Source organism: Juglans microcarpa x Juglans regia, chromosome 2S (assembly GCF_004785595.1).
Source record: "Juglans microcarpa x Juglans regia isolate MS1-56 chromosome 2S, Jm3101_v1.0, whole genome shotgun sequence".
NCBI classification, from domain to species: Eukaryota; Viridiplantae; Streptophyta; class Magnoliopsida; order Fagales; family Juglandaceae; genus Juglans; species Juglans microcarpa x Juglans regia.
This window is the reverse complement of record NC_054597.1, coordinates 7,552,437-7,603,315: the sequence shown is the minus strand read 5'-3', so window position 1 is coordinate 7,603,315 and position 50,879 is coordinate 7,552,437. Positions and strand designations below refer to the sequence as shown.

General features: G+C 37.4%; 4 protein-coding genes across 9 annotated transcripts; 2 read left to right on the top strand and 2 right to left on the bottom strand.

Moving 5' to 3' along the window:
• Positions 1-3,776: 3,776 nt before the first annotated feature.
• LOC121253060 (ribonucleoside-diphosphate reductase large subunit) lies at positions 3,777-8,993 on the bottom strand. The gene is made up of 17 exons (XM_041152956.1): positions 8,452-8,993; positions 8,034-8,095; positions 7,831-7,918; positions 7,382-7,645; positions 7,025-7,265; positions 6,878-6,954; positions 6,542-6,712; positions 6,353-6,445; positions 6,111-6,260; positions 5,927-6,013; positions 5,631-5,795; positions 5,425-5,544; positions 5,094-5,296; positions 4,870-5,019; positions 4,637-4,784; positions 4,303-4,386; positions 3,777-4,219 (listed from the first exon to the last, which is right to left on the bottom strand). Exons 1-17 carry the CDS (start codon positions 8,677-8,679, stop codon positions 4,121-4,123), a joined length of 2,430 nt encoding a protein of 809 aa, XP_041008890.1. The 5' UTR covers positions 8,680-8,993; the 3' UTR covers positions 3,777-4,120.
• Positions 8,994-15,901: 6,908 nt separating this feature from the next.
• Positions 15,902-24,969, top strand: LOC121253264 (protein LIKE COV 2-like). Its single transcript, XM_041153262.1, has 7 exons — positions 15,902-16,184; positions 21,900-21,952; positions 22,081-22,190; positions 23,062-23,229; positions 23,574-23,671; positions 24,021-24,147; positions 24,497-24,969. The coding sequence occupies exons 1-7, from the start codon at positions 16,077-16,079 to the stop codon at positions 24,595-24,597; spliced, it is 765 nt and encodes a 254-aa protein (XP_041009196.1). The 5' UTR covers positions 15,902-16,076; the 3' UTR covers positions 24,598-24,969.
• A 5,332-nt stretch (positions 24,970-30,301) lies between these two features.
• Positions 30,302-42,124, top strand: LOC121251912 (RNA-binding protein 39-like). Its single transcript, XM_041151320.1, has 13 exons — positions 30,302-31,019; positions 36,678-36,756; positions 36,880-36,936; positions 37,577-37,632; positions 38,512-38,743; positions 38,902-38,988; positions 39,082-39,156; positions 39,313-39,390; positions 39,909-39,973; positions 40,045-40,243; positions 40,316-40,404; positions 40,946-41,060; positions 41,877-42,124. Exons 1-13 carry the CDS (start codon positions 30,496-30,498, stop codon positions 41,916-41,918), a joined length of 1,698 nt encoding a protein of 565 aa, XP_041007254.1. The 5' UTR covers positions 30,302-30,495; the 3' UTR covers positions 41,919-42,124.
• A 607-nt stretch (positions 42,125-42,731) lies between these two features.
• On the bottom strand, positions 42,732-50,090 carry LOC121252074 (polypyrimidine tract-binding protein homolog 3-like). Of its 6 annotated transcripts, none has more exons than XM_041151541.1 (15): positions 49,934-50,090; positions 49,408-49,476; positions 49,234-49,305; positions 49,033-49,109; positions 48,762-48,840; positions 47,089-47,221; positions 46,798-46,862; positions 46,609-46,658; positions 46,486-46,527; positions 46,322-46,373; positions 46,166-46,223; positions 46,016-46,071; positions 44,886-44,993; positions 44,660-44,803; positions 42,732-43,339 (listed from the first exon to the last, which is right to left on the bottom strand). In XM_041151541.1, the coding sequence occupies exons 2-15, from the start codon at positions 49,462-49,464 to the stop codon at positions 42,950-42,952; spliced, it is 1,383 nt and encodes a 460-aa protein (XP_041007475.1). In that variant the 5' UTR covers positions 49,465-49,476; positions 49,934-50,090; the 3' UTR covers positions 42,732-42,949. The 6 variants fall into 6 exon arrangements, with proteins under 6 accessions (XP_041007475.1, XP_041007477.1, XP_041007476.1 ...); XM_041151543.1 differs by having other exon boundaries at positions 46,058-46,071; XM_041151542.1 differs by having other exon boundaries at positions 49,828-50,064.
• Positions 50,091-50,879: the final 789 nt, after the last annotated feature.

Below are 50,879 nucleotides of genomic sequence, written 5' to 3'. Positions count from 1 at the left end.
AACCACGTGCTTATGCATTTTCAAAGATCAGTACTAATTAATTAATATTTCCAAAAGGAAGTTTGCAAGCTGAATGAATCAATGATATTGTACGTACTACTGGTCAATTCAAAAGGTTCGCCCCCCCCCGGCGCTAGTCATGCAGCGCCTAGCTATACTTGCTTTATTCTTTTACATATATGGAATAGTAAACTTCAGCTTTTGATGGGTCTAGAAGGTATAGAATGAATACTACTATGACTATATATATATATATATATATATATATATATATCAGTAATATAACGTGCAAAGCACGTTTGCCCATTTGTCTAATTAAAAATGATGTGTCTAAAAAAATAAAATTGTTGAAAATAATATTAAAGTTGTATGGAAGTTTCAACTCTACAAATTAACCATATTTGACGGTAGATATCAATGCATACATGTCATATTACTTCAACTATGCAGAAGATGTAGTGAGCTCATATTAAGCTAATCAACCCTACATGTTCGTGCACTCCCTTCTTTTTTTTTTAGTGAATTAAGAATATTATGAGATTTAAATTATGTTAAGAATTCTAATTATTTATATGGTTTTACTTTCTTAAAAATATTTAGCAAAACTTCATGAAAGATTAATATTTTATAAATTAAAGTTGATTTTAAGTGTTTGATATGGTATTTATATTTTAAATATCTATTTTAAGTTAGTTTAAATAGTATTTAAATCTATACTGTTGGATCAAATCTGAGAATTCAATATGAACGATTGGGATTTAAAACCCCATTTTCCCCTCACTTTCCCTTTCTCCCTCTCTCTCCTTCCCAATCGCACGTCTTCCCTCTCTCTCACCCGATCTCCTCCCTCAAGCAACCCAGCGCCTCCGTGCGCCACCATGCGGCGTAACCGACCAGCTCCTTCCTCAGCCACACGCGAGCAACCCGAAATAGGTCTCAATGCACGGGTTCTCCACCCTTGCGCCACCGCAGCTAAACCCCAGCTCCATCAAGCACAACCACTGAGTTCCCCTCACGTCGTGGATCACTTCCATGGAACCCACTACCCGTAGCTGCTCCCTAGCCCCATGCACGCAGCCCCTCTACACGCACAGGTTTCTTCTCGTAACACCGCCATTAGCCACCTCCATGCCACCGCACCACCACCACCAGCCTCCTTCTTCCTCGATGACCCATCTGCTTCCTCCTTTCCTCCAGCCAAAGCCCCAGCTCCTCTAATGTCCTTTCTCTTCACGAGATCCTAGATCCACCACCGTAGGACCACCACGATCCCGTCGTATGCCGCCTCTAGCAGCCATGACGCAGCTCCCTTGCTCTGTTGTGTGGTGTTGTTTGCTCTGTTGTGTGGTGTTGTTTGCTCTGTTGCGTGGTGTTGTTTGGTAATTGTTGTGAGGATGTAGAGGGACATACATGGGAGAGGAAAATGTAACTGTTCATTATTGTTTATAAGTACTGTTCAAAACGAGATAGGCTCTTTTAAGTATAAGGGGGATATATATATATATATATTATAACTAACGACTAAATTAAAGAGGTACCTGTCTATTTTAAAATTATAATAAGAGAAAATATATTTACAATTATGAATTGTGTAATCGTCGCGTAATCGTTTTGAAAAAAGTGAATAAAATATGGGATCCATATAAAAAATTAATTTTTAAATGGTGAACCTCACTCTTTTTCAAAACGATTACGTGATATTTACGCACTTCACGATTGTATATAGAATTACTTTTATAATAAATAGACCAGAACATTCATGCATGGTGCTTTAGGTTGTGTTTGGGCGGTTGAATATTCATTGTTTTATCATTTATACTTTTCACTTTCATTCACTAGTATTATTTAACATTTTATCATTATTTTTTTATTACTATACATAGATCATCTAATATCACCTTACTACCCAAACGTAGCCTTAGATTCTCTTTGAATGTTGAGGTGAGTTGAGTTCTTTATGAATAGTAGTGAGTTGATTAGATGGTGGAGTGAATTTTGATATGAGTTTAGATATATTTGGATATTAAGAAGTGTTTGAATGCATTTATGAGAAGTTTAAAAAGGTTGTGAGTCATGAGTGTAAAAAGGTGTTAAGTTGAAAAATATTACGAGTCCTATATATAAAAATATTTTGAATTGAGATAATTTTAGTAATTTGATAGTTGAATATTTAAATATTATAATTAACTTAAAATCAGACTGATGTCAATTCTGCCCAAGTTACAAACATACCCTTAGTGAAGTAAAAAGCTGGGAAACATTTTGGTAAGTGGTTGATTAAACCAAAACCTCAAAGTTGAAAGTCAAACCTCTGCCACTGACACCAAAACAAGCGAACTGGTCAAAGTCTTCACGTGTAACCAACTTCTGCATAGATATCATAAACGAGTTTTCAAACTCAAAATTATATTTTTCATGATGCGACATCGTATTCAACAAAAGAGCTAAAAGTAACTGAGTTTTCCCCGTCCGAAGTTCACGTTTCAACAAAATCAGGTATGATCCACTAAGAAGGCATTGAAAAACTAAACACCCTGATGACCATCTTTATAATCAAGGAATTATGATTTGCTTTACCCGAATTTTAATAATTGATACATAAGACCTTGTATGATCTCATTGTCCCTGACAACCTAAGGCATATATATATATATATATATAAGAACCACCTATCCATGATATCTGAGTCCTAAGAATTGTCCAAAACCTTTTAATTCCAACTCCAGTCCAATTTCATTAAAATTATGTTAGCAAGTTTTTAAGTTTGAAATCATACTAAAAGCTAAAGCTTAAGGAATATCATAATCGAAATCAAAATTCGAACCGTTGGATTTTGATGTTTCAATTCTAACAATCACTTATTTCTTTATTATTAACGAAAAAAAAAAACAACGTTATACCGTTTATAATCAAATGACTTCATTTTAATCCCATATAAATTTTTTCCCTCTCTTTACTCAATTTTTATTGTTTTATTCAATTTTAAGAGCCTTTAAACCTAATTTAGGTACCGAGAATGTGTCACTATTATTCATTACTTTATTATTATTTTTTTATCTACTTTTCACTACTATTTAATATTCTATCATTACTTTTTTATTACTATTCATAGAATACATGAAAATGCTTCTTTGCCCAAACGCAACCTATAAAGGCTTCATTCCCTTATCTCACATACCACTTGGTGCTCGCCATCACCCACAGAAGATAAGGCATAGGATAGTCACCACTCGATCACAGCCTCGTACAAATGACACAACCATCTCTCTTTCTCTGTCTTTCTATATCTCTCTGTCTTTTCCAAAGGCAATCACCAACTCACCGTCGCCAACGAACGGCACGACAATCTCTATAATCTCTCTAGCAACTGTCTCACGTATCAAGCTTCGGTAAATTCTCACATCACAAGATGGCACCAAACATCCATAGCCCAAAATAATTTTAAAAGGCCCAAAATAGCATCGCAGACATGGAACCCAAAAGTAAATTCCATAAAAGGCCCATAATAGTAGCCCAATGCCAAAATCAGTTACGACATTCCATAATCCAAGTCGAAGCGACCCAAGGTTGAAATCGAAGTTCAAAGGCCCAAGTTCTGACTCCGTTGGAGTTAGAGCCCAACCATTTCCTCGAAAACCCCAGAAGGTTGTCTAACCTGAAATAGCTAATGCAAGGTTGGCATCCACAGGTTTCCGAGACATTATGCTAGCAAAGCTCTAACATGCAAGCACAGGAGAATCTACGGGGATCCTTTCAGCGAATCAGAGATCAGTAAATTTGTAAGATCTCCAACCACACTATCTTCTGGACTAAAGCTGATTTTATGTACAAACTCAGCTCCAGTCTGTGACTGGTACTGCAAGAGCACGAGTCAATACAGATACCTAACAACCTGCAGCAATACCGCACATTGAAAACGGGGGAAAAAAACAAGTAGCAACATAAAAACTATACACAGGTTTATAAGTAACTTAAACAAAAACATTATAGTGTTTGATTAGTACACAAGCCAATTACATTATACTGCACATTAAAGACTATGCACGCGCACATAGCGAACGCATCTCAAACCAGAAGCACATCTTCTGCCACTCCATATAGAACAGAGTCAGACCACTCTTTAGCTTCCACAAGCCATGCACTCTTCGCGGTTTGTTAGAGAGCATACCATCTGTGCCATCTTGGTATTAACGTCATCATCCACCACTTTGGCCTTTTCCTGCATTATCAAAGACACGTTCCATGAATTAGATATAGAAAATAACTGAAACAGAGGAGCTGATTATCACCAGTGACAATTACATTGAGAACGGAAGTATCAACAGTGAACTTGATAGCATCAGCTGCTGCTCGTGATCGCAGATAATACATCCCTGTCTTCAGACCCTTTCATACACATGGGAACAAGAAGAAAAGAAAAGTAATCAGAGCAGGTTGCGTTAAACATTCTTGTTATGAACAAGAAGAGAAACAAAACATCTACTTCCCAGAATGTCAAAACTAGAAACGAGCTTCAACCGTACAACCTATTGCTAATATTATATATGAAACCATTCATCACATCTAACATCTTGTGAATTTTAAAGGCAGGATTTTTTCATCTAATTCCCAAACTCTTGTCATGCAGAATTAATACCTTGGACCATGCATAGAAGTGCAAGGAGGTAAGTTTCCCAAAATTGGGTTGGTCCATATGTATATTGAGGCTCTGGCTCTGATCAATGTAGCAACCACGATCAACAGCCATATCAACCAATGTCTTTTGCTTGATCTCCCAAACAGTTCTGATTGCAGCAATTGTCTTAGCGCACCCAAAAAATAATGACTACTCCAGAATAGGGGAAATACCAAGTAAAAGCAATTTCATACTTGTAAATCACTTTCAGATCCTCGGGGATTTCTGGTATTTTCTGAACAGAGCCATCCTCATAAATTATGTTGTTCTTAATTGCAGGAGACCACAAGCCCATCTCAGTTAAGTCGTGAAGAAGGTGTTTGTTCACCACAACAAATTCACCACTGAGAGAGGGAGAGGACGTAAGGAAACCATGGACAGCACTAAAAAAACTGAAATACAGGATGGCAAATCAAACCTTAGAACTCTGCGGCTGTATATGTTAGAAGTATATGGTTCGAAGCACTCATTGTTTCCAAGAATCTGGCTGGTGGAAGCAGTTGGCATGGGGGCTACAAGAAGTGAATTTCTAACACCATTCTTAGATATCATCTCCCTAAGAGCATTCCAATCCCACTGATTTGAAGGTGTTACACCCCACATGTCTGGCTGAAGAACTCCCTGTGCAATACAATGACCACTTAAGCAAATAGTTGGGACATTTTATGAAGACCAAGAGTTTTAAACAGTAATAGATTATCAATTAAGCACTCCGTTGACCTTTGCTGTTATTCTCCAAATAAAAATACCTTGCTCACAGGACTGCCATCATATGTCTCATAGGTCCCTTCTTTTACAGCTAACTCAGAAGAAGTTTTCAGTGCATGGTAGTATATGGTCTCAAATATGTCTTTGTTAAGTTGTTGAGCCTGCATCCATAGCCAAAATCAACTATAAAGCTTCAATGATTCAAGTCAACGTAAAGAGAGTATCAAATGCCACAAATAAGTGTTACCTCAGGTGAATCAAATGGCATGCCAAGCAAAATGAATGTATCAGCAAGACCCTGGACTCCAATACCAATAGGTCTATGTCGAAAATTTGAACTTCTTGCAGTTTCAACAGGGTAGTAATTAACATCAATTATTTTGTTGAGGTTCTTAGTTACAATTGCAGTGACCTGTCCCAACAGCACAAGTAAAATTAAATTACAAGCCAGACTCTTTAACAATTGACGTTCCGCAAAACAGCAAGATATTTTTTTTGAAGCGACTAATATTTAAACAATTTGGCATCAACAAGGACTCCAACCTCTGCTAGTTTTTCAAAGTCAAAAAATCTATGCTTAGAGCCTCTGCTTCCAACAAGCTTAGATGGATGTGACTCCACTGGAACCCCCTAATGATAGACAACAATGAAGGGCAAATCAATAAACAACAGTTCCAAAAACAACAAACAGGAAACTTAGTTACTATGCTTGCAAGATATGTCAAACCTTCTCCCTGACATATCGTGGAAGAGCAATTGATGCCAGATTGCAGACAGCAGTCTCACTTGGACTTGTATACTCAATTATCTCCGTACATAAGTTTGAAGATTTGATGGTTCCCAAATTCTGCTGGTTGCTTTTCCTGTTGCAAGTATCCTGAAGAACAAAGAAAAGCAATGAGTAAATATTGCACAAATAAAAAAAAATGAAACAACATAATAGAATTCAAATTGATTTCCACTGATGACCTTGAAAAGCATATAAGGGGTTCCTGTTTCTATCTGGGCTTTCAAAATTTCAAACCAAAGATTTTGTGCCTGGACAACCTTCTTTGCCTTTCCCTGTAAAAAAACAGCATGATCAAATAAATAAATCCCAGTAAACCACAAAACACATATAATAAAACCAAAATAAAGCCAGGTCAAAATTGAATATACCTGTTTCTCATACTGGCTGTACAGTTTTTCAAACTCTTCACCCCAACAATCTGCTAAACCTGGAGCCTCATTAGGACAAAATAATGACCACTGTCCATTACTTTGGACTCTTTCCATGAAGAGATCAGGCACCCAAAGTGCATAAAATAGATCTCGTGCACGATGTTCCTCCTACAAAGATAAATTTCAAACACTATACACTATGAAAATGGCAGCTGATACAACTCAAACTGAAGAAAGCGAAACCTCACACACAAGATAAATGAGGATAACTTTGTAGGCAATGGAGAAACACTGTTCTTCATGGCCAGATAGAAAATGAGCCTTTTACCATACCTTTCCATGATTCTTTCTTAAATCTAGAAACTCAAACATGTCCGCATGCCATGGCTCCAAGTACACAGCAAAAGCACCTACAAACAGTATACAGTTAGAACAAGATACCCTTCCAACAGTGTTCACAAGAAAGCAACAAAAATTTACCTTTTCTCTTGCCTCCCCCTTGATCAACATAACGTGCAGTATCATTGAAAACACGTAGCATAGGAACAATGCCATTAGATGTACCATTTGTTCCACGAATATAACTGCCAGTGGAACGAATGTTGTGGACAGAAACACCAATTCCTCCAGCCGATTTGCTGATAACAGCACACTCCTTCAAGGTCTCATATATGCCTTCAATGCTATCATCTTTCATACACACAAGAAAGCAGCTACTCAACTGCCAAATTACATCAACAAAACGAAGTCTCAATAACAATCTCTCCCCTGGGCATTGCAATGATGGGCAAGAGAAAAGGAAAAAAAAGTACTAGCAAGCATATACACCAAACATACTTGAGGCCTTGGAGTCCCTGCATTAAAAAGGGTGGGAGACGCATGAGTGAACCACCGCTGAGACATCATATGGTATGTTTTGATAGCAGAATCAATGTCATTCTTGTGAATTCCAACAGCAACCCTCATCAACATGTGTTGAGGTCTTTCTACAACCTTTCCTTGGACCTTCAATAGGTAGGATCTCTCAAGGGTTTTGAAACCAAAGTAATCATAGTCAAAGTCTCGATCATAGATGATCACACTGTCCAAGCGAGCAGCATTCTGAAGCAAATTGATAAATAAAGGCAATATTCAACAATTTAGCAAGGCTTGATATGTCAGAACTCAAAGCAGATTAATGTGGTTTCTCAAGAAATTTGAAACAATAACAATAATTTAGCAAACCTACACCATAATTGTTTATAAAATAACATGAGTGTCATTTAGTTGAAGTGGTATCAGAGTACCTTCATGATTATTTCATAAACATCATCGGCAATCAGAGAAGCCTTTAGGCCAGATCTCTCATTAAAATGGTTGTACATTTCTTTGATCCTGCATTGAACACTTGCAAAAGTCAACTGAAAAAACTTTTTAATTTCTGAATTCAACCAAAAATCCTAATTGAATCTAAAGGAACTAAAATATGATTCATTTGAGTGATTCTTACGTCTCTGAGAATGACTTTTTTGTGTTCTTGTGAAGATTTGAGACAACAATTCTTGCAGCCAACTGCATCATACAAATCACAAGAATGAGTAGATCAAATCACATATTAAGCTCAGAGCATCAATTTGGTCAACACAGCATAAATTACACTGCTATATGACAGAATATTACAGAAGTTTTTTTTAATTAAATTTAGCACATAACCGAAAACATAAAAAATCTACAACAAAACAGTAGTCGATTTTACCTTTCCAAGTCGTTCAAACAAAGTCACACAAAACTCAATAGAAGTTGTGAAATCAAAGCAGGCCCAGAGACAAAACTCATAAAAACTATTCTCATAACCAAACCAAACGCATCAAAAAAATGTATATTAAATAAACATGACCAAAAAAAAAAAAAATGGTAGCAAAACTGACGGAGGCATAGTCAGGATGGTTGGCAGTCATGGCAGCGGCGGTTTCAGCGGCCAATTCATCAAGCTGACTGGTTGTGACACCCTTGTAGACCCCAGCGCAGACCTTCTGGGCGACCAAGACAGGGTCGCAGTGCTCCATACTCAGCCCATAGCTCAGCTTCTTCAACCGAGCAGTGATCTTGTCGAAATGCACCGCTTCCTGCCGCCCATCCCTTTTCACAACATACATTTTCTAAATGACAGTCCGATACTCTCCCTTACAGTGTATCGGCCTCTCTGAGAGGAATATCGTCGAACAGGTCTGGTGCACGGAGGGGATGATATGAAGCGACGAGCCTACAATTTTTTGTGGGGCGGGGGAGGCGGACCATATAAAAAGACACGGTTTTGAAAAGCGGGGAGAGGATGATTAGGGCTTACTTGGTCTATCTGGCATTTGGAGTTTCCCTCTTTAATATTGTGATTTTTCGGTGCGATTTGAAATCGTGGCGCCAAATTTCGCGTTATTAAATGCTTGACTGAGATGCTGAGTGCGGTGGCGGGTAAATTGGCGGAGGAGATGGACGTTGCCTTGGGTATTCTCTTATTTTATGAGCAATAGTAAAAAAGTAATAATAAAATATTAAATAATAATAATAAAATAATAAATGTCCAAATTAGACTTAAGAATTAGTTTGGGTAACCAAATATTACCAGAAAATCGAAGATATTTCTTAGCCAAATGTTACTTAAATATAAAACATTTTTAAATTTTAAATTTTTTATCTCATTATTACTTAAATATTACAATTTTCTTAAACTTCTAAATAAAATACAAAAAACAATACAATTATTTCAAATTTCATAACAAAAATTATATTCAAATAATTTGTAACTTTATAATTTTTTTACCCTCGCCATAGCTCAACCACGAGGACACCTCACAACACACACGACAGTGCACCAAGAACCATCATCGTCGAACCCAGCAACCCACACCTTTCCCCCACGGTCACAGCTTATGGCAGACGCACAAACCGCCACAAAAACCAGATCCATGCACCCAACCTAACGTTCATGCACCCTCATCGCCACCATTGAGAGCCTATGTTTTAGTCACCACCTCTTCCACACGGCCAATGCATCCCCTATTTTAAGCAAGGAAAAAAAAAAGCATCGGAGACATCCCTCTCAGCCACCGTGCAACTTCAAACTACTGCACACCATGAGCCTTCCATCCACAAACCAACGTGCACTAAAGCCGATATCACCCACACCAACAACCTCTCCTCCACTGTAAACCACCGAAAACAACATCTGCCAAGTTGGTTCACATCGTTTACTCCATCATGACTCCCAACCAACCACCCAAACCTCACCACCAAAGTCAGCTGTGAACCCACGTTAGAAAACAACACCCTCAACCTCACCGAAGGACCTCTGTTCTTGCATTTGAAAACATAGCACAGCTCTTCCCTTCGCAAGTTGCCCAGCAATGAACCACCTCCACCACCGTGGCAGTCAACATCTCCAAGCATGGCAGCACCTCCCCAAAACGCATGGTGAAAATACCACTGCCCTCTCTCTCGATAACCTGCCTCCTCTCCCTCACGCCGTTCCTCCTCTCATTCATCTCGTCTCTCTCTATCTCAATTGCATAGTCACCCACTCGTCGGAGTTGCCACCGCGCCTAGCCACGAGCCGCCATTAGTTGTTGATCACGGTAAGCCCTTGCCCATTGCCTCTCGCGTAAACCCATTCCCGAATGCATGAAACTAGTAGAATGAATTTTAGGTGAGTTAGTTAAATCATAAAAATGTCCCTACTTTTTAGAATTAACAACTGAGAATAATTTAGTGTTAGAAAGATTTTAGGAATTATGAAAATATAGATTATTTTAGTAGTTTATATTTTAAATAAAATCACATGTGTGATTAGAAATTCATGCAAACTACGTGTTTATTTTTATAGGTGAACGATTACGTGCCGAAAATAGTGGATTAGTGCAACGAGGTAAGTAGCATGATCATACTCTTACACATATGTACGGTAAATGACATGTCTTTTATAAAAATATTATGCATGTACGCTCTCCATTGGAAACTATTTTTTACGTACCCAAGTCATGATAAAATTATTAAAAATTCATGATTTTATGTGAATATTTATGCATTAAATTATTTATGAAAATACATGATTTTATGTGAGCCTTATGAATTAAAATATTTATGAAAAGCCATGCATAATTTTATGTGAAGATTTATACATTAAAATATTTATGAAAATTATGATTTTATATGAGGAAACATATATCAAGACATTTATGAAAGAATGTGATTTCATTTGAAATCTATGATTTGATATGAAAATATATGACAAGTATGTATGTGATTTCTTTTGAAATCAATGATATGACAAGTATGTAAATATGATTATGATGAAGTATGAATTATAAGATATGTAACAGCCTATGTTATGATATGAAGACGGTACCTATGTTATGGGCATATTACATTGTCAGGTCGTACATCTTGATAGTGCTCCCAGTATATATTCCTTATGTATGGATTCTACAACCCGCAGTCATGAGCGGAATCCGAATCTGCTTAGATTTGCTAACCCTAACTCACGGAGGTTAACAGTGGGTATCGGCCTATAATAAGTGAAAAATAAATTAATGTTCATGTTATTTACGTACGTATTTAAAAGTATGCATGTTTTTCAAGAAACTTTATGTTTGTTATATTTACTGTATGATGTATTACTTATTGAGTATTCGACTCATTTTTGTATATTTTTATATTTTTAAACCACCCCATGTGATGGCATTTATGAAGATAAGACTGCAGGCCAGGGAGGCTAGGCAGAGGCCTAGATACTTTATGTCATGTTCAGTTTATGATTTAAGTTTAAATAAATTATTTTGATAAGCACATGAGATTTTAGTATTTTTTTTTTAAATAAGTGCTACTGCAGACTCTATTTTGAATTTTAAGTATTTAATAAAGTTTGTTTTATTATGAAATCTTTTGCATCTAGTGCGTCGTCAAAAAGAAAAATTTTTAGTCAAGTTTAGTAGTACACTGGCTTATTGAAAATTATAAAAAAAAATGTCTTTATTAGGGAGCGAGGTGTTACAGGTTTCGTCACGAGAAATTATAGGCTTGACATTAGGCATGGGGGAAATGCCGTCATCCAAAGCTCTACCTGCTAGCACCCAATCTATTCCTGACGACTCTACTGGCCGACAGCTCTTGTACTTATATTGTCTTTGTTCGCCCTTATCAGACGATTGTCCCCTTGGGGCCTTTAGCGATACTGTTCAACTAGGCCAATGTCTCTAGACTTCTTCTTTACGTCAATTTCCTCCTTTTTGCCGTCTGTCTCTTGGATGTGCTTTACCTTGCCTAGTCCTTCCTTTCTTTATTTTTGCATTGATGTGCTTTCTTTTGGTATGTAACTGGGCCTTTTGGCTTATGACGCATTGTGCGTGCTACTTTTTACCATGTTGTTGATTCAGCATTCTTTGGTACAATATTCGAGCAGTCGTTGGACTCGGCTCGCACTCCATCAGGGATGAGTCGGAATGCTCACTCCAAACCGCCCCTTTGCCCATCGAAGAGTTAATTCAGACAGCGATGTGGCTGGTCCGTTTCTTCACCCCAATTGGGTTTGGGGTAAGTATTCAGGCAGCCTCGGGGTTGGACCCGCTCTCCTTTACAAGAGGGACAAGACGACTTTTGGCTCAATCCATTAATTTGTTCCCCACAGGAGGTAGGTTGTTTGGGTAGTTTGCTACTAGACCAGCTCCCGCCCTTTGACACCACAGGGAATGGCAAGTTTGGATCAGGCTGACGCTGATCCCACACTTCTTCATAGCGGAGGTCGGGGTAAGTTATTTGGGTAGCCGTGGGGTTGGTCCCGCTCTCCACCGTGGGGAGACAAGGTGGCATTTGGCTTGACCCTTCTCCTTGGTCCACGGAGAGGTAGGTTGTTCGGGCAATCTGTTTGTAAACTCACTTCTACATATTGATGCTTACAAGAGAGTTAAGTCTTTGTTTCCGAGTAGTTGAGGACTACCCTCACTCCATCGGAGAGGGGTCGAAATGCCTCAAGCCAAACCACCCATTTGCCCCCCGAATAGGTAATTTGGACAGCAATGTGATTACTCCACTCATTCGCCGCAATGGGAGTCGGGGTAATTATTCAGGCAGCCTTGTGGTTGGACCCGCTCTCATTTGCGGGAGGGACAAGGCAGCTTTTGGCTCAACCCGTCCCTTTGTTCTCTGCTAGAGGTAAGTTGTTTAGGCAGTCTCTTACTGAACTCGCTCTTGGGGGTCGGGGTAACTATTCTGGCAACCTCGGGGATGGACCTGCTCTCCTTCGCGGGAGGGACAAGGCGGCTTTTAGCTCAACCCATCCCTTTGTTCCCCACAAGAGATAGGTTGTTTGGGCAGTATGCTACTAGATCTTCTCCCGCCCATTGACACCGCAATGAATGTAAGTTTAGGTCAGACTAACGCTGATCTCACATTTCATCGCATCAGAGGTTGGGATAAGTTATTCGAGTAGCCATAGGACTGGTCCCGCTCTCCGCCACGGGGAGACTAGGCGGCCTTTGGCTCGACCCGCCTCCTTGGTCCATAGGGAGGTAGGTTGTTTGGACAGTCTGCTACTAGACCCACTCCCACATGTTGATGCTTACAAGGAAGGTAAGTCTTTCTCTTCGGGTAGCTGAGGACTAACCCACACTCCGTTAGGGGAGGGATAAAGCAACTTTAGGCATTACACACATTCCTTTAATACCCCGTGGGAGAGGTAATTCAGAAAGTAATATAAATGTGAATGGTCTGCTCCTTCTCCGCAATGGAGGTCAGAGTAAGTTGTTCAGGCCGTCAGGGGGCTAGTCCCGCTCTCCAGGACAAGGAGGTTGAGCCTCCTGCTCACGTATCATCCTTTGTGTGGAGGTAGGTTATTCGGACAGTTTGAGACTGGACCCGCTCCCTCCAGTTGACATCGCAGGAAATTATAAGTTTGGGTTAGACTGACGCTAATCCCACACTTCGTTGTAGCAGAGGTCGAGGTAATTTTTTCGAGCAACTTCAGGACTAGACCCGTTCTTCGTCTTGGGAAGTACAAAGTGGCATTTGGCTCACCCCACCCTTTTGGCCTCATGGGAGGTACGTTGTTCTGGTAATCTGTAACTAGACCCGTTCTTGCTTGTTGATGCTCACGAGGAATGTAAATTTTTATATTCGGGTAGTTGAGGGCCCACCCGCACTCCTCCGAGGGAAGGACAAAACAACCTCTGGTGTAGCTCGTCCTTTTGGTGTCACGTGAGGAGGTAAATAGCCGATGGAGTTATGTTGATGGAGATTTTGTTGATGAGTATTAACGTTGATATAGATTTTGTTGATGACGAATACGTTGATGTAGATTTTGTTATATCCCTAAAACTTGATATTGAAACACAACACCTATTTCATTAGAATTTGTAGTGTATCCACATAAACATAAATTTACAATAATTAAGCTAGCTTTAGCAATAAAACTTTCGCAAGTGTTCGGTGTTCCAAGGATGTGGCAACTCATTTTCTTGGTAGTCTCGGAGCCTGTAAGAGCTTGGGCGATTAGTGGCGGTGACCATGTGGGTGCCTTCCCATCGGGGGCCTAGCTTTCCTTCGTCTCACATTGTTGTTCTTGTTTATTTGAGTACAAGGTCTCCGACCTTGAATGCTCTCGGGTGCACTTGCTTGTTGAAGCACCGCCCGGTCATTCTTTTGTTGGCAACGATTTTTATCTTTGCCTCCAATCTAACTTCTTCCAACAAATTAAGTTGTTTATCCAGCCGCCTTTCATTGGAGTCTTGCTTGAAATGCTGAACTTTGTATGTGGGGATCCCGATTTCTACTGGCGGCATCGCCTCGTGGCCATAAGTGAGGGTGAAAGGAGTTTTCATTGTTAGTGTCTTCACTGTGACCCAGTAGGCCCACATGACAACATGAAGTTCTTCTGCCCACGTGCTCTTTCTGTCGTCAATTAATATAATTATAGTGTGTAATGTGTGGTAGGACGATTAATATAATTTTTCTTTAGAGAATATCCCCACTCAATCTAATCACTTTTAAAAATACAATAATTAAATTATTTTTGAAATAGAGATTTCCTAATTTGTTGAAGTTTGCGGTATAAATTTTAAAAATGATGGCCCAAATTGGGCCAAGCTTCTTCTAAGTTCCAATGATTTGAGACATCGAGTACGTAATAGGCCTTCTTGCATGTGTAACGCCATTAAACTCCGCGAGATGAACAATCTTTAGGCTTTGTCACAAAATAAAACTATTTTTTTAATAATATTACTATATTAGATACAATTTTAAAATATTTAAACATGTGAGCATCTTAGTATGATTAATTTATATTTCAATGTGATAAATTAAGAGACGGAAAATATATATCACTATTTAAGTTCAATTCATTTAAGATTAATATCTAGAGAAAAATGATATACATTATCATTTTAATCATTGACCACGCAGTATTCATTGACGTGATACCCTAATAATTAAAAGGCGAGTGAAAACTAAAACAATTTATATATATATATATTTTTAAAATAATATTAAAAAAAAACTCACATTTTCATTACTAGTTTATTTTTTTTTTCAAAACTTTATACGAAATTTGGACGGTGTAAATTATTTACTATTCACATTGGTGTAGGCAAAACTTCGAGTACTTTTTAGCTAATATATAATATATCACTTTTTACATTTTAACTATTTCACTCAAAACTTATAAAACCACATGCGGAATTAGTTATTTAACTCTCTATGATAAATATATATTATTTTGTATTCTTTATCTACCTTTTCAATACATATATTTTTTTATATCTAATGACCATATTTTATTCTTTTATCGAACCATCATATTTTCTTATTTTAATTACTATATTCTTTCTAGGCTTAGTTTTTAGAATCTTGCTGAGGTTATATGTGTCATTCCATCTAATTGTATTTTCTTATGAAGATTTTCAATAGTCATAATTTGTTCTTTTTCATTGTTTTGTTAATGAAAAGTTGTTTCATTTTTTAGAGTCATACAATTTTTGCATTTAAGACGCTCGGTTTGGATACAAGGTTCATCTTAATTTATTTTATTTAATTATTATAATTTTTTTAAATTTTTATATAAAATATAATAAATAATTTAATTTTTTTAAATTTTAAAATAATAATAATATTAAAAAATAATATTATAATAATATTTCATTTAACTTTTATCTCGATACACTATCTGTATTTAAATGTTATACATGGATAATAAAAGATGAAGTATTTGAAAAAGGTGGATTGAAATAAAAGTAGCATAAAAACGATTTAAAAATTAGCTATATAAATTGTAATTTTTGAGTCAAATTAGTTATATGTTATGGGATTGCTTGGGAGGCAAATCTTCGGTGACACTGTCACTTCAAATGAATTGCTTCGTTTCAAAGTCTAAAGTCTGTATTATCAATTATTTTATTTATTAATTTGGCAAAACTCTCATCGATCTCGTTCTTTTGTTCCCTCACACGCGAACAGTAGAAATCCTCGCTCAAAGTCGCAGGGAGTCTTTCACCGGCTGAAAAGCGCAAGAAAAATGGCGGAAGAAAAGGAATCGACTTCCATTCCTCTCAGTCAAGCTGAGAATGGCGGTGAGGATCCTCCCAAGTCTCCCCCTAGCTCCCCTAACTCCTCCACTCGCAAGGTCCGGCTTTCCTCTCTCCCTCTCTATTCTTCACCCTCTACCCTCCAAGTATTTGCTTTGACTTCCAACTGCGCGGATCTACTGGATCCTGGCTCTTTTTGAAATTTATTTACCATTTTTTTTAACCACTTTCGTACCGTAAAATGTAAGGAAAGATTGGGTGATAGTTCGAGACTTGTCCCAGAAAGAAAAAAGGTTACTAAAGCTTTACGTTACTTGGCTTCAAATGCGATATCTATATTTTCTAATGTTTAAACGTGTTTTTTGTTGGCTGTGCCTGTGTGTATGTAAGATCCATGGTATTCATGGAACGATCATTCTTGATGATAGAAAAAACGCATATTAGATTGTAATAAGATACGTGATGTGCTTTCTGTAGTGATTTCGTCCACCACGATTAGGACCTCGACCACCACGTTGTGCAGGATGTTGTTTTACAGTATAATTGGTAGATACCTCGTTTGAGAAAAGACTTGTTTGAGAATGGTGCTGGAGTCGTGCTTCATGAGCAAAGAGATGATCCAGCAATTCCTCAGGAGTAATTGGTTCAATTCGGGTGGTGACTGATGGCATGAGAGGGTCGTAATCAGGTCCTAAACCAGCAAGAAGATAAGGGACAAACTCTGATGGAGGAAGAGGTCGTCCCGCAACAGACATTATATCAGCCAAAGCTTTAGTTCTGCGATAATACACAGAGATTGAGTCACCGCCTTTCTTGAGGGAGGCCAGTTGAAACTGGGTTTAAAGGAGGCGAGCTTGGGATGCTGAAGCATAAGTTGACTCAAGTGAGAGCCAAACAGCCCTTGCTGAAGCACAACCAACAACTTGTGCCATAAGAGGCTTGGAAAGAGATGAAATAAGGACCGACATAACCAGTTGATCCTGCTGCAACCAAGTTTCATATTCAGGATTAAGAGTGGAGCCATCTAGCAGTGATTTAGGAGAGGGGAAAGACCCATCAACAAACTGATATAGTCTTTGGCCATGAAGGTAGGGGACCAATTGAAATTTCCACAGGAGGTAATTATCGGGAGTAAGTTTAACAGAAATAGTATGAGAGACATTTGAGTGGGGAGGGCTGGGATTGGGATTTGAAGCAAATGGATTTGAGTTAGCGAAGGGATTCGTAGGAGAGGGTGGGGAGGAAGGAGACGCCATTGGAGTTTAATCCTTAGTGGCTCTGTATACCATGTTGAAATAAACACTTGGTTGTATTTTCATTCATCATTTACTCTATTACAATCATTTACCTTATATATACGATTATGAAAGAATATTCTGGAAGAATCAAATATTGTTACAAAGAGAATGTTGTTGCATGATGTAGCTCACGCAGAGGATGGCTTTGCAGGGGAATTGTTACGTAACTGCATTGTGGTCCTTAGGCTGCGTGCTGGTACTGTGTGAAGGGTCGATAATACCCTTAACATATAAACATAAACTTTTAGGATATTGAGTCGTTAATGATCTGCTATTGAAGTTATATCATGTTCTATTTTGAAGGTTTTGGATAGGTATGGGTCTCTGTTAATGTGACAAAATTGTTTCAGTTCATTGAAAATCCCTCTTTGTCATTATCTTGATCACTATTGTTGTTGTCAATAGGGAAGAACCTTTTTATTTTCTCTCGTGTGAGAGACCTATTGTAATAACTGAGAGACCAATTGGACGTTATAAATGAACGTGGGGTAGATTAATGATTGCTGATTATTTCACCAGCTTGCGAATATAACTTTGAACAAAGCACTTATTAGTGGTAATAAGCTCCTCAAGATAGGAACATCATCTCAATTATCTCAAGGGGTGCTGTTAATAAAAGGATATGTAGTAGGTGGAACTAGAGGACATCCCTGAATTTAAGGGAAAAAAGTTTCACCAACAACATGCATATGAACTTATTTTTGTTGGAACATGACAGTTCTTCAAGGTGGTGTTGATTCTATCGATGTGAAGATAGAAACATCATTCATTCTTCAAGAGGTTTTGTTGGTTGAAAATAATGCTAAGTGGAACTAGAGGACATCACATTATTAAGGGAAGAAATGTTCCACCACCGACACAGATATCACATATGAATGAGTAGGGAACCTCCCCAGTCCCTCCAAATATATAGTCATTTCTCATGGCTCCTTTTCTCACAAAAAAAAAAAAAAAATTGTATCCTCTGCCCTTATTGCAAAGTGACTATCTCAATCTCAATGAAGTACTTGTGCCATACAGTAGCAACATGCCAGGATCAAATCCTTTTAACTCAATGATAATAAGTATCAAATGCAAATAACTCTTAGGGGTTGGCTCAAGTGGTAAAGGCCTTGGGCTTGGGGGTATGCTCCTCCCATGTCTAAGATTCAAATCCCCTTGGGTGCAAACAATCTCTAGGGGCTATCGGACTGGGGGATTTTTTCCTTGAATTATCCAAGGTACACTTGCGGAAAACTCCTTATCAAGGGCCTGTGTACCTTTGAGATTAGTCGGGACGTTGTTCCTGGACACTCGGTGCCAATAAGAAAGAAGTATCAAATGCAAATAAGGCTTCAATGACTTTTTCCAATAATTGGAATACTTTTATTTTTTATAAGTAAAAATGTATTAATATCAATAGGCGTAACCAAGTACACTGGGTGTATACAATACTCCACCCGAATGATCCTACGAGGATGGAGGAAGGCTTCATACTCATGCCCTCCCTCGTCCTCCCTCGATTTGTATTACCTCCATTGTTGTTGTAGTTGATTGCCCAAGTAAGACGCTTTAATTCCCTGCTCTTCGTAAATCTTGATTTTGTTTTAAGTGAGTGACTTGCCTCAATTGCAGTGAGTAGTGCTATGAATTAAATCCTTCACATGTAATCCCCACACACTGTTGTTTCTCATTAACCTTAACCTTTTACAAAACCCCCTCCGATGATGAACTGGCTATGTTGTTTATCGGAGGAAGAGATACTAGGGTGGCAACATCTTATCTAGACATAGCTCCCAACTGTACACCAAGCCCTAAACATTCCACCACCGACACATATATCACATATGAATGAGTAGGGAACCTCCCTAGTCCCTCCAAATATATAGTCATTTCTCATGGCTCCTTTTCTCACAAAAAAAAAAAAAAAAATTGTATCCTCTGCCCTTATTGCAAAGTGACTATCTCAATCTCAATGAAGTACTTGTGCCATACAGTAGCAACATGCTAGGATCAAATCTTTTTAACTCAATGATAATAAGTATCAAATGCAAATAACCCTTAGGGGTTGGCTCAAGTGGCAAAGGCCTTGGGCTTGGGGGTATGCTCCCCCCATGTCTAAGGTTCAAATCCCCTTGGGTGCAAACAATCTCTAGGGGCTATCGGACTGGGGGTATTTTTTCCTTGAATTATCCGAGGTGCACTTGTGGAAAACTCCTTATCAAGGGCCTGTGTACCTTTGAGATTAGTCGGGACGTTGTTCCTGCACACTCGGTGCCAATAAGAAAGAAGTATCAAATGCAAATAAGGCTTCAATGACTTTTTCCAATAATTGGAATACTTTTATTTTTTATAAGTAAAAATGTATTAATATCAATAGGCGTAACCAAGTACACTGGGTGTATACAATACTCCACCCGAATGATCCTACGAGGATGGAGGAAGGCTTCATACTCATGCCCTCCCTCTAGTCCTCCCTCGACTTGTATTACCTCCATTGTTGTTGTAGTTGATTGCCCAAGTAAGACGCTTTAATTCCCTGCTCTTCGTAAATCTTGATTTTGTTTTAAGCGAGTGACTTGCCTCAATTGCAGTGAGTAGTGCTATGAATTAAATCCTTCACATGTAATCTCCACACACTGTTGTATCTCATTAACCTTAACCTTTTACAAAATCCCATCCGATGATGAACTGGCTATGTTGTTTATCAGAGGAAGAGATACTAGGGTGGCAACATCTTATCCAGACATAGCTCCCAACTGTACACCAAGCCCTAAACATTCCTCCTCACAAAGCACCAACATCAAACCCATATCGCCCCCCCCAACAAAAAAAAATCTCTTGCCTTCAAATCCCTTACCTCCTCAACATCTACATTGTTGCTATCACAAGATGTTTGAGTAGATATTGACAAATTGGTTCTCTTCGCCATGAGTGGTGAGGCCGTGTTCACCATTGGAGGTTCTGGGTTGGCGACAAGTCTCGGCAATACATCAAGTTCCTTCACCTCCGGCGTGGGTACCGTCATTTCGTTGTCGAGAACATTGACTAGAGGTGCGCCACCCCTCGGTGACCCTTTTTGTGCAACTTTGATGGACCCTACATCTCCCTTAGACCTTGGTGTTACACCCTTTTCCTCCAACTTTGGTGTGGGTGCCATAGTTTCTTCAAGTAGAACACTGACCAAGGGCGTAACACCGACTAGTGGCCTTTTCTGTGTCACCTGTGGCGGAGGGCATTCCATTTCGGCCATCTCTATGCCGATACTCGATGTAGAACCCACTTTGAATGACCTAGTTTTCCTTTTGATCCACCACATTCTCTTGGATCTAGTTATAGGGATTGTGCAGAAACCGATTTTTCGTTTTCCTATACATGCCTTAAAGGATTTGGGCCTATCTTGGGCTCGTTTCTTACAGCCCTATTGCCTCCAGCTGAAAGCAAGTCTATTTTCGTAGACAAAAAAGTGGTCGCTACCTTCAACTCAAAAAGCTGGGTTTCCATCTCCTTTAGTGTATTGCGCATCTCTTTTTCAGTCATACTGCCATACTCTTCTTTTTCAGAGGAGTTAGACTCCTTTTGCTGGTTTTGAGCTTGCGTGATCTGAGTTACCAAAGAATGACCCGTCTTCAGAGCTGCCGCATATGATCGGCTTGCCACCGTGGTTGTTCTTTGGTCTTTTTGTTTCAACTGCAAGTTGATGTTCTCTTGACCCGATGTCCTCTTCTGGCTTTCCTTCCTTGACCCATCAACATGAATGGAGAAAAACAGAGCAGCGGCTATGTGTAATTAGACAACAAATTTCTTCCAATCCAGACCTTCATACCCTTTCGGAATTACTACATCACTCCGCTGGTTTGTTGGCCGCTGTGGACTCTATCTGTGTTGACGACACGGCCAATGGAGCCATCGATGGTTTGGGCTGCACCACCACACACTTATGTTTGGCAAGTGGGATGAGACACAAAATTCTATTCTCATCTCATCTCATTATTACAATTTTTTCAAATTCCCACACAAAATATAAGAAACAATTCAACATTTTCAAATCTCAAAACAATAATAATATTAAAAAATAATATTTTAAACTTTCATCTAAAACAAAAAATCTCATCTTACTATCCAAACCTACCCGCGAGATAGACGCACTCTCTATAAAAACAAATTGGAATATTAGTAGGAAGCTATTGAGAGAAGGGAGGGTTTGAGTTTTTTTTTCCCCTTCCGCCTACTTAGCCTCAAAATCTGTCTCAATCCCAGAGTTAGGTTATATGGTTTAAGAAGATTATTGGGATCGTCCTATTTATAGTATTGAATAACAAATTACCTGGATTGAATCGAGTCCTTTTCCAACTAGGATATTGGCATATTAAACATTTACTGTGTACTCTTGCTTAAGTATATTGGCACTTTTTGAGTGGAATATGTTTGGATTTACATGTTCCTGTTTGGATAGGTTTTGTTATGTTGTAAAAAAAAAAAAAAAGAACTTAAAATGTTTTAGCTTCTAATTTCTTGTTCCATTCACTTGTTCAGGCTTGCTGTTTTGTTCTTCAGAGTTGGGTCTCAAAGAAGTTTATGACTGGATGGTAATAAATTCAACTGTTGCTCTTGATGCGCTTATTGCTTATCAGTTTCTTATCTCCAATAACTTATAAAAAAAAAAAAAAGTTTCTTATCTCCAATAATGATTTTATATTGAATTATGAAACTGCAGTGTAGTTCTTTTCCCAGTTGCAGTTACATTTTTCATTACTTGGTGGTTTATTCAATTTGTTGATGGTTTCTTCAGTCCACTATATGCCCAGCTTGGCATTGACATATTCGGTAAGTTTTGGATGAACTATTAGTTATTTTGATGAATGCTGCCTTTTGAATAGTATGGGGAGCAAATATAGATCCACCTCTGCCTTATAATATTGTTGATATTGTAAACCATGCTAAGTTACTCAACATTACTTTATCTGCTAGATAACTAGGTTCAAGTATTCTTATCCTTATTGGTAAGTAACCCCAAGGGATGGCGTAGTGGTCCTGAGGCAAGCCGTATAAACTGGACGTCCCAAGTTTGAAACTTCACATCCACACTCCTTGGGTCATCGTACTGGAGGAATTTTCCCTTGAATTATGCGAGGTGCACATGTAGGAAACTCCTTGTCTGGGATCTGTGCACTCCCGGGATTAGTTTGGGCTTTGTCTTGGACCTCAGTGCCACTAAAAAAAATAATGCAAGTAGTTTTGTCTCATGGATTATGAACCGAGTATTTAGTGTGGGGAGGATGATTGAAATTGTCTAGAACGTGACAAGGTTGGGTTGGAATGCCAAGTTGTTTGGGAACCTTTGTGCTTGTGGGCATTAAAGGATCAATGATGATGTGGATCATATCGATTTATATTGTAGATGGCTGCTCAGCATGGCTTGACTGGCCTATAATGCCTTTACCATGTCTCAAATAATGTTCACTCTTATGATGGGTATGATGCCCTTATATTCAATTTGTTGATGCAAAAACTTGTGCATGATATGAACTTATAAAAAAAAAAACTTGTGCATGATATGATGCCATTTTTCTGCTTCCCCCAATTTTTATCCTGGCTTCTTATTTTGTTATTACATTCTAGGCAATTATTCTTCAATGTGCTTTTGTGTTCTACATCCTTGATTATGTGTCTCATGACACTTGGGTTTCTGATGCAGGACTCGGGTTTATTACATCTTTACTTTTTGTATTCTTTGTTGGTGTTTTTGTTTCGTCCTGGATTGGTGGCACTCTTTTCTCACTTGGAGAGTGGTTCATTAAGCGAATGCCTTTCATTAGACATATATACTCAACCTCCAAACAAATTAGTGCTGCAATTTCTCCAGGTAACCAATTATAAAAATTCCATTCATAATATCATATTGCTTTGTTACTACTTATAAAAAAAAAAAAAAAAAAATATCATATTGCTTTGTTACTAAATATTGCTCCAAATTATGGAGTTCCCCGGGGGGGGGAGGGGGGTGGAGATCAGTTTTGTTTTGTTCTTCTTAGTAATGCAACTGGTGATTTAAATGCATTTTGTATGTGGTGCCTTCCACCAGGTGTTTAAATGTTATGATAGAAGCTACTTTTCTGGCCCTAAATTTTTATTTTTGATCAATTTTGTTAGCCCAATCATGGAAATTCTATTTATGTACTTTTAATTGGCATGATGCCATTTCTACAGACCAAAATACGACAGCTTTTAAGGAGGTAGCAATTATCCGTCACCCACGTGTTGGGGAATATGCCTTTGGTTTTATCACATCAAGTGTCACCCTTCAGGTATTCTTCGAATTCACTTTTGTCTTTCAAAACTGATCCCAAGAAACAGATATTCACTTGAAAATGTTAACCTTAATGCTTGAGTGACCTTCAGAAAAATTGTTATTGTTATTGTTTTATAACAATGTAGGCTGTTTCTGTGAAGTTCACTTGAAGATACATAAAAAAAGAAGTTCACGACAGCTCATTCTGATGTGAATGTTTCTATTCCTTTATAGAAATAGTCTGATCAAAGAGTTCTACTGATTTTTGTGGGATCCTGTGGCTATTTACACGAATCATATCGTCTTGCTGTTTAGTGTTTTTCAAATTATGTCTCTTTTCTTTTGTGGGTTGGTTTTTATTGCAGAGAGATAATGAAGACGAAGAGTTATGTAGTGTTTTTGTTCCAACAAACCATCTATACATTGGTGATATTTTTCTAGTCAACACCAAAGAGATCTTAAGACCAAATCTTTCTATCCGAGAAGGCATAGGTATGTCTTCTGTTTTACTGCACTGTTTACAGCTAGTAGTCAGTGACAACAAATCTTGGTCATTTTCTTCATTATTGTTGAAGGCAAATTTCTATGATACTCCCATTTTGATATCACACTTGGATACCTCAAAAAGCGTTGGTAATGGTAGAGTAGGTTGTCGGCCCAAGTCTAATAGATGGGGGTGTTCAAATCTCAATGGATGCAGCTCTGTGAAAGGAGTGCCTGGCTTAAATATAAATAATACAAATGTTAACAGAAGGGGATACATGAGTGCTGAACTTTTCTCTGTTAAGCTTTCAGTATAGACATTTATCTGCTTTTCTCACCTTTTTGGGCAATACTACAAAGATCATTGTTTCTGGGGGTATGACAATGCCGCAAACAATTTCGCCTTTGGAAAGGGTTGCTCGACCTAATGAGAGAATCCCTCTGAGCAGAATGGCCTAATGGGATCGAAGAAGAGGCATGCCTGGTAACATTGTAATTACTTTCACATCCCGAAACTATTTGTGAGCATAAAAAAGTATTGCTTGATGACAGGAATGATGACATTACCCGGGTTATATAGCAGCAGGCTTCAGGATAAATCCTTTATCAAGCACGCTTTGTTTTGTATTTCTTTTAGGTCAGAGTTTATATGTTGTAGCAAAAAGTCATATTAGGTGTCTGGAGGGAATGTGTATGTCTGTACCATGATCATATTGTCTGTTCTATTATGTCTTTGGTCCCCAAGAGAGTGGAAAACCCGACAACGTATAACTTGTTGCATTTTACATTTTTTAAGTAATAGTGATGTGTTTCCAACTCCTTAGAACTTAACTGGGACAGTGTAGATAATCACAAATAAAGTTGCTGGTCCTTCTAGTATCTTCGTATTCTGTTCTGTTTACAGAAAGAGAAGCCTGCCTGATTGCAGAAAACTGGAACAGAACTTGAATCGAATTTGATATTTGGATTCACAACTCATCTCAATTCATCTCATTACTATTCATCAACTTTAACTCACAAATCTCACTACTATTCACAACCCATCTCAACTCATCTCAACTTATCTCCGAATCCAAACGATTTCTTAAGCTAGCAAGGTGTACAAGTCATAATTATTAGCAGCATTAACCAAATTTATTAAAATCCTGTAGAGGATATCGATTTAGCGTGTATGATTTTAATAAAACAAGGAACATAAAGAACAATAGCAATGTTCATTCTACAACATCGACAAATGCAATCAGGGTTTTGCCAAATCTGAGTGAAATGGTTCTATGCTTTTGAGACTTGAAACGTTTTGAGTCTTTCTCGGGGTTTTCCTCCATTTTGACAGCGGTCTTGGAAATATGTTTGGTTCACTGAAAGTCATCGAAACGCTTGCTCATCTGGCGGACAAGTCTGTGATTAGATTACCCAAATTCGGAAAGGATGTCGATGAGCAAGTGCGAGTGCGCACTTAGGGCTGTACAGAAAATTGTAAAACCGGCCGAGACCGACTCAGACCGACCGCCGGAGCTCGGAACCGGCCGAAACCGGTAGGGAACCGGTCGGCCGTCGGTGATAAATCATCAAAACCGGCGTTGGCCGGTTCGGTTGCGGTTTGAACTAACCAAAAATCGAAAAACAGGTCGACGCCGTATATATATATATATATATATATATATATATTTTTAAATATATTCATTTATTAAACGACGCCGTTTCACTTAAATAAGTGAAACGACGTCGTTTTCATCTTAAAGTTAGAAAAAAAAATAAACCGAACGGCGCCGTTTCAGCCCTAGGGCATATTGTCCCCGTCGCCCCGAGCTGGCCCCAACCCCCAGACTCTCACTCTCACTCTCTTTCCGCCTCCCTCTCTCTCTCTCTCTCTCTCTCTCTCTCTCTCTCTCTCTCTCTCTCTCTCTCTCTCTCTCAGCTAACGATTTCGCCGTTTCGGTCTCAGACTCTCACTCTCATTCGACGATTTTGGGCCTCGGCTGTCCACGATTTCGAGCCGTGACGCCGCATCGCTGTCCACGACTCCAGCCACTCACGGCTCACCGACGCCCAGCAGTCCACCGTCCAGCAGCGGCGAGACTTCCTCCGGCAAACCATAGGGAACCCGAGACCGACTCTCCATTGTTGTTTTTAGGTATGATTTTGAGATTTATTTATTTATAAGTATTTTGTATTTTTTTATTTAGAACCCGAGGATCAATTTTTGGATTAGGGTTTTTGTTTTCTGATTTGATATTTCAATCTAGGGTTAGGGATTATGTTTGCTTTGTTTGAGATGATTGAAATAGTGAATATCATTTTGATGAAGAATTTTGATTGATTTTCGCAGTGTGCATTGCCATTCACGGATTGGAATTTGGATGTAATTTTGTTGAAAAAAAAATAATTTGTGATGTTTATTGAAAGTAAAATTTATGAATGTTTATGTTATAAATAATTTGTGATGTTTATTGAAAGTAAAATAATTTGTGAGATTTATGAGCGATCTAAAATGTAGATTAGAATCTTAGATTTGTGATGTTTGCCACGTTGCAAACTAGCTGCTGTGTAATTAACAATTGTGGTGATTTTTTGTTCTTTCTTGTTTTTACATGTTAGATGGATTCTTCGTCAAGTCCAATTGATCTTGATTCGAACTCCCAAATACCAAAACCCTCGACTTCAAGTGCCCCTAATAGTAGTAATTGTCCACTTCCTAAGAAACGGAAGGGGAAGGATCCGTCAATTGTTTGGGATCATTTTACAAAAGTTGAGGGTTGTTCCGTAGATGATCCTAAGGCCAAGTGCAATTATTGTGGTAAGATATACGCTTGCCACTCGAAGAGGAACGAAACTTCAACTATGCAAAACCATCTACCTTCATGTCTCAAAAATCCTCATAAGTGTGGGCCTTTAGATAAATACCAAACAACATTGGCAGGTGAGGTATCCTCGGAGGGGTTTGGAGAGAGTGATAATTCTTTAAGAAATCTTGTAACTCATAAATATAGTGAGGAGGCTGTGAGGATGGCGCTTGCGGAGATGGTAATTCTCGATGAATTACCATTTAGAATTGTTGAAAGGCAAGGATTTAAGAAGATGGTTTGGTTGCTTGAACCTAGATTTAAAGTGCCATGTCGAGTGACGGTTGCAAGAGATTGTATGAAACTATTTGCATCTGAAAAAGCCAAACTTAAAAAGTTATTCAAAGATGGGGGAATGAGGATTTCATTAACTACCGATACGTGGACATCGGTACAAAATCTTAATTATATGTGTTTAACTGCCCATTTCATTGATAGTGATTGGAAATTACAGAAGAAAATTATAAATTTTTGTTTAATCCCTAATCATCGAGGGGATACCACTGGAAAATATGTTGAATCGTGCCTCCTTCATTGGAGCATTGATAAGATATTTACTGTTACTGTTGATAATGCTAGCTCAAATGATACTGCAATTGCATATTTGAGACATTTTTTGACGGAGAATATGTTGGAAGGGAAGTATATGCACATGAGATGTTGTGCTCATATTCTAAATCTTGTCGTGAATGAGGGTCTTAAGGAGTGTGATGATGCCATTACAATGGTTAGAAATGCTGTTAGATATGTGCGCTCCTCCCCTGCAAGATTAGACAAGTTTAAGAGATGTGCAGAAAAGGAAAAAATTGATTGTAAAAAAATGTTGTGCCTTGATGTACAAACCCGATGGAATTCAACTTACATGATGTTGGAGGCTGCTGAGAAATTTGAAAAGGCTTTTAGGCGAATGGAGAGTGAGGACTACAATTTTCTTTCTTACTTTAAGGATGGAAACATTGGGCCTCCTAGAGCTGACGAGTGGGAGACAGTGCCGGTTTTTGTAAAATTTTTAAAAATATTTTATGATGCCACTTGTCGATTTTCTGGTTCTTTACATGTCACGGCAAACACAAGTTTTTTAGAGATTTGTAGGCTCCAAAAAGAGTTGGTTAGACTGTGTGAGAGTCAGAATACTTGTTTGATGAGCATGACCATAAGCATGAGAATGAAATTTGATAAGTATTGGGGTTCATTGGATAGACTGAATTTGTTGTTGTTGATTGCAGTTCTCCTTGATCCACGTAGTAAGTTGGGGCTTCTTACTTTTCACTTGAAAAAAATTTATGATCATAATTGGGCTGAAGATTTATTGTCGAGGGTGAGACAATTATTATCAGACATGTATGAGGAGTATAATGCTACGTTCGGTTCTTCCTCGAGTAGCAGAGAACATGTTTCCCCTCCGTCATCTGCAACTCCAGATGATGTTGAAGACGATCTTGAGTCACAACTTTTTTATGAGTGGTTGCAAGCATCGACTGCCTCTGGATCTACATCTACCAAAACAGAGATTGATCGGTATTTATCAAATGGTTGTGAGGCATTCAGTCAATCTTTTGATTTGTTGAATTGGTGGAAAGTGAATGAGCCTAACTATCCTATACTTGCGAGAATTGCACGAGACGTGTTAGCCATGCCTGTTTCCATGGTTGCATCAGAGTCCGCATTTAGTACGAGAGGTCGAGTACTTGATCCTTTTCGGAGTTCTTTGGCTCCAAGAACTGTTGATGCACTTATTTGTACTCAGAATTGGTTGCGACATCCGTCAATGCCAATTGATATTCGAGACTCCATGGATAATGTTGAGAGTTTTGTAGTAGAATCTGGTAATGTGTTTTTAACTTTTTCTCATTCAATTCCATATTCATTTATTTTTATTATTTAATTTAATTTGTTTTCATTATCCTAATTTATTAATATTGATAATTTGATTATTTGGTGTTTTCTTATAGAGTTAGGAGCATCATACATCACAACTATTGATGATTGAAGAGTCGAAGACTGCAGACTGAAGAATGAAGATTTTTTGAGTTTTATTCAAAAACAATTGTTATTTGTTGCTTAAGACAATTTAATTTTGTTTGTAATGTGTATTAAACATCTAGTGGAGTTTTTTTTATTTATCTAGTAATTAATAATTTAGTATATAAGATAATAAGACTATAAAATATAAGTAGTATATATGTAGTAGTTACTAGTTACTAGTTATTAGTTACTAATAATATATGCATGGCATGATTAAAATTAAAAAGAAATTGATTTAATTAATTAATTTTAAAAATTCTGGAAAAAAAAAAGTCTTTGTAGTAGATGATTTTGAATAACAAAATGAGCTGAAAAAGAGGTTGAATTGGGTCTTAAAATGGCCCAAACAGTGCCAAAACCGGCCCAAACACAGTGGCCCAAACCGGCCCAAACCCGACAAACCGACCGTGAACCGGCTGGTAACCGAACCGGTCGGTTTTCATACCCTGATTCGGTCGGTTTCGGCCGGTTTTGAGGCTCTAACAAAACCGACCGGTCGGTCTCGGTTTGGGCTCAAAACCGAACCGACCGGTCGGTTTTTCAGCCCTAGCGCACTCCATTAAGTCCGGTTTGGATGGAAAACTTATCCCATTATTATAATTTTTTTAAACTTTTACATAAAATATAATAAACAATTCAATTTTTTTAAATCTCAAAATAATAAGAATATTAAAATATAATATTTTATTCAATTAATTTTAACTTATCTCTGAATCTATTTATTTTTTATTTTTTGTCAACCTGTATTAACTAAAAATACGTTGGAACTTTACTTACAAATTAAATTTCTTTTAGACTGTCGCACATTTTGGATTAATGTTGATGAAAATAAAAATTTATTAGAGATAACTCTCCTTAATTACCTCGTATCACATGGATTATTTTTCAAAAAAGAATTGTGCGGAGTTTTATGCATAATTTTGAATTTTGTTCGGAATGATATAAATAAGTTACAAAAATAAATTAATAAATTGATATGATTTTATATAACATGTTATATGACATGTTTCATAGATATTGTTATATCTATTTTGCAAATTTGTAATAAATTGTTTATACGACATAATTTGATTTATAATATAAATTTAAAAATCTTAATAAAAAAAAGAATATAAATTTTAAAATCTAAATGTTACAAATCTAGTCTTAAAAATACGAACACATGCAACTCGCCAACTCCAAACTTTATCATAAAATGTTATATTTGCATACTTAATTAATCTTAGTAACATTCATTTTACGATAGGATAATCACACATTGAGCTAATGCGGTATCCCTACAAGGACAGCATCTTTTGACAAAATCACATCTCGAGTCCAAACTTCAGATCATAGATAACCGTAGTAGCAGTAGCACCCAGCCCAAGCCCTTCCAAAACCCTAGACAACCCCAATCTCCATTGCTGCACAAATTCGAACTATTTCATCACTTCCCTCCTCTGCAAATCTTTAATCTAGGGTTTCGATAAAGTCTTGAAGGAGAGGAACCATGGACTTCGACGCTTACGAGTACTTGGAGAAGACGGTGGAGGAGAACGAAGACCGGGACTCGAAGAGGAAGAATAGGAGCAAGGAAGGTAGCGAGAGGACCTACAGGAAGAGGGATGTCGACGATGAGGATCCTGCTCTCCCCGACGGCGAGGACCGAAAGACCAGGAGGTCCAGAGCCGACGACGAGAATGGCAGCGACAGGCGCGACCGAGAGCGTTCTAGTCATCGAGATAAGGATCGGCATCACAGAGATTCGGAGAGAGAGAAGGACCGCGAGCGCGAGCGAGAGCGAGAACGGAGTGGTAGAGAGAAAGAGAAGGAGAGAGAGAGAAGGGAGAGGGACAAGGAGAAGGAGAGGGAGAGAGATAGGAGGGAAAAGGAGAAGGAGAAGGAGAAGGAGAAGGAGAGGGAGAAAGAAAGGGAAAGAAGGGAGAAAGAGGAGAGAGAAAGGTCGCGGAGAAGCAGGAGTCGATCGGACCGCGACCGAGAGAGGGAAAGAGACCTAGAAATGAGAGACAACAGGTTATTTTTCTTTTAAACGTATTACATTTTTCGTTGTTGATTTCTTGTAGATTCAGCTCTGTTCTTCTTGTTGGTGGTTCAAGAGAGAAGATAGAAGTTTGTGCACAAATTTGTAGACTAGCCGACTTAGATCATTTGTTTGTATTTGGAATCCTGGATTGTAGTTATGGTGTTTTTTTTTTTCTTGTACAGATAACATTTTGAAGCTAAATGAAAGCTTTTAGTTTTTAACTGGTCGTTTCCTGAAAAATAAAAGACAACCGATGTTTAGAAGATAAGTAGAGTTTTATATATTTGGTAAAGAAGTATATGAAACTCGGTAATCATAACTCTTATGATTATTGGCATATCATATAGTTAGGATAAGAATTACCCAAACTAGAAACAAAATTATATTGGTCAAATGATGAAAGAATGGTTCGATGACCCATCAGGGTGCAGCCTAGTGGTCAGAGGGCGAACATGGAGACAGCAATCTTGGATACTGACCCATCCTAAGCTCCTCTTTGACCAGTATTTCTTCATCTCGTCCCTGTCAATCTTCTCCGCCATAGATTTGATGAAGGCTGGGTTTCTAGTACGTGGGGAATATATCAATGTCAAGTGAGTAATGATTCACGGTTGTAAGATTGGATAGAGGATGAACTAGGGCCTCAGACATATCTGTTTGGGAGATGAATAAGAGCTTACTTTTGCAAAGAGATGGGGGCTAAGGTTTAGGGAGGATTAGGCAGTGAAATATGTAGAGGCTGTAGAAAGTGGAGGTAAGAGGGCAATTTTTCCTCTTCCCCTTCCTTTTTTTTTTTTGGTTTTTGGGGGGGGGGGGGGGGGGTTGGGTCAGTCAGTGATTCTTCTTTGTTATTGCCCTTTAGCTGTAGGTCGTCTCTGCAATGGAGAAAATATTATATTTCTTACTAAGGCCTCAATTTTTGTAGTTCTTGGGATTCATGAAGTCGACTGAGTGATTGTTTGGGTTTAAAAGAAAGAATATATGAAGAGCAAGGAGGTGCCTATTTAAGAACTTCCTCTTTGCAAGAGACTAAGGCTAAGGTTTAGGAGAATTTGAGGTGTTAAAGGCAGAAATATGTAGATTATAGAGGCTACACAGAGTGGAGTGCAATGGCATTGAGTCAGTTTGGGATTGAGGGAGGGACGGAGTGGAAGTACTTATTCCTTGTCAGATCTGTCTTGCCCAGTACCCGTTGGTCACTTCACTTGCTCTAGGGATGGTTAACACGATTGTTAGTGCAATGAGAAAAGCTAAAGAGATTCTATAAACTAGGAGCTCTAGGCACTTCTTGCTCCATTCTTGCATTTGGACTTTTTCTTTGGTATTTGCCCCTTTAGCTGCAGAAGCAAGTGCTGTGTATGTAGAAGAGTTTGAAAATAAAAGTCAAATTCATCCATGTAACAAACAAGTGAATTATATAAAGCGATTTTTATTTTTCATTTTGGAGGGTAAATTGAATATTTAGAACTTGGGGTTGGCGTAAGTGGTAAAAGCCTTGGTCTTGGTGGTATGCTTCTTCCTAGTCTAAGGTTTGAACCCTCTTAGAGGCAAATAATTTCTAGAGGCCATCAGACTGGGGACATTTCCTCTTGAATTACCCAATGTGCACTTGCAGGAAACTCCTTGCCGAGGGCTTGTACACCCACGTGATTATTTAGGACTTTGTTTATGGAAACCTGGTGCCAATAAAAAAAAGAATTTGCCACTATAGAAGGTGAAATTGTATTAAAACTGTACATGTGGTCTTATGATATCATGTCATCTTGCTGCACACTTATGAATTTTCAGTTTGCTGCCTACTTTGAGCTTTGGTAGTGTTGAGGTTGATAGGATGCTCCGGATCCACTCTGGGAACAAGAAGTTCACTGTCTGATCCATGTACAAGGTTCTGGTAGGTTAGAATTATAATTCATTTCCTTGGAAATGCATATGAGGAGGTAAGGCGTAACACCCCTTCCCGTAGGTCTGTAATGTTATGTGCATTCATAACATAATGCCCGGTAAAGAGATTCAGTGTCATAAAATACCTCATCTATTGGATCAGAAAACATAAAACTTGTCTAGCATGATAGTCTTTCATAACATAAAAGCTGAAAAGAATAAAAGAAACGACATAAGCTAGTTCTATGTGAAACCAACACTGCTTAAATGTCTAAATCATACACTAGGTCTCTAAAAATTTATTCTACTTCTGGCACTCTTGCTTTGTATCCACGAAATCATCATCTGGGACATTAAAACATAAAAGTAGAGAAACAAACAAATGAGTTGAGGACTCAGTAATAGCACATCATACTGTAAACTTAACTTAGTTTAACATTAGGCTTAATTTTGAAAACTTACATACATGGTCACACATTCACATAGCATATATATTATTCATTAGTAACACGAGCCTATAACTTGCGCAATGCACGGATTGTTGTGTATGAGGGAGAGAGATTTAGAGAGAGACCGGGTTTATAGTGGAGAAATTCGAAACGGTTTATAGGGCAGTTTATTTGACGAAACAATATAAATGTTGAAATAGTGCCTTTGGGTGGAGACTTGAATCGGTTTATATCTTTATATATAAGAAAAGAAATGAAATTTAAAAGTTACAACAATTCATAATGAAACATTGTTTTTAAAAGGATTACCGCTCCATAAACATAACACTTCAAGTTTAATGGGTAGAATGCCACATCGGAGTCATATGACTCCGCTTAAAATACAAAACAATATAAATGTTGAATTATATTTTTGGGTGGAGTCTTGAATCAGTTTCTATCTTTATATGCAAGAAAAGAAATGAAACTTAAAAGTTACAATGGTTCAAAATGAAACATTGCTTTTAAAAGGTTTACCGTTTCATAAGCATAACACTTCAAATTTAATAGGTAGAATGCATACTTTTATGGATATAATGCCACGTCGGAATTATGTGACTCCGCTTTTATATATAGTAATAGATAAGCGAAATCATACATAATCATGGCAATACATGTAACGTGGATGCATGAATGAATGACTCCATGCATTTCCTAACAATCATACATGACTTCTTCATCTTGTCTTTCACTTATTTAGTAGCAATTTGTGCATTGGTCCAATTGTCGTTGACCGTATAAAATATAGGGTAAACCACGCTTGGGTTAGTGGCACCATATAACTTATCATAACATGTAATGAAACATGCTTGGGTCCGTGTTATCACTTAACATATAGTGAACCACGCTTGAGTCCGTGGCACCGTCTAACGTATCATAACATGTAGTGAAACACGCTTGAGTTAGTGTCACCTCATATCATATGGTGAACCACGCTTGAGTCCGTGATATTGCTTAACATATCGTAGTGAAACACGCTTGAGTCCGTGTCATCTCATATTATATGGTGAACCACACTCGAGTCTGTGGCATCACTTAACATATCAAAACCTGCGGTGAAACATGCTTGGGTCTGTGTTACCTCAAAACATACTAGCTTACATGTGGTGGACCACACTTGAGTCCGTGGCTTGTACATCCATCCATAACTTAAGGCCAATCTTAAAGCTTGCCTATCATTCATGTGTTTTCTTATTAACTTTCATAATGCATGAGAACATGTTTGACTTCAGGAAATTACATGGCATGACATACTCTTATACGTGGCATAACGTTAAACAGGGCATATTAATACACAACATGGCATAGCATAGGCATGGCATTGCATAGGCATGGCATAGCATGATCTAAACATTACATGGCATACATGCGATTTTCATAACATCTCATCCATCTAACAACAATCCATATCAGTTTAGCATGCATAGTCTTATTCACCAGCATATCATCGTAATTCATCGAGGTTCGTGAAAAGGGGCTAACCTTGAATCAGCTTTTAGCGTAGGTAACATCACATTTTCATGTAAAATCAGAATATTTACAGCACACATAAAGGTATGGTCATATTACTTACCTCTTAGCATTGCTTCCACAATCTCACTTAGTAGCTTGTGACCGAGAGAAGAAGAACCAACTGCGGCATGGGTCTGGGTGGCTGGAAGTGACCGGCAGCACAAGCTGCTGAGAGAGGAAAAATAAGTTTAGAGGTCAAACCTTGATGTAAAGGAGAAAGAGGGGGAAGATTCTGGCGTGGGCTTACCGGGAAGGTGTGAGTTCAATGGGCAGTGACCGGCCAGCAGTTTCTGAGTTGCCTGAGAGGTGTCCCGACTTTCTAGTGGTCGATGTAGGACTGAGCAAAAGCACACAGGGGCTGTTTGGTTACTGACAGTGGAGAGAGAGCGATGGAGAGAGGTTTAGAGATTGACATACGCAATAGAGGAAGGAGGGATTACCGTCGGTGTGTTCTGTGGTGGTTTCTGGTGAGGAGAGGACCTCGGTTTGCTAAGAGGAAGGCTATGGGGCTCTGCTGTGTTGAAGAAAGTTAGAATTTACATGGGGAAGGTTTCTGGCCGCAAAGGTGCTGCTGGTTGATGGAGGAATATTGTGAGGGGAAAGGGAGGATTTATGGGAGGGCTTTTGGAGCGTGAATTGGTTACCAAATAGGAAACTATTCAAATTAGGAAATCAATTAGAGGAATATACGGGTGTAGATTGTGGAAGGAACCCAATCCAATACAATCACTATCTCAAAATAGATCTTAAAATAATAATAATAATAAATACTAATAATAGTAATAATAATAATAATAATAATTCTAAACCCTAATTTTGGACCCTTATGTTACATAAGGTGCCCTCCAAGGCTGTTTTCTTTGGTTGGACTACCTCCCTCGGAAAAATCTTCACTGTGAGGTGGCAAAGTCGATATGGGATGGGTATTCAGCAGGAATGGATTTGCGGGGGTGATGCCTAAGAGGGTGGTGGGTCTTCTTGCTTGTTGGAGGGGCCTTCGGGTAACCCCCAAATTTCCGTTGTGTGGAAAATAATCCATTTTTGTCTCATGTGGTGCATTTGGCTTGAAAACTGTAAACACTCTTTGGATAATCTCATACGTTTCTTTTTCCATACTTTATTCCATTGGGCTTCTGCTATTATATTCAATGGGTTTAGTTATGTATGATTTTCTGTCATCCATTTCTAGCTCCTAACTTGCAACTAGGTGTTCTCTTTTGTATACTTCCTATGTACTTGGGCTATGCCTATTTACTTATCCTAATAAAACTTATTCTACATATAAAAAAAAATCATGCCATCAATAATTGTTATTGCAATTGGAGGATTACTAGTGTATGGATCCGTTTATTATGGTGGGCATTGAAAGTTTATTATGGTGAAGTATAGATAATGAAATGCATTACCATGCAATCTAGCTACATGCAGAAAGGAATTTCTTGGTTCATGTTCATATTGCATTGGCAGAATTGCTTCTCAATCTATATCCTTGGTGAGGACAGGAAGACAGGTAGGTGCTTGACCTGATGAGATAAATAAATCCCCAAAATATCTATTTTTGTGTTTCGGAAGTTATGCCTGGCATATCTCGGAATACTGAAAAAAGGGGCAAAATAACTATTTTGATCTAATGCATCCTTTAATGTAAGGGTGTGTTCGACTATTATCAGCATCTTTTTCCAAATTTTTTTTGGGAACAATTTGTTTTCCTTCTATAATTGGTCTACTGTGTTTTTATCATTATGCTGAAACTTGTATTGTTGGCAGGAGATTTAAAGATAAAAAAGAAGCAGTGGAGCCAGAAGCTGATCCAGAAAGGGATCAGAGAACTGTCTTTGCATACCAGGTAGAACATCTGTTACTATGTATTTTACATCTTTAAATGCTATCAGACAAAAAAATAAAAATAAAAATAAAAATTAATCTGTTTTGTTTGTTTGATTTGCTGATATGAATCTGATGGTGGCAGATGCCTCTCAAGGCAACTGAGAGGGATGCGTATGAGTTCTTCTCAAGAGCAGGCAAGGTTGGTGGAGTTCGATTTTTCATACTCTGCAGACCATTACAGTTGCTAGATTTCTTTCATGATAGAGCAATGTTACTATTCATCCTAAATTTATCATCCCCAGTCACACTTGTTGAAGTGGCGCAGCATAAGTGGCTTCTTATGTTAACCACTTAAATGAATCACTTAAAATGTGCCACCTAGTTAGTGTGGCTGAGGATGACAAAATCTAGGATGTAAAACAGCACTTCCCTTTACGATATTTTCCTTCTGTCATTAGTTGAAGTCTTAATGCCTTTCAAATTTTCATTTCTTGCAACTTATGTGAGAATAGTTACACTATTATTGCATGAGACATTACTTCAAACATTATGAGTGCATGTTATTGAGATACATTTGGTTGCTGTTGCAGTAAATGCTCCTCTGCCTTCAGTTACGAGTAGTATATTGACTTACTTGTGTCTCAACATTCTGTATACATTGGGGTGAGTGAAAGCATACATATGAGTTATGTGACAATTTTGTGAGCACCTGGATGTTGGTGTTTTGATGTGCAGGGTGGTCATCCAGTTTTTCCCTCGACGCATTATCCTTGCTCATTTATATTGTGTTCCTACTTGCTTTGGCTCCTTTTTCCCTCAAAGTTTTTTCCTTATTTCAGGTGAGGGATGTTCGCCTGATCATGGACAGGAATTCAAGACGGTCCAAGGGAGTTGGGTATGACCCTTTCTGTTGGAAAATATTATATTTTATGCATATACCTTGTAAAAATAATTATTAGGATATCATCTTATAATAATTAAGTTCAACGGTATTCTTAAATGGACTAGCATTGCAATAATGATGAGGATGCTCTCATGTTTAATCAATTCATGCTGTGTACTCAAGGTAGATGACTTGAACCTGACTTTTTTAACATTTTGTGTTCTTTTGAAATTTTCTAGCCGTATTAGGTTGCGTTCTATGCCCATGTGCACCTTCCATTTACACCCTACCATAAAAGGGCTGAGGGGCTTAATTTGGTTAGAGTTTACTTTTGGCAACAGCCATATATGAGAATTAAACCTGGCAAGTTTTTCCCCTTCCACCCCTTCTCCTTTTGTGGTGACAGAGGAGGGGGAAGCATTTTTTCTTGACTTGGCTCTAGTTCTGGTATCTTGTACCAGTTTCAGATTTACTTGATAACTGATTGCTCATTGGTGGTGTTTAAACTTTAAATTGATACTTTCCCTTTTAATGGTTTTATTTTAGATTTTCAACCCTTAACGTGCACTTTCATGGTTACTGAACAAGAGTGGTTCTTGTCATTCCCATCCATCTCCCCTCGGGGTTATGTGGGAGTTGACCTCTTTCCTCATCTATTATGGTTTTCTGATCCTTCATGTAATTTTTGTTCTAGTTCTCTATTTTTGCTGTTATGAGCTGACATTTTATTTTACGAGTCCATCAGATTCATCAAAAGAATCTCTGCTTGAGCTCTCTATGCTAAAGTTTTTGTTTCCCAATTCTCTTAACTATAAGCTTTGTATGTTTTGGTGGCAATTTTTTAGTCTCATATGTTTGGAAAAACTTATGTAAGCCTTGGTGATACCGCAGGTATATTGAATTCTATGATGCAATGTCTGTGCCAATGGCAATTGCTCTCTCTGGCCAACTACTTCTTGGACAACCTGTTATGGTTAAACCTTCTGAGGCTGAAAAGAACCTAGTTCAATCTACTGCTTCTGGTGGGGGTTCAGGTGGTCTTGCAGGTCCATATGGGGCAGTGGATAGAAAACTGTATGTGGGCAACTTACACTTCAATATGACGGAAAGCCAGCTTAGAGCGGTACTGCAATTGTGTTTAATTTTTCTATCGTTGACATGTTTTCCTTCTGATTGGATTTCCTTCAATTTGCCTTTGATAAAAATAAACTGTTTTCATTAATTTCATGTTACATTGTTATTAATTGTTATGAAATGCGTATTGCTTATGATGCTATTCAGATTTTTGAACCATTTGGTCCTGTGGAGCTTGTGCAACTGCCCCTTGACCTTGAGACTGGACAATGCAAGGGTTTTGGGTTTGTTCAAGTCAGTAATAATCCTACTTAACTGTATGTTAAGTGTGTTCTTGATTGACAAATTGGTATATCGAATAGTTACTTGTTCTTCATGCTTTTGCAGTTTTCCAAGCTTGAAGATGCAAAGGCAGCTCAATCTTTGAATGGAAAATTGGAACTTGCTGGTCGAACTATCAAGGTAGGACTGTATTTATGAAGCTTTAACGCAGATACTGTTAAATTAACTTGACCATGCTGCATTGTTGTTGTTGTTAGTTATCTGTGCATATACTTATTTGACTATCACTACCTATTCTTGTCAATGTATCTGCGACCCATGTCTGTGTATATATAGGTTTCGTCCGTTACGGATCATGTTGGAGCACAAGATACGGGAGCAAAAACTGCAGACTTTGATGATGATGATGGGGTGGTTTGGTGAGTAAATTTGTCATCATTATGTAGGACATTAGTTTTTCCATAAAGTTGGGTATGTGGTTTAGTTTATTAGATTAGGACAAAACTGATTTACTATAAGTGTGTAGCACGATATACTTGGGAAAATCTTCAAGATTATTTCCAGTGTAGTAGTGGCCAGTGGGCTTGTCTGTTTGAATCCTTTTCATGCTTAGCCATAATGATTGATTTTTTCGAAGGATCAGCTTAGCTGCAGAATCACTGGGGCATTATAGCAAACTCACCACTAAATATGTTATGGTTGTGGTGAAGTTTGACTGAAGTGTTTTTTCATACAAGCATATATTTGTTGGAAGGTTGATGAGGGTTATGATTAGAAAGCTGAGATTCTCTCCCCCAGCACCAACTGGGGGTCTCTTCAATTTTTAATGTTAAAGAAAATTTAATTTTTTTCTTTAATGCCTCTAATGGTATCGGTTAGTCAAATTTTTATAGAATGAGTTCCTTGCTGATGCAAATTTACTCTCCATACAGTCTTTGAATGCTCAATCAAGAGCACTGCTTATGCAGAAGCTGGATCGCTCCGGTATTGCCACAAGGTTTGTATCTCATCTATCCTTATTTCATGGAATGTAATCTAATCATAAATTAATTTGACTACTTTTTGCAGTATTGCAGGTTCTCTCGGAGCTCCTGTGCTGAATGGGTCAGCTCCAAATCCACAAGCCCTTAGTTTACCAGTCAACGGGCAAGCTGCAGTTTCTGTGCCAGCCCTTCCAGCGCAAGCTATCCCTACCCCAGCTGCAGAACCTGTTGGAACCCCCAGCGAGTGCTTACTGCTGAAGAATATGTTTGATCCGGCAACTGAGGTCTGTGGTTTTCTTGTTCTATTCTCCACCCCATCTTACAAAAAATATTAATGAATATTATTTTATGCACAGATGGATCCAGATTTTGATATGGACATCAAAGAGGACGTGGAAGAAGAATGCTCTAAATATGGCCGAGTGAGGCATATTCATGTGGACAAGTAAGTATATGAATGTGTAATGCCCATACCCATTTTAAGTGTAACATTCTTGTTTATATTATTTCGAGACTTCTTTTGAGAACCATAAATTCCCCATACGTCTGCATCCATGTGTGTGTAGGTTTAAATGCTACAATTTGTCAGGGCCTCAGGCCTTAGTGACACTACCATTCCCATAAGAATGGGGTGGTAGGTGAATTCACAAATTCAAGTCCCATGAAGTGTGTTATAGAAAACTTGTTGGGTTCCTTATAAATTTGTAATGTTGGTTGCAGAGTTCCACTCTTCCGAACCCAATATTTGTCGTCTTCTATACATGTTATAAATCTAAGTGCTGACTTCATTCTAATGTTCTATTCCTATCTGTGAGTTTGTAAACCACACAGACGCACGATCCATACATCCAGATAATACTGTATGCATGTGTGTGTATATACAAAACACACACACACACACACACGTGTTTACACATTTGAAGAGATAGATAGAGACACACATGCTCAATCGCACATATATGTAACTTGTTTTATGTGGCTTACAGAAACAGTGATGGTTTTGTGTATTTGCGGTTTGAAACTGTGGAAGCTGCAATGGCTGCTCAACGTGCAATGCATTTGAGATGGTTTGCTCGCAGGTTGATTTCAGCCTTGTTCATGGTAATCTATTTATACCCACGAGCCCTCGGTCCTGTTTGGTTCCTGATTTTCATATGTATTTTATTGTTTAGTTTGTTTATTTGGCTACTACAATGTATCAAAATTGTTTGATGCATCCCGTAGGTCGAGGCTAAATGTTAACTTTCTTAAGGCAATTTGACAATATTTTTTATTTAATAAGTCAATCCTCGGATGTGTATACAAGAGAAGCACCTTGCTAGACAGGTGAAGGAAATCAGACAGACATAAAATCTAAATAAGGAAAACGGCTGGAATATATATATGAGCCAACATCCAGACCAAGTGTTTTTAGTACCGAGAGTAAATATTAGTTGCTTCCCATTTCGTTTTTGGTAGAAGAATTGAATGGTCAACCGAGAAGATGCTTTATTGATTATGAGGTTCTTCCCAAGGGTAATGCTACCCTGGAGGCTGTGAGAAATAGGGACCCCCCAAACTCCTAAGGGTTGGCTCAAGTGGCATGGGCCTTGGTCTTGGTAGTATGCTCCCTCCAGGTCCAAGGTTTGAACCCTTGGTGCAAACAGTTTCTAGTGGCCACATCCCATCGGTGAAAAAGCTGATGATTTACCTGATTTTTGTGATAGGAGCGTGTTAGACAAGTCCAGAGTTTAGCTGGGTAAATGACATGTTGCGTTTGCATCTTCTATGGAATTCTTTGTCAATAAAAAGAAACATGGAGCCTGGATTGTGAAAGTTAACTTTGCATTTATGTGTCTTCACCCTACTTTCTAAGTGTTTAATTAGTTGCATCCAAATTGTTTAGAATTTTAAAGAAGCTTCCACTCTGTTTTGCAGCAACCCCATGTATATGAAGCTACGTTTAAAGATGGAGAATGAAGGCGTACAAGCAGCATTTCCAAGAGAATTTTTGTGCTTTTTGATGTGTTGACGGATTTTTAGATGATACCGTTTTATTCATATACACTTGCATCAGATGTACCATAACAGTTATATCTTTATCCAGTGATGGTGATATGTAATCTGTTCATCAACTCGCCATTTTATTGTAATTTTAAGTTCTAGATATCTTGCTGTTGTTTTTCTTTCCTTGTGTATTAGTTTTGGTGGTTGAATTTTGGGCCTCTAAATAATATGCATTTTGTTTAGGGGTACGAACACGTGGTGTACTCCAATCTTAATTACTACATAAATTCTATCATTAAAATGTACTAGTAAGTATGTATTCAAACAATCTTAATGCCATGAATTTTGTATTATGCTCTCCATATTCTTGATAATTTATCATCACATTAAGTTATAGGCAAGCCGGTTTGGCATGCTATTGACCCTGGATCCATTGGGCTATATTGCCCTTGATCACATGTGCCTGTAAGTTGGGCTTTTGGCTTTTTTATCATTACTATGTGGTATTTTAATTTTTAATTATTGAAGACTATTTGTTATGTTCTACTTGTGGATCAATCATATGGTGATAGTAAATAAAAAGATGATAAATATAATTTTTCTAATGGGTAAAATTATGAAAAAAATAGAAAAACATGGGAACAGAATCCCAATCAATGCTACGAAATGGAAATAAAATTCCCATGCTGGGCAAAGAAAAAGAAGTTTTAAACGGAAATTTCGCCAATCTTCAAGTTACACACAAATGGAGAGTAGGAAATCTCAAGCCAAAAACAAAAAGGAAAGAGAAAACAACAAATCCAGAAATGTAGAACAGAAAACAATAAAATTATATAAATTTTGGAAAATAATGGAGAGAATAAAAGGAGGGACAAACATTATTCTAACCTTCCCAAGTGGGTTACATTACAGTTGCAATGAAAGTTAAAAAAGAGAACAGTATGACCATAGAATTGTACATAACCGTCCTTAAAGGAAGCTGCCTCTTACTTAATGCAGGATTCCTAGATAGTCTGCAATTGGGAGAATGAGATTCGGATAATTGATCCATCAATAGAGGTGGCATGCTTGCAGACAAGTGCCTCAGCGGCTTGCTCTTCAGTCTCAAACAGAACTAAGGCTTGTTTCTTCCCATTTGCCTCAAAGATTTTGGTGTTAACAATAGTCCCATGCTCCTCCAGGTGCGTCACCAAGTCATCGTCCGTAATTTCCTGAGGGAGGGTGGACAGGTGGACCATCTTGGTTGGTGAACAGCAATACCGGTAGTTTTTGGCAGCATTACGGTTAAAGCGGTTAAGGTTTGAATTGGAGTAATCATGGGTGTCTGGGGCTGGTGTTATATTTGGATACTTGGAGAAGTTTACCTCCAGCTGTTTCCCAAAGAGCAATGCTCCCTATGTCAAAATAGAAAACTTAACTTAATGCTTAATTATCTGGAATGTAACCTATCAAGCGAGATTATATTTAAATCCTTAAAGCACCATGATCAAACGTAAATACCATTAACCAAAATTTTGAAAAAAACAAACACAATTGCAACGATAAAAGAATGCAAGGATAATCACCTTAAAAGAGTTAATCCTAGCACAAATTAGATGGTGCTTTTCTGAGAAGCCATTGATCAACATTTGAAAAGAAACAGATAAACAGAAGGCCACCAGTTTCAAATAAAAAGATTCTTTTGGGTTGATCAAGGAGAGGTGAACATATTTTACTTTATTTTTGTCTTTATACACAAATGAACTTGATCAAGGAGAGGTGAACATTTGGGCAAGATAGGGAGCAAACTAGGTCCCGACAAAATCCCCAAAGAAAATTCTTTCAGTTGCCTATAAATAATCATTTTTCAACTTAAAAAAGAAGTTGACATTACGGTACAATGAAGGACAAACACCTATTTCAATCTAGGGGATGAAAAGAAAATCAATTTATATCAGTGGGGCTATAGTTGGTGAAAATTCTTTCAATTGCCTATAAATAATCATTTTTCAACTTAAAAAAGAAGTTGACATTACGGTACAATGAAGGACAAACACCTATTTCAATCTAGGGGATGAAAAGAAAATCAATTTATATCAGTGGGGCTATAGTTGGTGATAACAATGTTTCTGTTACAGAAGTTCCAATAAAAAAAGGAAATGCCCTAGCTTTGGGTGCAGTTTGAACATTATACTGCTCAATATGTTCACAAATAATATTACAAATCTTGTTCGTTTGAATGGTTTGGAAAACTTCAGTTTCTGATTTTATCCTTTATGTTTAGTAGAAAGTAGCTATGAAGTCCTCAAATAATATAAAAAGTCACAATCAGATCCTTCGCCAGCCAGATACTTCAGAAATATTAAGAAAACAATTTTGATTACTATGACATACACCATGTGGATAACTATGGTCAACAACTTGACATTTTTTGTTTTTTCGATAAGTATAAAAGTATGTGTAACAAGAGTATCGGATTAGAATGGATGACAACTTGACATTGTTATGTTGAAAAAAAATGTCAAGTTATGAAAAACTACAATTAAGTAAATGTGATTATATGTTTAACTGGACTGCTGTTGCCATATCAGAGCTGTCACATAAGAAATTAACGTGGCATATCATCAAATTTTGTTGGTCAAACTAACAGGACCTAAACTGTGATTTTTCGAATTTGATTGTAATTGAAATTCTACTTTGGATTACAATGAACATATGGGAAAAATAAATCTAACCTTCAAGAAGTGCACAGCCAACTCTGCCTGGAATCCATCTCCCATTTGAATAAGGGCATGATCTGGTTTACTACGGAGAAGCTTAATCCTCACAATGTTTCCATAAAGGGAAAATAAATTGAACAACTTATCCTCATCAAATTTCTGAAAAAGGAAAGTTTTCATAGCATTAATGAACTTCAAAAGAAGGAATGGATGGGAAACAAATACAAGAAACATCACTTACATCAGGATTTAGATTAGAGACCAAGACAGTGCACCTGTCATTTGTGCCACTTATTCCAGGAGGCAGGCCCCCACTAAAGGCAGCTGTGATGGCTGCAGCATCTCCCATCTAGAATGATACAAGGCAAAAGGTTTATCAATAAATAACTATAAGTGAATGAATTGAATCACATTTATAAGGTGTTCAGCAAAACCAATGAAAGTGGTCATCAGAAAAGTATTAGAATAGGGAACTGTGAGGTTATCTACATTTTTTTGTCCCTAAATCTATATATTACTGGGCACTCATGTGCCAGAGTTGACCAGTCAACAAGTCCGTTCAAAATTTGTTGACAAGATTTAAACATTTCAAAAAATTTTGAGCTTAGTTGAGACCCAATAAAAATATATTTGGATTGAGAAAGTTGTTGAGAGATGATTTTATTGGGGATTGAAAAAGTGGCAGGGCCCACTGGAAATATGTTTGGAAAGAATTTTTGTGAGAGGTTTTTTTGAGTTTTGTGAAAGTTGTTTTAGTTTTTGTTTGCCATGGAAGTCGAGGCAAGATGTTTTGATAGTTGTTTTAGTGTAAAGATGTTTCGATTGATGCTAAGAAAATTTTGAAAAGTTTTTAAAAATTTCTTTATTCCCAAACATGATGTCAATAAGCCATCTGGGGGAGTGCGTCTGTCTCACATGGAATAGAATGTAATAAAAAACAGTCATGGGCACTGTGCCCACTATGATATTCTGAAAACATTGACAAAGTATCGACAATGAAATTTATGAAAAAAAATATCAAGTCTCTGAGAGTTTGACATTTTTTTTATATATAAGCTTATGTTCAACTTATGCATGGCAAACAGAGCAGTAGAATGGTGACCAAAACATTGAAAACAAAATACTGAAATTACACATACCTTGCCTCTAAGAGTTCATGAGAAAAAATAAAAATAAAATATCTATAATGAATATAACACTGGGAATGGCATTTTACAAGTTTGTCATGTATACGACTTCTTACTATGATATACTAATCTTTTAACTCTCAAACTTGTGGAAAAAGAGGGTTATCATCTAAAAATAGTCACTGTTCATACTCATAAACAAAAAAATTAGTTAGTAAAACCATTCAGATATGAACAAAACAACCTGGAAAAGGAAGGCCAAGAGAAAAGCTTGATCAACACAAACCTGTGGAAATGCCACTGCAACGGATAATATGTATTAGATCTATCAGTAATTTGAAAGTTGTATAATATATAGGTGGCAAAACAAAAAATAAGGACCACGAAAATGCACCTGCCCGAGTTCCAGGAGGTTGAAGACCATACATGCTCCCCGCATCACCATACCCTGACTATTATCAGAAATATAAGGAGATAAGTTCTGGAAACCAAAATGTGAAAACAATGATGATTTTACATTTACTTATCAAATATCAACAGAAGAACATACTTGGGAGGATCTGCCCTTTTGTTCTGAAGGTAGAGCTGGGTTTGTGAAATCCCTGCACATTGAATAAAATCAGAACAAGGAAAAATTTAGCTACAAATGTTAATTAGCCAGGACAGCTTGAGGTTAACACAAAGCAGAATGAAGCTAAGATGCTTTGCACACACCTGGAGCGCTCATTATTGTAGTTCACCTGTAGCTCAGAAAGGCTGATTTTATAATAAACAAAAACATAAGACTTAATACTGTAAAGATAACTGAAAAGAGACTGTTAAAATGATAGCACTTACTTTGAAAACTGAATATCCAGCTGACAACAGCCATCATAAATATTTCGTCCCTACAAAGGAGTGGCCCAAGTTTAGAATCTTTAATCATAAACTCTTGCTCAACCAATCCCCTTAACTAATAGATGCTGGGGGGGGGGGGGGGGGGGGGGGGGGGGGGGGGGGGTGGGGAGAACTCATCAGCCCGCCCACCTGAAGTGCATCAATTGCAGAAAGGGCACTCTGGTGTGACTGGTACTGGATAAGGGCTTGAAAACCTACAAATTTGCAGACCAATGGAGCAGTATTTAATACATTTGTGAAAGATCTTTTTCTGTCATGAGTCCTTGCATAAGGTCAGAGAAATCTTCAAGAATATGCTAAGCTGATACAGTCAATGTGTTAAAGTTCCAGTACTCTATATCCAAATCATCAATACTATCTTCCCCACATCACAAAAAATATATCCAATGAGAGAGAGAGAGAAGACTTGAAGAAGCTGACCAGCTGACTTCTGAAATGTGACAATCTTCTCCACAAAACCATAAGGAGAAAACACTTGATGAAGCACTTCCACTGTCATTGGATATAGCATGTGATGAATTGTGACTAAGAGAATTCGATTAGGCGGCGCATCCTGAAAGTTCCTCGTGATATACCAGCAGAGACAGAAGAGAATGTAGAGATAGAGAGAGAGAGAGGAGGGTAAATATATCAAGAAATAGAAATTGAAAAGATTTAAGAGATGATATAAGTTACTTTATTACATATTGATTTACATTTACCAAATTAACAAAATAATATTATGATTCATATGTTTATGCATGTTTGGATATGTTTCCAAGACAATTGCCACAGCTAGAAAGGTGGTTTTTCGGAGAAAAGAAACAATGAACCGTTATCTAGAAAGATCATTTGAACAACAAGTTGACCGAAAGAATATTCTATATAAAAAAAAATTCACACACCACACCTTTCTTTTTTACAGGTAAAATTTTATTAAAATTGCAGGTGGGCATTGCATAGCGACATCGGTAACATGAAAGGGAAACGCCTTTTTTTTTTTGATAAGTAACATGAAAGGGAAACACCTATATAATCTAAACTACACATGATGTTGGTAATATGCAAGAGAAACACCTATAACCTAAATTACACATGCAGAAACACATATTTGTCTATGTAAGTTGTAGGTTGAGTAATAGAGTTGTAAGAGCAAGTACCAGTGGTTCTCACATGAAGTCATACAGACTAAAGGGCATAAACTAATTGAGCCAAGTATCGGAGTTTAAGATATTTACACAAATAGTTATATATTACTATATGGTTAAACTCCAACTTGAGCCAGTTCATCCTCTTCTTTGAAAGCTTGGCGTCTACCATTTTCCCTCTCTCCCTCCCCTGCTAGGTATTGACATCTTTTGATGACGAGGAACCCAGAGACCGTGCAAAAACAACATTCATTTACCCGGGTAAACAACAGACCCATGTGATGCTAAGGGTTGACATCTAGCTAACTAACCAAAAATATAGGGTAAAATCAAACAATGTATCAATTACTACATACCTCTAGAATGGTTTCACATCTTAACAAATAGGCAACAGATTTAATAGATAGATGGTTATGAAGAACAATTCAATTAGCTAGCAAGATAGAGAGCTCACTCATAATGAAGTTAGTTTCCAACTTCAAACTTATATAGAGTCGTACATATTGATAAAGCATGTAAAACATTACTTCTTTTTTTTTATAATATTAGGTACCATATGAACAGGGTCTTATTTAAAAGGAAAAAGTTGTGTATTTGAGCTATGCCTCTTTCCAATCAATAAAACTTCATTCTTGGTTATCAAAAAATATATCTTTGTGCAGTTTCCCCCCCTCAACTTTCGGGCACCTCCCTTTTTAATGGAATTGTATCAAAGTATACATGTCCATAAAATCATTCAAGGACATTTTTCATGCATTTGATCATCCTCTCAACAAAAACAGATAAAGACATACGGATCTATGAAGATCTATATCATTAAATTGTTCTTTAAACAGAAGTCTATATTTATGACTTTCTAGGCAAGTTTCGTAATGCTACCACATGAGTACATGTGCCCAGCGAAAAATATTGTTGGTCTAAGAGCACCCACAAAAATAGAAGGATATTCAAAATTTGAGCACCAACCTGGTTGCGCCCTTGAGGGTTCTGATCCACTGTAGTCAGTTCTTGATGTGAAGAGAACTGAATGTAAACATTTCTCCCCCTAACATAACCAAACACATTTAATTTTCCACTATAACATTAAATGAGAAAAAAAAAAATAACAAACACTTTGACGTTTAATCCCCATGCTACCCAACCATGTGACCTGACAAAGGGGTCTCCCCAAAAGGAGTCTCCTGTTGTCACAGCATGCATACAAGAAAAACAGAAATTGTGACAGAAAACACTCTACCGAACACTAGGTTGAATATTTGCGTAGTATTGCATTACATTGACAGCGGATCCCACATCCTGCATCTGGATAAGAGCCTGTTTTAAAATGATAAGATAAAACAAACACAAATTAGGTTTTTCCATTGTCATAGCCTTCTACGCAGATATCCACTGAAGCAATAATTTTTCCCTAAAAAGTATTAGAGCCAAAAGTAATAACCTGGTTCTTTGCACGAAGCATCACTGATTTAGTAACAACCCCAAAAGGCTGAACCAGTTGAAGCAAATCATTCTGGAAAATCGAAAGAAGATACAAATAGACGAATGAAACTAAACAATACGATACACAAACAATACAAAAGCAGAGAGAACTTTCTTTGCAATGCGAGAGTACCTCAGTTATCTCGTAACCCACGTTTCGAACATGAAGAACTTTTGAAGGCTCTGTCATCTTAGTCAATGACTCTGATAAATCACAAAACTTGTTAAACATATTTTGATGTCGTAAAGAAAACAGAAATAATAATTTGACACTAACAGAACTATATAAGAAAAACATTAGCCCCTGCCTGGCTACCAAGAAAACTGAAAACGAAAAAAGTACTAGAATCGTGCAATTTTAATGCTTTTGGACACAACTCTAGTTTTCCGTTGATTTGAAACTTAAAGCTCAGGTTTCTTCGATATTTTCTCAATAGCCGAACTAAAAGTTAATCGAAAAAGAAAAGAACAAAAATTTATCTGATACAGAAGAACAAGACAGAAATAAAAAATCATAAAATAAAACCCAAAAGCTTGAATGGAATGGGCATACTACTCTCACAAAGAATCGAATGAAACGCAAATTGAAGCTTCAACGTAATGCTAAAATAACATATTTGGGAGAAAGGTTGGAGAAAAAGCCGATCACATTAGCTTACAGTGAACTGGCGGGCTTGACAGCTTTGAAGTTGATCTCTTATGTATCTGAGCTAAGTGTCTCAGCTGGGGCTGGCGTGCATCTGAGAAAGGGAGAGAACGGTTCGGAGCCCTAGATTTGGAATTTAATGTTTGTTCGTACAACGAACAAAATAGGTTATTAGGTTCTGGTCGTTAATGTAATTTTACCTGTCCCCTCGCAATTAGGGAAATTAAAAAAAACGAAACATGACAAAACAAAAAACACATTTTCACCTGGTGTTGTTCCTTTTGTACAAACTATAAGGGCAAATAATAAAGGTAAATTATCTCAGTGGCAGTTACGCCAACACCGTATCATAAAGTATTCTCGTTGGATTAGTTAAAAATTAAATTTAATAAATATTTAATTATTAGAAAGTAAAATATATTTATATTAGATTAATCAAATTCTAAATATTTAGAATTTAGCTACAGTAATTTTTAAAAAATTTTTAAAATTTAAAGATTATTGTACATACATCAAATACATATTTTATTAATTATTTCTCTTTCCTTTTCTTTCTATCACATATTTTATCACAATTGATATATTAATTTAATAAGAATATGATTATTAATTAATATATAATAGGTAGAATAGGAAAATATGATAAAATAAAATAAATTAATAATTAAAAAATTTAAATATTTTTGAAATTATTAATTATTTATTACTATATAATGAATAAATGTATAATCTAATATGGAGATTTGATGTGAATAACTAAAACTAAATTCATCTTATATTATTTTATTATTATATAATGAAAAAATAGCTATTCTAATATGGAGATTTATGTAAATGGAATAGTCAAAAGTCAAATTTCTCTTACATTCATAAAAAAGTATCTTTTAATTTTAACTAATCCAATAAGAGTACTCTTGGAGCTGTATAAACTACTTTTTATACTTCAAATTTTACATTCA

Coding starts and splice junctions, on each gene's coding strand:
- LOC121253060 (XM_041152956.1), bottom strand. CDS start 8,679: ATGTATGTTGTGAAAAGGGATGGGCGGCAGGAAGCGGTGCATTTCGAC. Junction 7,266..7,381: donor CAGGGACTCCAAGGCCTCAA/GTATGTTTGGTG, acceptor GTAATTTGGCAG/TTGAGTAGCTGCTTTCTTGT. Junction 6,261..6,352: donor CCCCTTATATGCTTTTCAAG/GTCATCAGTGGA, acceptor TTTGTTCTTCAG/GATACTTGCAACAGGAAAAG.
- LOC121253264 (XM_041153262.1), top strand. CDS start 16,077: ATGGCGGAAGAAAAGGAATCGACTTCCATTCCTCTCAGTCAAGCTGAG. Junction 16,185..21,899: donor CTAACTCCTCCACTCGCAAG/GTCCGGCTTTCC, acceptor TCACTTGTTCAG/GCTTGCTGTTTTGTTCTTCA. Junction 21,953..22,080: donor AAGAAGTTTATGACTGGATG/GTAATAAATTCA, acceptor ATGAAACTGCAG/TGTAGTTCTTTTCCCAGTTG.
- LOC121251912 (XM_041151320.1), top strand. CDS start 30,496: ATGGACTTCGACGCTTACGAGTACTTGGAGAAGACGGTGGAGGAGAAC. Junction 39,157..39,312: donor TTGCTGGTCGAACTATCAAG/GTAGGACTGTAT, acceptor GTGTATATATAG/GTTTCGTCCGTTACGGATCA. Junction 41,061..41,876: donor TGATTTCAGCCTTGTTCATG/GTAATCTATTTA, acceptor TCTGTTTTGCAG/CAACCCCATGTATATGAAGC.
- LOC121252074 (XM_041151541.1), bottom strand. CDS start 49,464: ATGACAGAGCCTTCAAAAGTTCTTCATGTTCGAAACGTGGGTTACGAG. Junction 49,110..49,233: donor TGCTTCGTGCAAAGAACCAG/GTTATTACTTTT, acceptor ATTTTAAAACAG/GCTCTTATCCAGATGCAGGA. Junction 48,841..49,032: donor AATATTCAACCTAGTGTTCG/GTAGAGTGTTTT, acceptor TGGTTATGTTAG/GGGGAGAAATGTTTACATTC.